Genomic DNA, 72089 nt, shown 5'->3' with positions numbered 1-72089 from the left:
TATATGATTTTATCCTCAATTCTTCTTGAGGATCACTAGTTCCGAAGGAAATTAAGATACACATGTATCAGTGAGCCAGACCAATACTACTTTCTCGTAGTTGTGTGATCTGATCCTGTTGATTCTATCATGTTGAGTACAATCGTAACGATTGGCTTGAGATTAATATCTCTGATAGGCAAGATATAAAAGTAGTCACAAACATATTCGTCTTATCGTTTGTGATTCCACAATATCTTCTTTCGCCACGTCGATTAAGATTATTGTGAGGTGATTGATAATACTAGGTTGTTCTTCGGGAATATAAGTCCGGGTTATCAATTGGTTCCTGTTCACCTTGATTTATCAAACACATGGAACAAAAACTTGTAAGTTTATCTGTGGGAGACAGATTTATCTATTCCACAGACTTTTCTGTATGATACAGATTTGTTTATTAAAATCTTCGACTTTGGGTCGTAACAACTCTTAGTTGTGGGTGAGATCAACTAAGGGAATCAAGTGTGTAGTATCCTGCTGGGATCAGAGACGTAAGGAGCGCAACTGTACCTTGGATCAGTGTGAGATTGATTTGGGTTCAACTACAGTCCAGACCTAAGTTAGTTTGTAGTAGGCTAGTGTCTGTAGCGGCTTAATACAGTGTGTGTTCAATTTGGACTAGGTCCCGGGGTTTTTCTTCATTTGCGGTTACCTCGTTAACAAAATTCTGGTGTCTGTGTTATTTCTATTCCGCACTATATTTTGTTATATAATTGAAATATCACAGGTTGTGCGTTTGAATCAATCAATTGGAAATCCGACCTTTGGTTGTTGATTGAAATTGATTGATCCTTGAACATTGGTCTTTGATACCGTTCAAGTGATTTCTCTTGTATTCAATTTAGACTCGCAGATTTCTATTTTCTTGAGAAATAATTGAATCGAGAAAGAGATATATTAACTCCTCGATATACTTTTCTCTAGATTAAGTCTGACTGTCTAGTTGATTCTATAGAAAGTGTATTGGAGTTAGTCCATACAGATTGCTAAGCGAAATATTGGGTGTGCTTGCTAGACCCCCGCCTTTTCAATTGGTATCAGAGCGGGCAAACACGTTTAAGACCTTACAAGTCTGTGTTTGTAGCGATCTGACTCTATGGACAATGAGAATATCTCCGACAACACAACATCAGCTCAGAGTCACCCTCATGAGTTTCAAAGTCTTGAAGCTTTGAAGAAAGAATCTGTTCCTGGTCCATTGTCTGATGCTGCATTTAACTGGAAAAATATCTTGATGAACAGTTGGATGATCTTTCGGACGATAGAGATTCAGAATAAGGACAAAGTCTTGATGAGGAAGTCTCTCAGTATATCAAGTTGTTTGATTGTGACTTGAAGGAAAAAAGGTCAACAACGTGCTTGAGTAAATACATGGCACCTCTTTGTCAGGAAAACAGAAAATTGATAAAACTATTTAAGGGATATGATTGTGGATATAAACTCTTACAATCTATTGTTAAAGATCGTGAAGAAGATGTACGCTCGAAAAGGTCCGAATGTGATAATCTTCCGTGAAATGTCTTCGTGTTGAAAGAAAAACTTGCAGAATCTGAAGAAAGATATGACTCTCGACAAAAATGTTTTAATGACAAAGAGCTTAGACTTCTTGCCAAAGAAAAATCCTTGGAGACTGATCTTTGTGCTGCTCTCGAAAAGGTGAAAACTCTGGAAGAGAATCTGAATAGATTCAATTCTAGCTCCACAAAATTATCTTCTATGATTGGAGCATGTAAAGAACATCGTGATATACGTGGTCTGGGCTATAAGGAAATAGACGCTCCAAACACTAGTAAGATCAATTTTGTTAAAGCTAATGATAATTCTTCATGTGAGAAACCTTTTGCAGCTTTTAATGATTCTGGGAACAAGGAATTTGCTCCTTCTAAATCTACTCACACGAGAACAGTAAAGAAATTTTTTTTTAACTGCTATTATTGTGGAAATAAACGACATTCTGAACGAAGATGTCGTTTTCGTTTAAGGAAAGCAAAACTTCACAACATTCTTGCATGGATGTCAAAAGAAGTTATTAAACCTGTCTCTCATATTGTTGGAGTCAAAATTATGTGGCAGAAGGGCAACTGATCTTTTAAATAACTCTGAAAAGAGAAAAAGGCGTAGGAGAAAGAAAGAAAAGTTGAGTTCCTTTTATCCTTCTAAAGAAGACTGTAGTTTCAAGCCTTCTGCTCCAGACTTTATTCACATCAATAATCGAGTCTCAGAGCTTAAGTTCAGCATAAATAGACTTAGACGGAGCATCAAACAGACAAGGAAAGCGGCTGGCTCAGGTACTTCTTTCTCCTCTATTGATAAGACTTCCTCAAGTAAGTCAAGTGATCTTTCTATAGATCCTCTTGAAGGAGAAAAAGAAGAAGTCAATATTGATGAGCAAAATGCTCATCTAAATACAACATGACTACTGCACAATGTAGCATTCTTCTTGCAGTTTAAGAAGGATGCTCATACCCTCAAGAAGTGTGTCTTGAGAGTGCTGTCTAGGTTGTATATTTTCCTTTCTTCATTTGTTTTTACATTAAAATCTATTGAGCTTCGCTCCAGTTCCTCTCTGAAGATTTGTTTGATCTTTCTGTTTAGAGAAAATTTCCCTATTGTTGAGCAATTCCTCCAAATAATTGGTTCTTGACTATTATTCTTGACACGAATTTCATTCTTTGTTTAAATTGCCTCTTGAGCTCTCAAAAAGCAAATTAATTTTTGTCTCCACTCTCTTGGTCACACAATAGACTCGTGACTATATTTGCACGAACCCTGACCCACACAGACGTATACAAGTTTTCCTAGGGTTTTCCATGAAACTTGTTTATATACACTCTTGTGTCATCTCTTGATACATTGTTCTGTAAGGTCAAAAGGTTCTACCACTTTGGTATGCACAATGAACGGAGGTAACAAAGATGATGGAATCGAGAAGGGGAAGACTATTGAGTTTCACAAGAATTATGTTTTTATAACATGCTATCGTGCTATTGATCATGAAAACAAATTACCAGTTCAGATGTCCTCACAACTGGTAGGAAATCTTCTTTGAGACTTTGAAGTAGTTCGTGAACAACTTGGAATTGCAACAAGGAATCTTGATTTTCTGAAAAACGAACCGAAGAAAACAACTGAGGAGCTTGTCCACGTCCAATCTCTAGTTGCTGACCGGTTCGAGATTTTTCGGATCATGTTCTCTAAAGCTTAGTTTACCTAGTAAATCTTCTATTTTCTTGTTTTGTTTAGAAGAATAACTAGAGTTTGAAATAGCCATTATTGTGATTACACATAGCTGTGTCCAATGTTTTTCATCTTCATGTTTTAGGTTTATTGGTTCAAATTCTAAAATTGTTTGGAAGATGATTTTTGCAGTATTAATCTTTATGGTTTTATATATTGTAATTTGTTATGGGATATGTGTGTTTGCGTCCGTTAACTGTGATTGTCCCATACCTTGTCAAAAGTTAAGTCCTTTATAGGTCGATATGCATGTATTGATAAAAGAAGGAATGAACTTTTGACAAATACAAAAGTTAAGCCTATTATGTCAATTATTGATGAAATATAGGTTAAAATCTTTTGTTTACAAGGATTATGTCTATTATATGTCATTGTGCAAATGGTGATGGAAAATAGAATGAATCTTTGATTATTCCACAGTATTTGGTCGACCTCCGGTCTACAATTTTTGTATATATACTGTGTTGTTCCATAAGGTGTCTTATGTTGAGCACTATTGACTGAGTTATTCTTAGCTTAGTTGTTGCTCCGTGAGGTACTTTATGTCGAGCATGATCAACTAAATTAATCATACTCGGTTGGTTATTTAGTTGTTGCTCCATAAGTTCTCTTATGTCGAGCATGACCAATTAAATTGATTACTTTTGTGGTTAATTTGGTTGTGTATTCCGATTAGATTAATTATGTGTTGTCTTGTGATTAATCTAATTGAGTATTTTTGAGTCTTCATAAGTTTACTTATGTTGAGCATTTCCGATTAAGTTAATCATAGGTTCTCTTGTAGGATCAGAATCTCGCAACGATAATATCTCAGCGAAATTATCAACAACACAATACAACAGCGTCGCAGAACAATTTCAGAAATGATACGATAAACGACGTCAGCTAGGATCACGAGAAAGATGTGCTAGTCCTGCGAAAATTAGAGAGCTTGCGAAATTAACATTTGTAAGGTTGCGAGAATGTTGTAGACCATACCCGAAAATAAAGGACAGATTATCTGTCATCCACTATGTATTTCCTTATAAATAGTCGTTCAAGTTGTAAAGAAGAAGAGAGATCTTTTTTTAATAAGAAACAAGTAAATAGGAGAGACAAAGTCTAGAGTAGAGGTCATTCTTGATTTCTTTATCTTTTCTTGTAAGAACATTCAAAGATTGATCAATAAAATTAAGAGTGTAAACCTAAAAATGAGTTGATTAATAATGAAATCATATGAGGGGTGTAGTGTAGGATTTCCTGCAACTACATAATGGCGCTAGAAACATGGAATTATTGAAGATTATTCTAGAAAAAGCTGAAAATTAATATTGAGATTTGTGAAAATTTAGAGTGATTGATTAAGAATTTTCCATAATTTCTTGCAATATTGTTAACATTAAAGAAATGGCTAGAAGAAGAAATACACCCGAACAACCGACTACTGTTAGAAGAAGCAAGAGAATTGCTGGGAGAGAAAGAAGTGAAATGGGAGAATCTACTAGAATGAGAAATAATGGAGAAAATCAAATTCAACCACCAATTCAAAAAACACTAATACAAGGGAGGAATACAGATTATGATAGGGTGAGTATACACACTTGGCAATCAAATTCGGCAGAAGAAGTAGAAGAAGAGCAACAAAACAGAAACCATAGACAGGTAGAGAGAAATCAAGAAGCATATGAAGGAATAATTCATGGAGATGAGGAAATTGGAGCGTTAGAAACATTGAGGCGAAGAATACATAAAGAAAGAAGAGCTGAGGCAGAAGAACGTGCAAATCTAACAAGGAAAAATCACGAATTAAGGATGGAGAATATAAGACTACAGAATAGAAGATCGAGAAGTATTACAAAATCATATTCAAGATCGACTAGAAGAGAAATGAGGCAAAACTCACCCACAATCAATGCTGGAAACAACATTCAAGAAGAAATATCAAATCCTGATGAAGAATATCGCGAAAATAGAAAAAGAACTAATGATCGTTACGTTCCACAAAATGAAACTTTTGAGGATGGGAAAAATGGTGGAAATCAAGAGAACGGACAACTTCAGGGACGAAATGACCAAGATGGCGAAGGAAATCGAGAGGAAGGAAGAAGAATTTTACATGAAAGAGAAAATCAAACAAATCAACAGACAATTGAAGAAGAAATTGAAAGACATTATGCTGAACAAGCACGTTTAATCTGCGAACGTGAAAGATTGAGAGCAGAAATGGAAGAACAAGAGCTTCAGGAGACAATTCGCCAGAACAATCACGACGATCGAGAAAGAAGGCGTACACAAAACCAGAATAACGGTAATCTCAATGAGGAGTATGATAGAGTACAGAGGATAGTCGAAAGACAGCGAATGGAATTGATAAGAAATGAACAAAATCATGGAGGGGAAAATGAAAGGCATCATCATATGCGAATTCAAGATAGAGATGAGGAAGAGAATCGCAGAAGAAGACGAGGTGAGGATAATGAAGAAGAAATGCAAAATTTCGCGAGAGAATATAGACATGAACGCAGAAGAAGAGAGGAGAAATTAAAAAGACCAATGGATCAAGATTCAGGTGTAAATAAATAAATCTTAAAAGAATTAGAATAAATGAGAGGAATGCTAAATAATAGAGGAGAAGTAGGCAGAAGACAATTGGATGAAGCAATAGAAGAAGCTGTGAAAACTCCATTTACAAGGGAAGTACAATTAGGCGGAATACCACCGAAATGCAATTTGCCCGCATTAACCAGCATTTTTGATGGAACAACTTGTGAAATTCAACACATTAAATCCTATATGAGGTGCATGTTACAATGGGAAAATCATGATGCTGTATTGTGCAAATATTTCACATCCAGCTTAATAGGAGAGGCGTTAAAATGGTTTGAAGGTCTACCAAAGAACACAATAACATCCTTCAATCATTTGCAGACTACATTCTTAGGGGCATATATAGGTAATAATTCTTCTCGACCTGGTATAAAAGATGTGTTTGGATTAAAACAGAGGATTGGCGAAAGTTTGAAACACCTGACTAAAAAATGGAGAACTATGTGTAGCGAAATGGCTGGCCGTGTAGATAAGAGATATCTTATATTATCATTTATCAATGCTATGTTTGGAACAAACCTATTGTATGTCCAAATTTTCAGAGTCAAAAATACGATCACAATGACTGAATTGCGAGAACTTCAAGAAGAATACATTGCTCTAGAGGAAAGGCAAAATGAAATGGAATCATATCCAGTTTCGAACACCAGCTCACAAACAGCGAATGCAAGCTTATTACCCAAGCTAATAAACACAGTAGCGAATACTTCGCAAGTACAACAAGAGAAGGTGACGAGTAACAATCAACAGAAACTGGTGGCTATGGGAAGCCGAGATCAAGAAGAGTATGAAAGAGAAAGAAATTTCTACAATCGTGGTGGAAATAACAAGATACAAAGACTCGATCAACCACAAAAAACTTATGGAGGTCAAAGACAAAACTATAATAGAGGACAAGGAGGTCACAAGGTAGTATGGGAAGAAATCAAGATGCCACCTCTAAATGCAAGTGTAGAGAAGATATGGGAATCTATAATCTTGATAGAGAATATACCAACACCATGGAACATGGGAACGGAACCACTTCCAAAACACAGAAGCCATGAGTTTTATTCTTATCATCATTTTCATGGACATACAACAAATGATTGCAGAAATGTAAAAAGAATTATTTTGAGAATGATAGATCAAGGAAAACTAAACCACTTTTTGGTAGGGCATCCACAATCTCAACCACTGCCACCACCACCAGAGCATCACAAAGTGAATACGATGAAAAAGAAGAAAACATTCTTCATAAAAGTTGGTGCAAAAGCAAAAAATATATTTTGTCACTCTATCGTACATTCATATAAGACAGTGGAAGATTTTCATTATAATGTTTTGAGTAGAGTGTTCGCAAGAGATAATGATGGAAGAGAAATTATGAATATTGCGAAAATCTTGCCACTAGAGGAATGGCAGAAACAGATCATTTCTTTTATCGCAGAAGAAATTCCCGAAGGAGAAGAGGTGCATGACAATACATTGGTAGTAAAATTAGAAATTAATCCAAAACCGAAAGAAGATGAGGATGATGAAGCTGAAGATTCATGGGAAATTAATAGAATTCTAATCGATACTGGAAGCTCTGTGAACATCTTATTTTATCATACTTATAAAACCATGGGTGGAAGAGATGATGATCTTATACCATCAGCATATAAGATATATGGTTTTAATGGTACTGCTAACAAGCCTAAAGGGGAGGTTACTATGTGAATTCCATTGAAGGTAATATCTTCCGAAATCTTATTCTGTGTCGTTGATGTAGAATCACCCTACAATGCGTTAATTGGTCGACCTTGGCTACATGGGATTCTAGGTGTAGCTTCAACTTTCCACCAGTGCATCAAATTCCCTCACCCCAGTGGTGTAGGAATCATAAAGGGAGATTGGATTGAAGGAAAGAGGTGTTACGAAACTGAGATAGAATCTTGCGAAAGAAGAGCAAACAAGAAGGAAAACTGGTGACACAAAATCAAAGATACACAAAGAAGTGAGAGGTTGATGGTGGATGCAATCGAAAGGAAAGGAGAAGAGATGTTGCGAAACTAATGCTAGCTCAGAGTAAAAATGATGAACATACCACTACCAAAGAAGCAGTAGCAGAAAATAATAAAGAAGCAGAGGATGACAAAGGTAATTAAAAAAAGAAATGTATGAATGATTAAGTTGTTGCGATACTCTCGTAATGAGTAAAATTCTCAAAAATACATTTGATTGAATGACAAAATTGAGATTGCGAAATTCAGATACAATATGATGATTTGCGAGACTCTCACAGAGATAATGAATTTTACAGAAGACAATCAGAGAAAAATGACCAAAAAAAAAAGAAGAAAAGGGCAAACCTTTATGGCGTATACCCTAGTTCGCGAATGCAATTTTGCAAGAGGAAAATGTAATACTTAAAGTACGTCATATAAGGGGGTACCTGTTTCATGGCTCAGGGAAAGGCTACACCGCCACCGGAACCTGAGTCATGGAGATTTGGGGTCAATAAAGCCCATCCGGGAGAGGCACCTTGGATTATCAGCTTAAGCATATGACTTAGGTTGGGCGACTAAGGTAATTAGGACTCTCCCAAGGAGTGCAGATCTGATCAAGGCGCCGAGGTAAACGGTTGATTCAAGAGTGTCAGAGACGTTTGAAGCGTACTTTGCCATTCTTGACAAGTCTTGGATTATACTGCACTCGGCCTGAAGAAAACCCCACTTAGGGTGCAGTCTCGTAACCATAAGCCCTATAGGTAAAAGGGATAAGAGGCTGCGAAAACAACTGGTTGTTGTTAAGACTGGATGGGAGGAGCTAACCTTGTATGGTAGAAGTACGCCTCCTTGAAGGGGAAACCAGGGGGAGATAAGGGCGGCACCCTCCATTAGGGAGCTGATAAGTGTCTTAAGACGCAAATGTCATGAGGATTTTTATTCGCAAGGATATTAAGGCTTGTCATATTTGTGCAACAATCCTGAAGAGGCAATAATACAAAAAATTAAAGAGTAAGACGAGATCAATGGGTTTTCGCATGAAAGTGCGAAGACGTCCTGCGATTTCGTCGCAAGACGGCAATGTCATGGGGCTTCATTTTCGCAAGAATATTTAGGCCTATCATATTGTTGCAACATTCCTGAAGAGTCCATAATACAAAAGAAAAAGTTAAGGCAAGATCAATGAGTTTTTGCATGAAAGTGCAAGGACGTCCTGCGATTTTGTCGCAATGAAAAGAGGTGGCATAATAAGACCTTTAATTAGGAAGGCAAAATAAGACCACACAGGAATGAGATTTTGAAAAGAATCAAAATTCACTTCGCAAAAGATTATGAAGTTATACATAATTAACCGCGAAATTGAGACATAAAATAAGAAATTTTTTATGAAATCTCTCATTTGAATTCAAATAACAGAGGCAAGTATGGGAATGAATGAAATTAGAAAATGTTATTTGTCTCCATATGATAGATTTACACAAAGATTCAAAAATTAATGTTTATATTGATTAACTGTGTTGCAAGGAAGAATTGTTTTAATGAATGCAGGTCAAAATGAAAGAAACACAAATATACAGAAAGAAGGAATAAATGTACAAGTATTACAGAGAATCAAAGAAAGAAACAAAGACTACTTCTTAGTTGATCCTTCATTGTCTTCATCAGACTTGTTCTCTTCTTCGTCTGCGTCAGAATCTTCATCACCATTAGAACTTCCATCACCATCAGATTCTTTATCATCAGCTTCACTATCAGAAATAATCAGACTGGGAGTATTCTGTGGGATCTCTTCCAAGAGACAAGGATAATCAGAATGAGGAATATTATGATCGTCACAAACCATTTGGATAGTTTGATTGCGAAAATGCATGGCATCATTCTTAAAATTCGCAACAGTGATCTTGATTTGATTCTTTAATCTAGAATACTTGTCGTTGCGAGAAGAAAGATTCTTTGTGAGTTCCTCCTTTTCAGCTTCGAGTTCTTCAATCTTTTCACGATATCTATTTTCAGAATCTATGAGAAAAAGAAAATCAATTATTAACTTGATGAAAATTCATAATAAACAAAAGATTAGTAAATAAGAGCAGTTAGTAACCTTCTCTGTCAGAAATCATATCTCTAATCAAGGATGTATGCTCAACTTGGAGACTAACATTTACACCTAAATCTTTTCTAGCATCATCTAAGATTTTCGCAGCCCAAACAAATTCATCCTCACTACTTATAAGAAGACGAGAACGAATTTGATTTTCCCTTTTGCAGAGTTCGATGTTCTTGCGGTTAGCTTTATCTCGTTCAAGTTGAACTTCAATAAGATCATCTTGGAATTTTGCTAAAGCCTTGGCACCTTGATCAGAGATGCGATCCTTATCATCTATGAGACCGCTAATTTTGGTTCTTAACTCATTGGTTTTCTCTTTAGAATCAAGAAGGAGACGCTTAAATTGGTTGGCTAAGCCTAAACTAGATCTATGGTCAATTTCTAAGAGGCGAAATTTAGATCTAAGCTCATTTAGAGAAAGAGATGAAATTCTATCATTTGAGAAGCTATTTAAGGAATTGTTAAGATGCTCAAGAAGGGTATCATTATCCAAGGCATTAGGAAATGAACGAAGAAGGGTAGCTTCATCAGAAAGACCATAAATGTCTGCAAAAAGAATCATTTAAATAAGATAAAACAACAGGATGAATGAATGAAGGGAAAAGAGAAAAGTAACATACCGTAAAGCTGATTATTAGCTTGCTGAAGACTAGAGATTTTGTTCTTATACGAAGAAGAATCAATTTCTAATAGTCTATTTTTCTCGCGAAGACCTTTAACTTCAGCTTCCAATTCTTCATTCTTTGTGCAAAACTGAAGATTCTTCTTTTCAAGATTTTCGCGTCTTCTCTCTAGGTCTGAGGCAACAAAAAAAGAATCTTTTCCAGCCTGCGAGAAAATATAAAAAATATTAACATAGAAAGAAATTTTGAGTTATGACAATGAAGAAGTAAAAGGATAAAAGTATACCAGACTATTGAGAGAATGCAAGAAGTTGGGAGTCACTGATCTAGAAACTCCACGAAGAGAGCTATCACCATCCAGTAAAGGGACATCACAAAGGGTAGCGAGAGCTTTGCAGGTATTTTCGAATTGGCTATCTCCCATTTATTGTAGAGAATCAGAAAAGAGGCCAGAGAGCTTAGCCATAGAAGATTCAGGTGGCGAATCTTCACTTGCGGCAAGATCATCATTGTCCTCATTACCCTTGTCACTTTCATAATTTTCTTGAAGAGGAATATTTGAAGGGGAAGAAGAACGAACCTTCCTTTTCTTTGAAGGAGGAGCAGTTGATTTTTCTCTGCGAAGAGCACCTTTACCTTTATCACCAGTCTTCGCAACATCAGCAGGTTCTTCTATTTCAGCAATAATCTTCGCACACAGATAGAAATAAGAAATGGAATCAACAATATACAGTTTAAAATCATAAGAGAAAATTTCTTACGTCATATGTGTATGAGCGAAGAGCTAACAGAGTACTAGCTTTCCCAGCCCTGTTATAACTATCTTTCAGTTTTTGGATCTGCAGAATGTCGCAAGAGTTAGCGAAGAGAATAATAAAAATAAATAAATAAATATAAAGTGAGTTAAATGGGAAGAAACATACCTCTTTCTCCTTCTCGGGCCAAGAGAAAATCCAAGGTTGATAAGCAGCGAGATTCGCAGGAAGAACATTTGACCCAGCAATGTAAGGTCCTTTTAGCATTAAAGGAAAAACACACCATTTATCATCTTTGGATTGGCGAGGAGTTGTGTTTTTACCAGAATGCTAGTCAATATCTTGCATGAGAATTTTGGCTTAATCAATGTTATCTTTCCTTTTTAAGCGAATAACCCAGCGAGTATTCTCTTTCTTCATGGAGATAAGTTCATAGTTCTCAAAGAAACTCGCTACTTTGTATTTCTCAGCAATTATCTCTAGGTCTGCGAATTTAGGATCCCTAAGTTCTTTGGAATACAGAGATCCTCTACCAGCACCATGTTTAGCGAACTCTAGCATTAGACGGATGCAGTCCCCACTCAGTTGGAAGATAGCTCGCGAAAATCCCGAGTGAGCGAGAATTTCATAAAATAAAGGAAGATCTGGGTCATAAAGAGGAATAGGGAGACCTGCGAGAATCTGACCTAGCGAAATTATGATTGATTGATCGTCACAGTACTGATCAGAGAAAAGTTTGACAGAAATAATTGATTTGGCATTTTCACCAGGAATGGTGGAGAGTATGAAACATTTATCAGCAAGATCTTTTTGGACATCTTTTAAATTCTTCTCATGTCTATGACCACTTGGAGCCATATTTGAATATAGAGTATGGGAATGAATAAAAAGTAAGAGGATTGAAGGGGGGAAAATTACAGCAGCAGAACTTGCAGAAGAATAACAGAGTTGCAGAGATGAGAGAATAAAAATAGAAAAGAAAGTAAAAAGAAAAGTGGAAAGAAGAGTAAGAAGAGTATATAAAGGAGATTTTTTTACTCGAAGAAATAAACACCATTAAGACGAAAAGACGTGAGCGGTTGAAAAGCAGCGGTTACAGAAGACGTGTCAAGAAACAGATGGAAGAAAGAATACGTGTGATAAATGCAGAATATGAAGAGATGAACAGCTGCGGCATTTCTCATATCATTCTCTACTTTGTAGAGAAGATATGAGAAGAGGAAAGATGTAGGATCAGAATCTCGCAACGATAATATCTCAGCGAAATTATCAACAACACAACATAACAGCGTCGCAGAACAATTTCAGAAATGATACGATAAACGACGTCAGCTAGGATCACGAGAAAGATGTGCTAGTCCTGCGAAAATTAGAGAGCTTGCGAAATTAACATTTGTAAGGCTGCGAGAATGTCGCAGACCATACCCGAAAATAAAGGACATATTAGCTTTCATCCACTATGTATTTCCTAATAAATAGTCGTTCAAGTTGTAAAGAAGAAGAGAGATCTTTTTTGAATAAGAAACAAGTAAATAGGAGAGAGAAAGTCTAGAGCAGAGGTCATTCTTGATTTCTTTATCTTTTCTTGTAAGAACATTCAAAGACTGATCAATAAAATTAAGAGTGTAAACCTAAAAATGAGTTGATTAATAATGAAATCATATGAGGGGTGTAGTGTAGGATTTCCTGCAACTACATCTCTTATGGTTAATTTAATTGAGTATTATCGTTTGGAATCAAATTCATACTCGTATGTGATTTGTTATGTCCAAAGAAATCATTCTTTTCTTTTGAAATTAAGGTCGCCTTTGTTGTTCTTTCGGGAATGACATTTTATGGGGGAGAGTTCTTAATTGAACTTGTGCTTAATTGCCAAATCTTTGTGGGGAGTGCGGTTGTGGAATTTTATAGGGGTTATCTTGTATCTTTATAAACTCCTTGATGAATGCATTTAGCTTCGGCTATATGATTGCATCTAAATAAGATGATATATGCTTTCTTTTGGTCATGAAATGTCTCTTTCGGAAATTTCATTAGGATCCCGTTTTCGTACCTTTGCCAATTTTATTGACAAAATGGGGGAGAATTAATATGTAGTTCACACTACAAATACAGATGGTTTTCGGATCATTATGTAAGGGGGAGTGGTTTCCATGTGAGATGGAGTATTGACTAAGGGGGAGTGATACATATCACCATAGTATTATTGTCGAAGTTGAGATACAATTGAACTTCGATACTATATAATGATACTATGACATTGTATAACAATGATTGAGAACTCTTGTTTTCTCGTTGTTATAGCTACGGATTTTCAACAACGATGATGCTGAACTTACAACCTTTGGGATCATTGGAGTACTTGGAAGTGACGAAGATTTCGAGTAATGTTGAAGATTAGGCATGTGGAATAGGAGCTACAAAAGTTAATTTATTTATTTTTGTATTCCATATGTATTGATAGTTTTGTCACTAAGATTGACAAAGGGGGAGATTGTTAGAGCATTGCTCGGTCGAGCTCACATGCGTTCCTATCTCAAGCATGTTTGTCAATGTTAGTGATCAAAACTATAAGTCTTGATTCCTAGTATACTATAGCTAAAGTCTCGGACTAGGATAGAAAGTGTAGTTGAGCTCAAGAACTCCATGACAATCATCATACAAGACGAAGGACTACTCAAGGAACTGGTGGAACTTCATTGACTAAAAGGTATGTGGAGACTTGAACTTATCTATCACTCAAAGTCTATCTACTCTATCTCCTATCTTTGAGACAAAAGTCGTTTTGCTATATAGACTTTGATTATACACATTTCCTATTTCGAGCCGAGTTTATCTGGCCTATCTATTTCTCGAGATATGTGTTAGTAAGCTTTCGTATTAGCCAAGTTCATCTTTGCCTAGTGATGAAAGTCATGATACGCTTCAATCACTTTGAAAATTGCTTAATTTGACGAAAAATAGTTTGTGAATAACAACTATATAATAACACCTTCTAAGAATGTTTCAATGGTTGAAATAGGAGTTTACATTATATAACCAATGGTGGATATAAGCATTGTGTGGCAACACATATATGTATAAGTCATATTTCCTTGAACCGAAGTTTGCGAACTTTGTTGATCAAGAGAACCGGAACAAGAGTCGTGAACCCAATCCGCGAACCCAGTCCACGAACTGGCGGAAGTTCTCGACCCGAGAAAATCTGCTGGAGTTTTTGAACTCCTTCCGAGAACTCAAGTCTGCGAACTAAGTCTGCGAACTTGAGGTGGTTATATCTAAAAACGATTGTTTGTGAACTTATACTTTTATAATAACTAAGGAATGCAAAATGCAAACCGTGGCTATAAAGTTCATGAACCGATTCAACCGATTCAAGTGAATCAAATCGTTTTTGCTTCGATTGTGTCTTGTGTAGTTACATAAGATTTCCTTTCAATTGAAAAAACTCTCTAACTAGTTCATTTGAGTCATTTGAACTAGTTATGGTGAAGAAGAATATGGTTGATATGAAAGTGCTCATATGGCTAACCATTTGGTTAACTATTGTTGAACCAACAAATGTACATGTTTGGGTACGGTTACACAAACCTAAAATCGTGCATTTCATTTGTGTGTGACAAGCTAAGTTTTCAATCCAACGGTTGAAAGATATTAGCTTGAATCTAAATCAGGTATTCATCTAAAGGTGAATATTGAATTCTTTGTTACTAAGCTAACATTGATTGCAAACCATGATATGAAAGACTATATAAGGGAGAACTCTAGCAACTTGGAAACCTCATCCCCACACCTCTTGTGTGATACTAGTTGTATCAGCTAGAGCCGATTCTCCTTTAAGCTTAGGTTTCTTCTTGTAAACCAGGTTAACGACTTAAAGACTTCATTGGGATTGTGAAGCCAGGCCGATACTACTTTCTAGTAGTTGTGTGATCTGATCTTGTGATTCTATCGTGTTGACTACAATCGTAACGATTGGCTTGAGATTAATATCTCCGATAGGCAAGATATAAAAGTAGTCACAAATATCTTCGTCTCATCGTTTGTGATTCCACAATATCTTCTTTCGCCGCGTCGATTAAGATTATTGTGATGTGATTGATAATACTACGCTGTTCTTCGGATATAAGTCCGGGTTATCAATTGGTTCTTGTTCACCTTGATTTATCAAAAGACGGAACAAAAACTTGTAGGTTTATCTGTGGGAGACAGATTTATCTATTCTATAGACTTTTCTGTGTGATACAGATTTGTTTATTAAAGTCTTCGACTTTGGGTCGTAGCAACTCTTAGTTGTGGGTGAGATCAGCTAAGGGAATCAAGTGCGTAGTATCCTGCTGGGATCAGAGACGTATGGATCGCAACTGTACCTTGGATCAGTATGAGATTGATTGGGGTTCAACTACAGTCCAGACCGAAGTTAGTTTGTAGTAAGCTAGTGTCTGTAGCGGCTTAATACAGTGTGTGTTCAATCTGGACTAGGTCCCGGGGTTTTTCTTCATTTGCGGTTTCCTTGTTAACAAAATTCTAGTGTCTGCGTTATTTCTATTCCGCATTATATTTTGTTATATAATTGAAATATCATAGGTTGTGTGTTTGAATCAATCAATTGGAAATCCGACCTTTGGTTGTTGATTGAAATTGATTGATCCTTGAACATTGGTCTTTGGTACCGTTCAAGTGATTTCTCTTGTATTCAATTTAGAATCGCATATTTCTATTTGCTTGAGAAAGAATTGAATCGAGAAAGAGAGATATTAACTCGATATACTTTTCTCTAGATTGAGTCTGACTGTATAGTTGATTCTCTAGAAAGTATATTGGAGTTAGTCCATACAGATTGCCAAGCGAAATATTGGGTATGGTTGTTAGACCCCCGCTTTTTTAGTAACTACCCCGACAATCTTCCAAGAAAAGATTCGTTGAGTTTTGATAAATGATCTTACGTTTAAACTAGTAAACTCGTTTTTCGGGTAAGATCAATCCAAATCCGAAAATCATATCCAGATTCAGATACTGAAGAATATCACCAAATGATAGTTGTCGACCTAAACAACTACATGGTCAAATCTATCAAAGATAAACTAGATCTTAGTTGGATCCCGGTCGATCAAGATGTGTGTACAGTCACGAGATGCGAAAACCAATAAGAAAAATCTTCAATTTCCTTCGATTGTACCTGCATAACACAAACTTGATTCCACTTGTGATCGATCATACTCAGAACGGATTCTGTTAACAATGGATGATCACAAGTTGTCTTCTGGTCTAAAAATAGTTCTTAAGATCCCGTCAATACTTTATTCTAGTTTTAGTGACCTTATGTCAGAAGAGAAGGCTCTCAAGAATAATAAAACTAGGTGCAAACAAAGTTTCAACAACCGTTAGTCAATCAAATCATTAATGGAAAACTAAAATAACAACTCAATTATCTAGTTTCCCCACTAACAGTACTCGTAGAGCTTCTTGATCCCGCAAAAGTCTTTAAACGAGCGTGCATAAAAGGTTTCACCTGATTGGGGTACTTTCCTCTCTGGATAGTCGGCTCCACCAGAAACAACACGAATGAAGTTCAAGTTTACATAGATTATATCGATGTCGCATTTACGAAGTTCAAAAGATAAACGTTATACTTCGTCACTAAATATTCTTCCTTGACAGTTTGATCAAATAAAATTACCAAGTCAAATACTTGAGTATTGAATAAAACTTCACATGTTATGTTTTCAATCTTAAGCGACTTGAAAGTAACGATAGGAATGGAAACAAGTCAAGTTAGTATCACTAACCTCAAATGGAAGGATGATGTCTTCATTGTAGTCGATACGTCTTCACATTCTTTAGGTCTTCAAGGTAATACTTGTATGTCTCAACATTCCTAGACTTTCTAGTCTAACCTAAACGAAGCTGACTCTAGTACATTTAATCAAGCGACTCTAATTGAGTTTTGATACTAAAATATGACAACCAAACTTGACATACCAATGCTTGGAGGATTCAACAGAGCAATATTATAATACTCAAGATATTTTATTGGAAAAGAAATCATGGACATCCAAAAATGGCATCACGTTCACTAGCATTGATTGCATCACCAACTTGCATAAGAGCACTTTTTTTGAAATTATTTTTTAAACAAGAAAATCTCAAAGCCAAATAGATGTTTTTAATATTCCTAACCTTCTCACAATTATCATTTAAGAATACAATTAGATCATCTGTAAATTTAAAATGATTAATCTTAAAACCATCCTTAACATGCTTAAAACAAGATATAAATGTAATAAGCCTACTTAATCATCAGAGACAAAACTTCAACCAGAATGTATAAAAAGGAGATATTGGGTTACCTTGATCAGTGCGTTTACTTCTTCTAAACATACTTGAAGCAGTTCCATTGATTTCCATAAAAATATGGTACTTGAATATACCAATTAATCTAATTTATCCACACATTTCCAAAACCAAATCTAAAGAGAGTGTAGTCAAGACAACCTCAACTAGCATTATCAAAATTTCTTGTTAAGTCAACCTTAACCACCATCCCAGAAATGTCTTCTATGTAAAGAAATATTTTATAAGATGTTTCAAATAGCTTTTCTAGTAAGTGGTATAACTATGTCATGCCTTAGTGAATGAAATACGACGTTAATGCTTTCGTCGAAGAAACTTTTACGCAATAATCAAAGATAAACTCAAAAAAAACCTTAACAAGAACAGAGAGACTGAAATTGGTAAAAAATTGAGACATATATTAACTTATTGTACTTTTAAGTAAAATTTACTGGCGATAGTTTATCCACGCATAAATATTATTGCTTAACTCTTAAAAGTTGATTTTGTTATCGTTTGATAACTATATTTTCCCTTTGCACAACTCAAGTCTACATGCGAAACTACAAAAAATATAATGACGATTGGGCTTGTCAATTTAGTTAAATTGGGCTTAAGCCTATATTTTTAGGTGTACTTTACAACCCAACATAATAAGAAAAAAGAGGATGTTATGTGCGCTTTTGTAAGGCTAGGGTATGGTAAGCCAGGGCCTGTATTGTAGTGTAGCTCGGGTGGAACTCACAAGTTTCGCTATTTCAAGCTTGTTTTCAATGTTAGATGTACAAAAATATATCTTGATTTCTAGTCCATTAAAGTCAACTCTCGGACTAGGATTAGACTATGGTAGTTGAGTATCAGACATATCACTGAACAACCCTCGAAGATTGAAGGCTGGAGAACAAGCAAAGACATTTACGAGAACTTCATCAACGAAGAGGTATGTGAAGACTGAGCTCATATTTACTCATTGAGTATACTGTTCTTTCTTATGATACTATGTCGTATGATTTTAGTAGATTTAATGCAAAGAAGAAATTCCAAGTTCAAGCTTGTCTTGGTTACACTCTCGAAATATGATTCAAGCAATGGATGTTCTTAGATCCTTAGAAATCTTAGTTATAACTATTTTTTGTTTCAAGATTTGGAAATTGCCCAAGTATCAGTGCATACTGTCTATGGCTATTGGGAATGTTTCAAATTGAGTTATGAGAGAAATTAATAAAACCGTTTGGTGCAAGGTACACATACTTGTATGTATTTACCTAGTTAGTCTGAATTTCACGAACTATACAGGTTTTCAAACCCCTTACATCTGATATTGGTAATGAGGGTAGGTTTGAAAACCCATATGATCTGACTTCATAAATACCAAAGGTCAAAAACCCGGTCTGCGAACCCCTATTTCTTGACTTCACGAATTGGAAAAAGTTTGCAAACCTGTCCAGTTCCAGCTTATAAGAAGGTCATAAACTATCTTTCATAACTTTGTTCGCTTTTGGTACAACTCTCATAAACACTTCATAGGAAACTTTATTCATAAAATAATTACTTTAGGATTGTGGATTATTATTTAGTCTTGATTGTTATTGAATCCCGTTAAGTGCTTGTAAGTTCAAAGGCATCTTGCCGATGTAAACTATAATTTTTGCCCGATTCCAGAAACGTACCATAGTGCATATTCTTATGTGTAATTTCAAGGAGAACTTTTGACATGCTCACATGAATTCCTAATAAGAATTTCATCTAAACTAAGAAATTATTTGCTTGAATATTAAGTAACCTTAGCTTGAATTCAGAGCTATTTGTAGCATTGAATATCTATAAATTGAGAGACTCTTGCAATTGAATTTCTTAATCCCTTGCACTCTTGTGTCCTGTTGCAAAGCTAGAGTCGTCCTCTATAACCTAAGTTTTTTTACGAAACTGTATTCTAGGTTACGACTTTGAAGACTTCACTTAGATATTGAAATCCGGTCATACTATCTTTACTTGATAGTTCTTGTATCCGGTCATACTTTAGAACGGGAACCGGATAAATAAAAATCACAAAGTTCTCTTTATCCCAAACTTTGTCATTTCTCAAGATAGATATCTAAACTCTTCTTTGATTTGTTTGAATTGTTTTTGAGAGGTGGTTAGTCATCTAGACCTCTCTGTTAACAAAGTGTAAGTGTTCCGGATCCGTGAGGTTTGCTGGACTTTGTCTACTGCAAACATATTTTCAAACCTAGATTGAAACATATCAAAAGAGAAATCCAAAAGATTCCTGTTAGAGGCAGGATAATATTAGTCTCCACATAGTACTGTGGAGCTTCTTATAAAGAAAACAACTGTTCTTTTAGAAGATTTACAAGAGCAACTTCTAAAGAGAAATGAGATTCTGTTGGGAGTTTTACAGTTGCTTGAATATTACTAAAGCATGACAATTTCGTGTGTATACTTTGTTTGTGTGCATCCATTCTGAAGTTTGATAATAGGCAAGATGTGTAACAACTTAAATCAGTCGGTGCTCAATCTGGACTAGGTCCCAAGGTTTTTTCACAAGATTTTAATTTCCTCGTTTAAAAAAATTATGATGTCTTGTATCTTTGCTTTTTGTTAAACTTTGAAGACTTATGAAAGAGTTGTTTTCATGTTGGCTGGTTGTTGTTTAACCTGCTTAGTAGTTGATGTATTGTTGCTTACTTTTTTAAATAGTTAAGAACATAAAAAATTATGTTTAAAATAATTTGTATGGTTGTATCAATTTATAATAGTTTGTGTATGGATGTATCAATTCATGATAGATTTATAGATAAAATTGTAGGTGAAAATGAGAAAAATTTTCCAGTTAATCTTCAAACGGTTGAACTATCATAAATTTGGTTGACAACCGAGATCTACCGAGCTCACTCGGATCGGTTTGAAACAGAATTGATACCTAGCCGATTCGGTGGCTGTTTTGATTTGTATATCCGATTTATGGTCGGTTTTTGCTAAAAATCGAGCCGAACGACCACTGTGCAACTATAACTTTCGTAATGAATTCTATCACCAGAAAATCACGTTCGTTGACTCACATTCGTTGGATGCTAATATAACTTTACAAGTTTGGTTGACAACCGATGAACATGCATTTTTATAACCGATACAATGAGCAAACTCATGATACTTTGTTTTCATGTTCACTATAAAATTAACTTTAAATATATTGGATCCATCCACGACCAATCTGTTAACCGGCCATTCAATAAATATTCTTCCTTTTTGGATACATGGCATAGACTAAGACCTTCCCTCACAGATCCGAAGCCACTGAACCTACTTTTCTTAGCAGATCCGGAGCCGATTCAATATATTTGCATCTATCTAATGTTGGATTAGGCTGAGTCCTACGGTGTGCTAATCTAGCAGCTAGATTAGCAGTCCACGTCAGCTAGGACTACCTTCTAAGTTCTATGAGAGTGCTAATTTAACAACTAGATTAGAAGTCCATGTCAGTTAGGACTACCTCCCAATGCCGTTTGCTTCAGCGCAACCAATCTCAGCTGTCAGATCGAAAAACAAATCAATCTGCATTGAACCATTCAGCGAAAAGGTATTTTGTAGCGCTGGACCATTCAACGCTACTATCTCGTCGCTAGTTCAACTGCGAACAAATGCTAGAAGAGAGAACTAGTGTTAACAAATAGACACCACTATTTTTTTGAACTGCAACATTTTTTGGCTAATGTAGCAGCTCAATCTAGCCCATAGGACTTAGCCTTAGACGTGGATGCCAAATTCAAAACCCCATTCGTCTATGGAAAAATTAGGCGCAGGCCCAAAAAAAAATATTCTGCCTAATTTTTCAGGGATATAACTGGCAACGCAACTTGGATATAACATATCTAAAAATCCGCACCTTGGAATTTCACAAATTTTATATCGTCGGAAATCTTTTAAAGAGAGCTACGCAACGAGTACAAACAACAATATCAAATTTTTGTTTTTCATGAAAAAATCGGAGGTGATCATCATTTTAGACAAAATTTTAGAAAGTTTGATACATAACCATTATGCAGCCACCCAAAAAGATGCATAACACATTATGCAAACGCATAACGAATTATGCAACCATTTTCTTGACTGCATAACAAGTTATGCATCTATAACAAGTTACGTAGACATTGTTTTGGTTTATTTTAGTGCTACATAAAAAATTGATGCATAATGCATCCATATTCACTGATGCATATCAGGTTATGCATATATTTTCTCGATGCATAAAAGATTGTGCAACAATTTTTCTCGATACATAATGCATTATGCGTTTGCATAACAAGTTATGCATCTATAAAAAGTTATGTAGCCACTGTTTTTGGTTTCTTTTGCATTCAACTGACATATAAACTAAACCCGGTGCAAGCAACAACCTTAATAGCATCATATGGTGCTGTATGAGTCACCAAGTGGTAAAATCATTGTACGATAATACATGTGATGATACCGGTGTTAATTGCATTATTACCAGTCTCTCTCCATTTCTGGCAGGAATTATTTTCCGGATACAACATCTTTCCGATATCAAAAACTCAAAACTCCACGCGTCCATCACCCAACGACGTTTTTAAACCAACTCCTTCATTTTCTCTCTGCAACCCTCTTCCTCCAATGAAATATCTTCTGCAGTACTTCTAGAGTTTTCTCTAGTCTAGTTTTTTCTATGTCCAGTACACAATCCACCACCAGTAAATGCGAATCCAGATGATTAAGGATATGAGAACCAGAAGTGTTTCACGAGAATTACAAAACCATTTTCAATAGGAAGGAACGTTACACCTAACAACACAAGCTGGATTCTGAACACCACAATACCTACAAGCATGTTCCGTAAAATCTCCTTTACCATACTAAAAATTCTCATCATCATCACTTTCTTCAAAACTCAAACCAGTCATTCTGATGCCAAGGCATCAACCACAGCCTGATTATTATTATTGCTACTGCTGCTGTTATTACTACCACCACCACCACCTTTAACCTTGGAAGAACTTTCCTCCTAAAGCAGCAACAACAGGAAAAATATGATTTGTTTCAGTTTGAAGATCAGAAGAACTTCTTTCAACCAGATCGACAATTACCGAATCCGATGATGGAGGAGCACCAGGTGAAGGAGGCCACACAGATTCCCTACTTGGTTGTGAAAGTTCCACGAAATTCAGGATAATCAAATTCATCACCATGTGTATTGAATTCAGGAACTCGTTATCATAAACCTAACAAAACAGATCTAAGAAACCTAAAAAATGTTAAAATTAAAACACAGAAATTCAAAATGAAAATATCAAAAAACAACAAGCGCAACAAATTCTGAAAAAATCAAGGACAAGAAAAAAACGATGAACGATATCGATCTCTTGTTTGCTGATCTCCTCTTCTTGTACTCTCTGGATAACTCGCCTCTCTTTCTCTCGCTGAAGAAGATGGTATAAAAAAAATCCGTGAAACTTAATTTCGGAAATTATGGGTGTGCACGAAATTTTTATCTAAAAAATGGGTGCGCGTCTTTAAATTTCTGGTTATGGATTTCACAGTAGAGAAAATCTGAAAAATGGGTTTCACTATAGTTTTCATTTCGTCTATTGGATTGGATGCGGATGGGCTAACTGCAGTCAACATCAAGCTCAAGCCCAATAGCTTACATCGGGTTTTCTTGTTTATTTAGGTCTCTACTCTCTAGTCCCTCCGACTCCAACTATAACTCCTAACTTTAATTTTCTTGTTTTCTCCTTCAAACTCTGTTCTCTGTGTATATAGCGTATGAATTGAACTCTCTTCATCCTCATCATTCCTACATTCTTCTTCTTTTCTCTATTATCAATTAACGAAGATCCTTCCCAACTCCTCAACTTCTTTCTTTCTCTCTTATGTATATCTGATATCATCAATGGCGAATGCATCTGGTTTGATTTCTCCTTCAACTCTCACCGTCAAACAAATAAATAATCACCTGACTCCTCCTCCTTCAACCTTTTCTCAATCTGGATTTTACTTATTTAACAGAATTTCTGTAAAGGGACTACCTCTTCGCTGTTGCAGCTCTATTCATGGTGGTGGTGGTGCTGCGCACAAACATGGCCCTTCTCAATCTCCAATACCAAAGTATGTTCTTTGTTCTCTATCATTGTTTCATGTCGTTAGACTGCCACTATTTTGATTTCACATGAGCATGCAGAAAACTTCAGAATTGCATTTTGTTGAATTGCCACTATTTTGTTTGTTTTATGTTGCAACTGAGCTGTAGTGAACTGAATTTGATTTATTGGGAAATTCAATACATGAGTGAATGTAAGGAAATTTCAGCATTGTGTAGTGTGTAGCAGATGAGCACTGAAGAAAGGTTCTGAGTTCTATAAACCATCATATCTAATACTATGAATTTTCGCCATGTGATAAACAAGACTTATGAATGGAGTGCTTGGTTATAGAACCAAATTGGAGGCATTTCACATGTGACATGGCTTTATGATACCCCGATTGCGGCAGATGCCTTTGTTTAGGACCACTGATTCTTTGCTGGAATGAATTAAAAAAAAAAAAAGAAGAAGAAAAGCCTTGTTTGTGAAAGATAGTCATTGTACTCATGTGTTTCTCATCACAAGGCAATTAATGATCCAGAAACATATAATTCGTCTTTAGAAAAAGAGAGCAGCCATTTGGTTCAAGCCCATGACGAGAAGATCGAGAAGAAATTGGGCACTAGGTACCAGTGTCACAAAATAGGACTCCATCTTCTTCTATATAGATCAATGATAGGTGGGTAACCACCACTGCTGACCTCAGTATTACATTCCACATGTGGAATGCATCATGCTTATACAACTGGCGCATTCAGTCTATATTTTCCATGGAAAAAAAACTGTGTATTCTTCATTGTTTACCAAACTTTGAGTGTTCTGAATGTGGAAGTAATCCTCCAACTCGCTCTATATTGATCTTCATCAGCTATCTTAGATTCTAGCTCCTTTCTAGTTTTCATTTGTTGGAGTATGAACACATAATTCTAGCATCTTTGAGTTAGATTCCTGGTAGAGTTATAGCGACCTGAACATCATACTTCCGTTCTTTCATTTGATATATTTTTCTTTTCTGCAGATGGGTTACTCAAGGTTGCAAGTTGGTTGGATGCGGCTCCGCTGTACCAAGTCTGAATATATCAAATGATGACCTATCAAGCATAGTTGAAACTTCTGATAAATGGATATACGAACGCACTGGAATTCATAACCGGCGAGTTCTTTCAGGTACCCTTGTAACCTCTTGTTCCTCGATATCCTTCCTTAGAATTTGTGTTCTCCCCCTCGCAACTGTTTGTTGAACAACACTCAATTCCTTTCACATGTGCATTTAAACTCTAGTGGGATCTGCCAAGCTTATTTGCTACAGATGTAGCCTTGGATTGGTTGCATCTCTTGCCATCTCTAGGATTATTAATTTATTTATGGGTGCACTGTTTGTCTCTTTCTATCAAAACAACAACAAATAGCATGTACTATTAAAAAGTTTAAGAGTAAGAAACCCAATTACCAAGTTTTTCTATTACCTTTTGGTTGGTAATCATACTATATCCACTTATGGTGTTATTTATCTTATGCATTTGTAGGGAAAGATAGTTTGACCGGATTGTCAGAAATGGCAGCAAGGAGAGCTCTAGAGATGGCTCAAGTTGAACCTGATGATGTGGACCTTATCCTAATGTGCACATCTACTCCAGAGGATCTTTTTGGTAGTGCCCCTCAGGTATAAAATGGAGAAATACTTTACTTGATTGTGCAAATGCCAATATTGAACCAAATTATTTGGAAACAAAAACTGCAGTTGCACGTCAAGGAAACTATAAGGTCTTCAATCAACTGAAACATGACAAGTTTCTTTCTTTATGCATGATATTGCTTCGTCCAAATTCTACCTTGCAGTTTGTTACTGACTATACATCCTATGTCTTCATACTTACGCATTGACACATCCATAACCATTTTGCCGTAGTTACTTGAGCTGGAAATTTATACTCAGTTTATTTTCTTGAAATGGAACTTACACATTGCTTCATCTTTTAATACTATCATATCCAAAGAGCGTCGGGATGCAAAAATAGTCCATTGTCTTATGACATTACAGCTGCATGTAGTGGGTTTGTTCTAGGATTACTGTCGGCTGCTTGTCATATTAGAGGTAAATTACCCAATGAGAATGAATGGCTATAATGATTTTTTTATCTGTTGCTGATAATATCTGATTCATGCAACAAACCTTTTTTGTGGTCCAAATTACAGGAGGTGGATTCAAGAATGTTCTTGTAATTGGTGCTGATTCTCTCTCTCGGTATGTTGATTGGACGGATAGAAAAACCTGTATTCTCTTTGGGGATGCCGCTGGTGCTGTTGTAGTACAGGTACACACTAAATCTCCCCCTCATATTATTTTCCTTTTCCAGTTTCCAGTAATTTCTTAACTGCCTATTCTGGACATGGTGATTTCAGTCTCTGAGAATTATCTTTGATTTGAATTTTCCTACTTTAAGTGGTGTTTTTCATCTTTATCAAGTATCTTATATTTGAGAGGCTGATTCCAATGACATCCTGAGATTGCATATCTTTGACATTTCGACCAGATCAGTCCCCTGTTCATTATTTAGAAAATCCCTGGGAAAATATCATGTGCTTTTCTAAACATGTAGCGCCATCAGTTGTGGGATGAAAAATCTGTAGCACTTGAGCTGCTCCCTTTACCATTAAATTGTACACACTGATGATGTAGTTACAAATTTTAGGAGTAGAAGAATTTTCTAAAGGATGATTTACATGACGATGGCATTCTCATAAAAAAAAATAGCTTTAGTTCAAAGCCTTATGGGACCTATAAAACTGTGAAAACGCGTTCTTACGTTTAAATTAATACATGCCACTGGAAGTCTTGCTATATTTGAAAGCAAAGTTTACAACAAAAAGTGTGTATTGCGTCCTCAAAAATAGCTGATCTTAAACTGATAATCTTTTGCTATGTCTAATTTTAATTTTAGTGAGTTGGAATTTTTAAAATTTTCTGATATTATTTGCAGGCTTGTGATGGTAATGAGGATGGTCTGTTTGGTTTCGATTTTCACAGTGATGGGGAAGGGCAAAAGTACGTTAAATTAGTCTCTCTTACTAGATCTCACTTGCTTGGTAGAAAAAAAGACCTCAAATTCACCTGCTTACTTTTGCAGGCATCTAAATGCAACAATGAGAGAAGACAATGACCAAGAGGATGTACTAGGCACCAATGGTCCAGCGGCAGATTTCCCTCCCAAACGATCTTCTTACTCGTGCATCCAAATGAACGGCCAAGAGGTCTTCCGCTTCGCCGTAAAGTGTGTGCCACAATCAATTGAATCCGCCCTGGGAAAAGCCGGTATGACAAGTTCTGATGTCGACTGGCTGCTTCTTCACCAGGTATAAATTATTTTATAATATCTGTTTTCTTCTGAAAGTCTTGTTCTAGAAAACACCCCTGAACTCAAAACAGAAAATGAATAAAGAAAACTGCGTTTCAATGAAACTGGATAAGTTCTCACGGTTACTTAAATTCTAAAATTTGCGATAATTTACATATAAGAAACTGTATAATATAATTTTCTCTTAGATTGTAAGAGCATTCATGCAGTAAAGCAGTCAGTTGCACCTTTTTTCGCCTCTTCTATTTCCCCTGCATCAGTAATCAATTTCCTGACATGAATGATTCTACAAGTTTAGCAGAAACAAACCCGCAGACCAAGTAGTACTGCACCACTGCCACTGCACTGCTTATCTATCTTCAAATGACAACCTTTTCATCTAAAAGCCTCACATTTTGTTTACTTACTTACTAATACTTCAATTTCTTAATGCAGGCAAACCAAAGGATAACCGATAAAGTTTCAGAAAAATTACAGATCCCATCAGAACGAGTAATTTCAAATTTGGCAAATTATGGTAATACAAGTGCTGCATCTATTCCCTTGGCGTTGGATGAAGCCATTCGGAGTGGAAAGGTCCAACCTGGTCATACAATTGCGGCCTCCGGCTTTGGAGCTGGCCTAACGTGGGGTTCAACAATTATGAGATGGGGGTGAAAGAATGAAATGGAAACAAAGGATGAAGCCATAAGATGATTGCAAAACCCATACTGTCAGAGACTCAGAGCCCCCCCTTCAGATACATACAAGGATTCAAGAGGTTGTGCAGGAGATAATTATTGTATGCCAATTTCCTTTACCTTTTTCCGTTAAGGATTTTGTAGAAGCTTCTTACACTCTGCAGTCAAATAATCTATTCATTTGTTTTGCCTTCAATAAAAGAACTCTATTTGTACATTGATTGAGTTTCTCCATATCATATAGCAATGCATCATTATTTCTGATCAGAAACAGGGTTCTGGATTGTTATAGGCGACGAAACAAAGTTCAAGAACTGATTAAGACGAAACAAAGTTCAAGAACTGATTAAGCGATTCAGGTACGAAGATTTACACTAACAACAAAAATATGGAATAAAATTACTGAAGATTAAGCAGACAGAATATAGTTGAACTGATTTTATTACTGAATTGAAAGAATGTAAAATTCTATCTGATTTTCACAACTTCTTATCTGTATAGATTTATAGAAGTGGAATAAATTAATAAATTCAAACAAAAATGAGTAACTATCTGATGATACTAGTAAAGATTTCCATGAAGTAACAGGAAAATTTCAGGCTCGGATAATAAAAACTTAACTGTCACTTGTTACAGAGATTCTTGATTTAATCCTCCGTATCGCACCTTCAATAGCAATATCGAAAGCATCCTTCTTTGTTCTCCAACCCATTGAATCTCCATGTCTCCTGTAAATAATCCTTGGTATCAATTCAATAACTTTTTCTCTCATTCTCCGAACTTCAGATTTCGGAATGGAAGTTAAAACATCAACAATCCTCAACCCTCTGGATACCACTTCCTCTTTAGGTATAAACACTGAGAATTCATCAAATTGCTTCTCCGGCAAATGCCAACCATATTGCGTCTTCGCAGAAGAATCTTCAAAGAAAACAGGTATACATCCTGCAAGAATCCCATCAAAAGTCGACCTCCGAGTCGGCGTATCACCAGGCGGTTGTAGACAGAAACTCGACTGTAACATTGGTCTCATATACTTAATCGGATCATGGTCACAACCACCATTAGAACAATCCACAATCTCACATATCTTAGAAATAGAACCGCTGATGGTAAAATTATTACCCCCACCACCAAAACCACCACCACCACCACTAGTAGTATTCTCACATTCGACACGAATACTGTGCCGAATATTAGGTGATGCAGAAACACCCCCACCACCAGCAAAAAGCATCAAAGTAGTTCTATGTGTTCTTCTCACCCTCTCAATCCAAGATTCCATGAGCAACACACTCGGCGGATGAAATGAAGTGGGATACGGAATCGCTTGCTCTTGCCACGGCCAAAATCTAGATTCAAGTGTCAATGCAGTGACATTGAAAAACTCCGGCAACTCGAGAAATGAAGTACCCCAAACAGGGTCATTTCTCAATGGCTGTGAGAAATCCCAAGCAGGTCTAGCCATAACCAGAAAATGATCAAACCCATGATTCCTATTCCATATCTCAGGCGAATCATTACTCAGAAAATCAAACAAACCCAGACCATGATGAGCACTGGAATTGACATCAGAACCATACAAATACGAGATTGCATCAATACCAGAGTAATACGGAAGATAAACAGCATCAGCCTGAACAGGATTTGTAGTTAGACATGGGTATTCAAGAATTCTTCTGTGGAAAATAAGTTCAAGCATATAGGGATCAGTTCTGAACCATGAATGTGAACGGTTATGTGTTTTATGACCCAGACCATGGTTTGCTAAATGTGGACAGAAATCATCATATAATGGATAATTAGAACAATTTACTAAAAGATCTAGATTGAAACTGCTTGGGAGTTTTCTAACATATACCCATTTACCTTTACATTCTTCTGAATTTGGATCTGTTGTTGATTCAACAAATGAAATCATCAACATAAACAAACCAAACAACAAAACCAGATAAGAAGCCATGAATAGATGAATAGATAGAGAGGATTGAGGAGGATGAGGAGAAAGATGATGTTTTTTTAAAATGAATTTGATGATAATTTTTTCTTCTTCATATTTTTCTTCTTGTAACAAGAAACATTACATCATAAGAATAACAAACTCTGTATTACTTAATGTTCTCTTTGATTTTGATTTCTTCAGTCACTACTGCTCTGTCTGGTACTAGTAGTTGTTGTGTTCTCATGGAGGGTTTCTTCTTTTATTTTGGTTATTGATGATGATGGTGATGATGATGAGGTACTATTACTTACTACTGCTACTTTGTTTGAACGCGTTATAAGGGATTGTTTTGTTTTTGTTTTAGTTGAAGCGAAAATGGCGTGTAAAGTCAAAAAGGGTTATTAATGGATGGGGATCTCATCACTAGATTTATCAAATTACCCATGGTTGTAGGGTAAGTTGGTTATTGAGTGAGAATTTTACTTGGAGTACTATTTATTTTCACTTTCAGGTAGGTGTCGAGTTCTGGTTCGGTTATGTTGGCCTTGGGTTGTGCTATCACGTGTTAGTTTCATAACGCATTTGGAGCACCCGCGTAGAAGTGCTTATGCTTCTGGAGAAGTAGAAGTCAGAAGCAAAAATAAATAAAAACATTTTGCTTCATAAAAATTTAGTGCATTTGGATATAAATTGGCTTCTGACTTCTACTTCTCTAGAAGTAGAAGTCAGAAACAAAACTATTTTGCTTCACAAAAACTGACTTTTCTACTTCTAGAAATCGTTCTGTAAAATTATTGCCAAACTGACTTCTTATTTTTCGACTTCCAGAAGTCGAAAAGCAACTTCTGAGTGTACATCCAAACACCCTATTAACCTTTTGCTTCTAGAAGTTATTTTGAGATTGTGTACCCAAACTAACTTCTGACTGTTTTGCTTCCAAAAGTCAATAAACAACTTCCTGGCGTGTATCCAAAGTCCAAACAACCTATTACTTTTTTTTACTTGTGATTATCATATTTTACATTCAGGTATGTGTCAAGGTTCTGATTCCGGCTTCGGTTCTGGTTCGGTTGTATTGTTCCCAAGTCGTCATATCCCATGCCAAGATAGTGTACTTGTATCAAGTAAAAACAAATCAAAGATAGCCTGGCTTTAGAATTGAACAAGAGAATTGTTGATTTGGTTCATAGATCAAAGATAGTCTGGCTTAAGAATTAAACAAGAGAATTGTTGATCTGGTTTTAGGTTCGTTGTTCTCGTGAATCAATTTACTCAAACATCTTCATTACACATGATATGAACTGTTGGAAATCTGGGTTAAAGCTGAGGATAAAAAAACACATGGACAATGGTATGTCACTGATTTTAAAGATCTTTCGATTCTTTTGGACAATAATTCTACCCTTCCGAATAAATTAGCGAGTACAACAGGTGAATGAATTACGCCTTCAAAATTCAATGAATCTCTAACACCGCAATCGAATTCAAGGATCGTACTTACTTGATCCTACCAAGAACACATTGTTCAGAAGATTTTGATAATGATATTAGAAGCAAAATAAAATAATTAATTTTAGATGTGTTTGAAAGGGAAACAATCACCACTGTTTATAAGGGGTTTGCTTCTCCTTTTAAAAGGGTTATTAATGAATGAGAATCTCATCACTAGATTTATCAAATTACCCTGGGTACCCAGTGTGGGGTAAGTTAGTTATTTGATTTTTTTTTTACTTGGAGGAGATGGGTGTCATAATCTGATTCAGTTATCTTGCTCTTGGGTTGTGCTATCGCGTGTTAGTTTTAGTTATTCTTACTTGGAGTACTGTATTTTACATTCAGGTATGTGCCAAGGTTCTAATTCCGGCTCAGGTTCTGGTTCAGTTGTATTGTTCCAGAGTCGTCCTATTACATGTACAAGTACGTTATAACACAAAGAACATGCATCTCTAAGGGGGATTTGGATACCATTTCAGAATTTATTTTTCAATTCTATTAATTCGAAATTCGATAGGTTAGTTTGGGAATGGGAACACAACATTAGAAGATCTCTAGAAGTCAAATTATTTTTGCTTATGGCTTTTGGATAGAATTTCAATTTTTGTAGAAGCAAATCATTTTTGTTTCTAGCATCCAGACATCCTCTAAGCCTTCTAATGTCGGATTTATTTATTGCATCCTCATAATGCAAATCTAATATATCTGTCCGAGTGGAGGTAATAGGACATAGCAAAATAGTGTACTTGTAACTTGCATCAAGTAAAAAAATAGATCAAAGATGGCCTGGCTTAAGAACTAAACAAGAGAATTGTTGCTCTAGGTGCGTTGTTATTGGGAATCAATTACTCAAACATCTTCATGATATGAACTGTTGGAAATTTTGGGTTAGTGTTGAGGATAAAAAAAACACAGAGAATGATATACTACTGACTTCAAAGATCTTTCGATTCTTTCAGATAATAATTCGATCATACAAAATAATTAAATTCGTGAGTACAACATGTTAATGAATTATTCCTTCAGGAATCAATGAAGCGTTAACACCGCAATCAAATTCAGAGATTGTGCTTCCTTGATCCGATCAAGAAGACATTACTTAGAAGCTTTCGATGATGCTATTAAAAGAGAAAGAAAACATTAAATTTTAGATGTGCTTGAAAAAACAATCACCACTATTTATAAGGGGTCTGCTTCTCCGTCAGATGCATGAACAGACACCTTCAATAGGCATCACTAGTGGCTATTGGAAAAGATCATGTGAATTTGAATTAGGTCTTCAGAATATGTCAGAATTCTTCTACAGGACCCAAGATCTTTGAGGCATAATAAATCTGGTTGACCATATTCTAACGAGACCGTCGCCTCCTGAGATTGCTCGACAAAAATAATGCATATGTTCTGAAGATATCCAACATGAATAACCTACAATGCCATGTAGGAAAAAGCTTTAGAGTGCTTAGTCTGCTTGAATATCAGAAACAAAATCTAATAAGTTAAACAAAAAGTCTTAATGAACCAAGGGGAAAACAACGTAAAAAGAAAACGCTTCACACAAAACATGGGCCCCTGCTAAGCTTCAGAAGGACGGGGCCCACTGGGACCACAAAAATCAAAAGAAAAATATGAGGGGCGGTTTTTTGTTGTTGTTTTTCTCTCGGTTCATTAAGAATGACTGTAAGTTAAAAACAAAAATAATAGCAAAAACTCTATAGGTGGACAAAATTTAGTGTCCCAAATTAGTCCACCTTTGGATTGAATGCGATTGTCCCGCCCATGCCTTTAAAACCCACCCCCTACAAATCCAAAAGATTGAAAAGGCTGGTGGACTAATTTGGTACGATAGGATTAGCTTCGTTTTCAAAAAATCATTCTGAAATTCTGAAAACGTATTCCAAATTAACTTCCGACTTGTGGTACTTATAGAGATAGATTATATCTCATGCTCAATAGAGTAGGGTGATTCCCCCTGGTTAAATTTCCTCCGCGACTCATGCTATTGTACATAATTAAAAGTAAACCACCTCTTGATGTAACATTAATTACATCAAAGTAAACACTTTACTTAATGATATGATATTTAATTATGATTAGTGTTAGATTAAAGAAAAACATTAAACAATAGATTAATGTGTTCGAGAAACTTTATATTTTAAAGGAATAGATCCTCCTCTCCTGCCTTGATCTGCATCAAGTACCGACATTATTTCGATTTTTTCTCTAATTTAAAACTCTTACTAGATATCCTTCCTCTACTCAGCTACTCTAGTCGATGCGTAGTGGGATCGTGACTCGTGACTACAGGGTCACAAGTAGGTCTATATTTGGGTATAATTTATGGCGTTGACGGTGCCACAAAAATAGCCATGAACAACCTACTAGATATTTTTAGATCCAACTTATTGGGCAACACATTATTTACCGACAACCACATCTGAAATAAAGGCATAGATCAGCTCCAGTTTTCCATACCATGGTTTGCTGTACGAGTGTCACCCTATTTGCAAATTTGCAAGTCTATTACCTTTTATCTCCTAAAATATCAGCATTGTGTAGGTATTAGAAGCAGGAGTGTTCCTTCGGTTTCTCTATAATAAAAAGTTGCATATGAAAATATTCGTAAAAAGTTGTCTAATAGCTTGTTTGGATGTATTTTTAGAAGTTGCTTTCTGATTTTTAAAAGCAGAAAAATCTAAAGTTAGTTTGGGTTCAGATTTCAGAACGATTTTTAGAAACTTTTTGACAAACAAATACATTTTACATCTGACTTCCAATTCTGGAGAAGCAGAAACATTTCTATTTTTACTATGCAAACAAGCTATAAAAGTCATTCGTAAGCCGAAAAGTAACTTCTATAGAAAACTATGCCAATGTAATAGGAGTGGACTAGGAGGGGACGTGGTAATTTAGTTGCTTACCCAACACCCAAAGTAGGGAAGGTGAGATGAAATGACAATGGGGGGACAAAACTTTAGGTATGAGACTCGATTGAAAGAAAAGAAGTAAAACAAACGATCATGACTTCATCTCGAACTGAATTAACAAATGAAAATGAGAGTTTTGACCCGCCAGTGTCGGTGGTGTTATGTTTGTGGAGTAAAATGAGGCAGCAGCAGTGAATGAATGGTGGTGGGGCTGGCATCGCATCTCCTCCTAGTTCCTTTCTATCCGGCGCCTATCACTCTCTGTTCCTTCATTTAATGCCTGCCTGGGTAGTATGACGACGCATACCTAGTTTCGGAGTTCAGTCTTTCTCGAGTTTCCATCCATTAAATGCCAGTTCAGCACAAAACAAAATTACTATTTTACTGTAAAACCTGGATCATATAAGTATAACCAGTATTTTACCTTGGCTAAAAATTTACCAGCAAGTGCTGCTCCAGGTGAAAGATTAACTGGATCATATGAAAATTTGCAGTCCAATTTCTTATCCTACTAAGCATTTTCTCTAAAAATCGTCACACTTGCTGCATGGAACACTATGGAAGCCTGTACATGTTTGTTTTTCAGTTTCTGCGGAAGGAGGTTACAGTCTAGACTAACATGTTTAAGATTCGCCGAAACTGAGGAAAAAAGTATGTTCTGTTTTGTCCTAACTCAGTCGTGCAAACCGAAATTAACAATTTTTTCAAGAGCAAAATAACACACATTAGGCAAATTAAGCACCAGATTCACTGGCTTACAGTGGCCTAAGTACCAGAGATGCTACAAAGAACCATCCAAGTACAAACGAAGTTACTTTCTCAGAAAGAGAATTTGGGTCGTTAAGATCACAACCAATCACTCCCTTGACTCGACTTTGTTATAAGCTCCCTATAGATGCATATAAACTAACTTAAAGTCTATAATGACATCTCCAAGGATTCTGTCCATCAAGTTATCTTTAAGCTTCTCAAATAACCCAGAGAATCTCTGAAAATTCAGTCCATCCTAGGAGCAACATTCATACTCTACCTGCCTCTATCATCATCTATTTAATCTGGACACTCAGCGCAATCCTATCTTTCTCCTATGAATCAGCTAAGGGATGCTCCATGTCTCACCTATCAAAATCTCTTTATTACTAGAAAGGAATACTGAATCTAAAACACTAGAAACTATTTAACAAATCCAAATCAGATATAAGGAAGCTTAGAACCTTCAATCAGTTAGGAATTAGTTGAAAATACAATGAAGTAAGAGAACAAACTTGTATGGGGATGCTGTATTTTTAAGAATTATACATCTGTTAGCGGTAAATAGATCTCTCGGTAACAGCAAGAAACACTCATGGCTACAATTTGGTTAAGGCAACACGTCGTGATAAATCATGCGAAACTGTTAGAGTTTTTGGTATAATGCCTTACCCTCTTTTGAGAGATAATGGCCATATATATTATTATTATTTTGGTCAATTAAGGAGAATATCCTGTGACCGTAAATAAGGTAGAGTATCTTCTATTACACCCCCTTAGTCTGAGCGGGAGAGGAACAAACGCTAAGACTAGAACGAAAATTAATAAACAATTGTCTTGGAAGACCCTTGGTGAAGATATCAGCGTATTGATGTTCGGAAGGAATGTGTAAGACACGAATATCACCAATACGAACCCGTTCACGAACAAAATGGATGTCAATCTCCACATGTTTTGTACGTTGATGTTGGACCGGATCACCAGACATGTAGACAGCACTCACATTGTCACAATACACTAGAGTGGCCCGTTGTAACGGCATATGTAACTCAAGAAGTAAATTCCGGAGCCAGGTCGTTTCAGCCACAGCATTAGCGACACCCCTGTATTCTGCTTCAGCACTTGAGCGAGACACCGTTGCTTGACGTTTGGAAGACCAAGAGACAAGATTGTCTCCAAGGAAAATGCAGTAACCGGATGTTGATCGGCGTGAGTCAGGACAACCCGCCCAATCAGCATCAGAATAGGCGGTGAGGCCAGAGATGTTCGAAACCGAGAGAGACAAACCATGATCAATAGTGCCCTGTAGGTATCGAATAATGCGCTTAATGGCTTGCATGTGTGGCTCCCGAGGGTCATGCATAAATAAACATACCTGCTGAACCGCATAAGAGATATCCGGTCGAGTGAAAGTGAGATATTGTAACGCTCCGGCCAGACTACGATATAAAGTAGGATCCGAAAGTGCTGGTCCAGAAGTAGCACTGAGCTTAGAGTGAGTGTCAACCGGAGTTGCTACTGGTTTGCAGTTCGTCATGGATGCACGAGCAATGATGTCCTTTGTGTAGAGTGACTGAGATAAAAACAACCCTGAGGAAGAACGAGAAGCAGTAATACCCAAAAAATGATGTAACGGGCCAAGATCAGTCATAGAAAATTCCAGTTTCATCAGGTCGATAAACCGGGCTAGGAGAGCATCAGTAGAGGCAGTGAGTATGATATCATCAACATATAGTAATAAGTATGCAGTTTCCCGGCCGGACCGGTAGATAAATAGAGATGGATCACAAACACTACCCCGAAAACCACAACCTGTGATGAAAGTCGCAAACCTCTGGAACCACGCCCGAGGCGCCTGTTTGAGACCATAAAGAGATCGGCGAAGACGACAAACATAATCAGGTCGAGCAGGGTCAACAAAACCCGGAGGTTGATGCATATAAACTGTCTCAGATAAGTCCCCATGTAGGAAAGCATTATTAACGTCCAATTGGTGAATCGGCCAAGATTTTGATGTGGCAATGCTGAGAACGGTACGAATGGTGGCATGCTTAACAACCGGACCGAAAGTCTCAAAACAATCAACCCCAACCTGTTGCGATTTACCATTGGCAACAAGACGGGCTTTGTATCGCTGCAATGTACCATCTGCATTAAACTTGTGACGAAATAACCACATGGAACGAATAACATGAGATCCAATAGGTCGTGGTACTAGATCCCAAGTGTTAGTTTTTAACATAGCAATAAACTCATCTAGCATGGCCTTGGTCCAGTTGGGATCCCTAAGAGCATAAAGGTGAGATTTTGGCAAGTTGGAGATTTGCTGTTGTGTCTGAACATTGAGGTTCAATCTGTGAATGGGACGGAAGATTCCACGAGATGCACGAGTGACAGGACGAGAGGAGTTGGCTGAAGTGCCAGGCTGAGCAGAAGATGAAGGCGTGACTGCCTGGATAGTGCAGTCAGGCGCTGAAGTGGTGCAGTCAGACGCTGTTGCAGGTGTTGAAGAGGTGCAGACAGGCGCTGTTGCAGGTGCTGAAGTGTTGCTGTCAGGAGCTGTGGAAGCTGACTGCTGCTGTGGGGGAATGTGGAGATGAGTAGTGCAGTCAGGCGCTGAAGTAGTGCAGTCAGGTGCTGTTGCAGGTGCTGAAGTGTTGCTGTCAGGAGCTGTGGAAGCTGACTGCTGCTGTGGGGGAATGTGGAGATGAGGTGCTGTAGTAGAACGACGATGAGGAGGTGTGTAGAGCTGTATTGCAGGAGACGGAGTATGTGTAGTGGCGGAAGATGGTGGAGCAGCGTCAGGGCGTTGCTGTGCAGTAGAGGAAGGAATTGATGTAGCAGCGGAAGGAGGCTGGACAGTAGGATTAGAAGATGTTGGGTAACAGAAACGAAAGGGAAGGAGAGTGGAAGATGGTGTAGAGGAAGAGTCTTGACAGTTTGATGAAGTAGAGACAGTGTTCTTGAATGGGAACACGTTTTCATCAAAGGTCACATGACGAGACAAGATGATTTTGTTAGTGGCTAAGTCGAGACATCGATAGCCACGGTGATGGGTTGGAAACCCAAGAAAAACACACTTAGTAGAACGAGGAGAAAGCTTATGAGTAGTGGTAGCGGAAAGATTGGGGTAGCAAAGACAACCAAAAGTACGGATATGATAGTAGGTTGGTTGACGTTGATAGAGAATGGACACCGGAGAAGAGAAATTTAGGATTTTGGAAGGAAGAATGTTGTGGAGGTAGACGGACATGTGTAAGGAGTCGGCCCAATATTTGGGAGGGATAGATGCATGAGACATAAGTGTGCGAGTGATGTCATTGACACGACGAATCATTCGCTCAGCTTTGCCGTTTTGAGAGGAGGTATGAGGGCATGAGAAACGGAAAACTAACCCATGTTTTTGAGCAAATTCATGAAACGATGAGTTGTCGAATTCACGACCCATGTCACATTGAAAAGATTTGATTTCACGTTCGAACTGAGTTTTGACGAAGGAACGGAATTCCAAGAACTTGGTATAAACTTGGGATTTTAATTTGAGAGGAAAGATCCATAGATAATTTGTGAAGTCATCTAACAAGATAAGATAGTAATTAAAACCGGTCTCAACATGTAATGGTGAGGTCCATAAGTCGCTATGAATGATATCAAAAGGAGCAAAGGTAACAAAATTTGATTCAAAAAATGGCAGACGAACATGTTTACTAACTTGACAAGAATGACAAAGTTTGGTAGACTGAGTTTTATTACATTGAATGGAAGAGTTTGCACGTAAATTATCTAAGATAGCTTTCCCTGGGTGGCCGAGACGGCTGTGCCAAATGTCATGAGAGCACACGGCAAGGGATATAGGATGAGACAGAGACGATGTTGAAGGTGATACGGCAGAGGCAGTAATAGGATAAAGCTCCCCGGAACTGTTACATCGAAGGAGAATCTTCCTCGAATTCAAATCCTTCACAGAAAAACCAGACGGATCAAATTCAACAGACACATGATTATCAGTGGTGAATTTACGAACAGAAACCAAGTTTTTGATTATGTCGGGAGCAACAAGAGTATCTTTGAGTTTTAGGGTGCGGGACGGAATATCTATGAACTTGGTACCGGAGGCAGTGACTGGAATACTGTGACCATTGCCAACTAAGATGGAATGAATATTACTAGTGTTAAAAACAGTATTCAAAGTACCTGGATCCGCAGTGAGATGCGATGTAGCACCGGTATCCATATAGAAAGCATCGTCAGGTGAGTATAAACTCATGGAGCTGTATGCTTCGGCAATGTCGCTTGGTTGAAGATATTCCGTGGATGGAGTAAGGTATGCCTGTGCACGTCCAACGCCAGATGTTCGACCGCGTGACTGACCAGAACGGCCACGGCCGTGGAAGGAACCGCGGCTGGAAGGTTGCTGCCAATGTGTTGCCGGAGGTGCTGTAGGATACGGACAAGGTGGTACTGCCCATTGTGGTGGACAGTGGAGGTTGTATGTAGGATGAGGTGCACCGTAGAGCTGATAAGGGGACGGAGGTGTTTGCAGCAAGGGTGGTTCGGTGGCTGGAGCAGATGAACGATGACCACCACGTCTGGCATGACCACCACGCTGTGAGCGCTGGTTGTTGCGATCTGTGGTTGGAGCTGCAGCTGCAAGAGCCGTAGGTGCAGACTGTGATTGCTGTTGGGAGCGTCGAATCTCTTCGGTACGCAGCTGGGATCGAGCGGCATCAAACGTCGGCATTGATTGTTGGATAAAAGAGGCTACCGTGTTGTATTCCTCCGGAAGGCCGTTGACAAGTTGGATCACAAGGCGTTTGTCATCCATGGGAAAGTCAAGATCAAGTAATCGATCGGACAGGGATTTTAGCTTATCGCAGTAATCATCAATACTATTGCAATTAATAAACTTAAGATTGACAAACTTACGTTCAAGAGTCGCAGCGCGGTTACCTTTGTTGTCTTGAAAGAGTTTCTTAAGATGATCCCAAAGCTCTTTAGCAGTTTTGCCAGATTTGAGGACGGTAAGCATTAAATCCTTGGCCATGGTGGAGAACATCCACTGTCGACAGAGAGCGTCGAGTTGGAGCACGGTGTCGGCGTCAACATCTGCAGGGGGTTTGTCTTCATTGATGAGAAAAAGAAGGCGATGAGCTTGAAGATGGAGTTCAAACAGAAAAACCCAAGATGAGTATTCATCCTGTTTGATGTCTAGGATAATAGGGATTAGGGTTTTGATGTTGTTGATAGCAAACGCCGGATGGATTGTCTTTTTATCTCCTGCCATTGTTGATTTTGGTGAAGTAGGTGAAGAAGAAGAAGAAGAAGAAGAAGAGGATCGGCTATTAGGTCGATACCATGTTAGAGTTTTTGGTATAATGCCTTACCCTCTTTTGAGAGATAATGGCCATATATATTATTATTATTTTGGTCAATTAAGGAGAATATCATGTGACCGTAAATAAGGTAGAGTATCTTCTATTAGAAACATCCAAGGCATCTTAAAAGAGAAACAATTCAGCAATATAGGAACACTGCTAAAGCAAAACGAATTCCTAATAAGCATAACAGAGGAAGGGCTTAATCAGGCATATACGTATCTAGAACAATAGGTAATCCAGAGGTTCCCAAGAGAAAACAAATCTTCTTCTTAATAACATATAAATATATTCAATAACAATATACTCTTCCATGACTCTATTTATGCGTCAACCACCCTGTAGGTGAAGATAATCCACAGGGCTAGGTGGCAAGATCCTAAGTTGTGATACACCAAAGAACAAAGAGCGGCGAAGCACAAGATAGAACCAAACGGCGCAAAGAGCGAGGTATCATGTGGGTCGGACGTGATGGCCCAATAGTTGTCGGATGTGACGTGACCCTTATCCTCTGATAGGTCGGGCGAACAATCAGAAAGCACTCGGTCAGACGAAGGAAGATGGTCAAACAAAGGAACGAGAAGAAAGAAGGGCGACATCGTGTTAACCAGACGATTAAGACTCGGCCTCGGGTGAAGAACTATCGGTCAAACCAGAAAGTCGGGAGAGCAGTGAAGATCCGATAGGGAACATCTAAATTGATGTAACGTGACCAACATTGTAATTCTGTTGTATGTCGACCTTGGCCTATAAATATAAGGGTAGGTCGAGAGAGAGAGGCAGGTTAAAAGAGAGAGAAACAAGACACTACATTTGAGAGTTTGAGAGTTACACCATTTGAGAAGGAGAGAACACCTTGTAATCAAAGAAAAGAAATAATAACATTCATCCTTTCACCCCGTGGACGTAGGTAATCATACCGAACCACGTATATCTTTGTGTCTATGTTTGTTGAACATCTTGACTTAGTTTTAACTCATCTTCTATACCATTGGATGTAGTTGTGGTTTATGCCACTACATTCTGGCACCGACTAAGGGGACGTCTAAGTTCTCCGGATACCTTGGCTGCGTGTGCCAACAAAGACGATCCAAAAGCTCCTAAGAACACCTTGTGTGTTAGTTGATGCTATGGGATGAACTCTGTTTGGTGAGGTCTGTTTATGTTTGTTTAGTTTTGAATTTTGTTGATATGGTTGAGTTTTCATTGCTGAAGTCATGTCGTTATCAAGTATTTTCAGTTGGGTCAATTCCGAGCAGTCGGGTTGATAGGGAATCCTTCAAGAGCTCCCAAATAACGCTGTAGAGTTTGGTTCAGGCCAGGGAAGGATCCTGATAACAGATCGACTAGCCATGCTCGGAGGCGAGTCTGTTTTCATGTTTCAATCTTCGTTTTCGTATTAGTTTTCGCACTTATCTCCGTATTTCAATATTAGTTTTCGTCATACGAGTTCAACGACTGAATACCTATAAAACTCCCAAATAACATCTTCGATGTGTGGTTGAAGTTGCTTGAGGTTCCATGTTGGCTTGTGAAATTGCCAAAACAGCAGCACGGCGAGATTATTGGTCGCCGGTGAAGGAATCCAAGGAATCAATGGAAGACATCCCTTTGTAGTTCCAAGGGAGTGCATAAGTCTTAGTCCAGCTTTTGCCGTGGCGTGCTGACTTCATAAAAGTATGAATTTGGACCTTTTACCCACAGAGAACTAGGTGTTAATGATTTGGAGTCTAGGGAATGTAGGACAAATTGTAGTTAATGGAGAGTCGTGGTACTGAAAGCGACGTCGTGCAACTTTGAAAGCAACGTAGCATGATACCCGTCTAAAAGGAGACACTTAGAGTCTGAACAGGGAAATTGGCGAGGTCAGCATGGCAGAGTAGAGGGAATCGTACTTTTGAAACTCAGTTTTAGTTTCAGTCACTGTTTTCTTCTAAAACTGCACGTACTATAGAAACTTTTCAAAAACAGGTCAAAGTAAGGTGTTCTGTTTTCACTGACGTAGGTAGGGATGACTCTCGGACTAACAACATACTGTGTCCGATGGATAGCACGTCATGTATGGGAAGAACTCTGAGGAACCGCACGATCTCCAGTAACAGCATGCAAGGAGGAGTAACTGGGACGAGGCGAGGGAGTGATGGGCATCCACCACCAGAGGAATCACGAGCTGCTGCAAGGGGTATGCCAACTGTGGACGAGGAGATCGATCTGGGACGAGACGATGACCCATTGCCTCGCCCCCAAGGAGGGATGATCAAATATATGTACTTACCGCGTCAGACATGGAAGATGATGAGGAAGCATTAATCCTGCATGCTCAGAGACGAAACATCAGACGACAAGCTGGGTATCAAGAAGCCCTCGGGCGAGAGCAAGAACGACTAAGGCGAGTACAACTAGGACGAGAAACAACTATCGGAATCGATCCAGCGACATCGACTCAGATACCCCCCACAGTACCACCTCCACCACATGTGATGACGACACCACCCCCTTCCCATTTAGGCCATCCAAATGGTCACTCTAGCCACGAGAGTACAGATCCAACACTACTCGCAATTCTAGAAAGCCAAAGAAGGCAAGAGGCGGCTTTAAGGGATCTTCAGCAGAGGAACCTAGCTCTAGAGTTCGAGAACTATCAGCTACGGAACTTAAGGTCGATATCGAGAGGATCTTCTAGCCGGGGGACATCAGGACACCGAGGTCGAATCGGGCAGGTACTACCTGCAGTAGGACCAAGAAATTCCGGTCGATCAGGACCACCCCCAACACCACCTATCGGAAGATACCGTCCAGCCGAGGATTCATCAACAGACGACGAAAGGCACGAGAGGAATAATCAACAGAGAAACACAAGGTCCGACAATGCGACTGAAGCCAAGCTAAGAGAGTTAGAGGAAAATATAAGGAAGTTGTCAGGAACCGGCGAAGAACATAAGCTCTCCGAGGTCATAAGCGAGGCCGAGAGGACCCCTTTCACCCAAGAGCTAGAACTAAGGGCCTTCCCACCTAAGTGCACGCTCCCCACCTTCCCATCAAGGTTTGAAGGCATGGGAGACGCAGTTGAGCATTTGAATATGTACACAACGTCCCTAATACAATGGAAAAACCATGATGTTGTAATGTGCAAGATTTTCCCTGCAAGCTTGGAAGGAGAGGCAAGGAAATGGTTCTACAACCTCACACCAGGAACAGTCGACAGTTATGAGACTCTAGTCGAAGCCTTCCTTGAAACATACATGCACAACAGCAGACCTCGTCCCAGGGTCAACATGTTATTCACCTTGGCCCGACGGTTCAGAGAACCTCTCAGATCATTGACCAATAGATGGAGAAATTTGTGTACAGAAATTGGGAAAGTACCAGTCGACCAGCAGATATTCGGGTTCGAAAACACACTTGGGAGGTCGGATCCCATCTGGATAGCCATGTTCACTGAAAAACCACAAACATTGAAAGAAATGAGGAAAATGCAAGAACATTTCATCGCTCTAGAAGAAATTCAGGAAGAGTCAAGGGATAGGGGAGTGCAAGTGGCTAGTGCGGCGCTCGAGTCGATATCGGACGATGTTCAAAGGCGGCCCGAGAAGAGACCGAGCCCACCTACGCGAGGAAATGGGAAGAAGGAATGGGTGGCTAAAGGAAAGAGGCCGAGGCACGAGGCGAGAACATACACCCCTTTGAATGCTCCACTAGAAGAAATATTCAAAGAGTTCGATAAAAGGAGTGACATTATATACCCAGCTTCAAGAGGGATACAGTTCGAGGAGACCAAGGATCACCCAGAATATTGCCATTATCATCAATATCGATGCCACTCTACAAATAACTTTCGAGAAGTGAAAGATATCGTGCAACACCTTATTGGAGATGGTTATCTGAAACAGTTCGTCCGACACCCAGCCTAGACGACCGCAACGCCCGATACACCCGTTCATCAGGTCCGGATCGACAGATCCACGCAGTTTGTCAACACGATTTCCCATTCCGCCACTCAAGCGTACAATTTGAATCCTGGAATCATGTCAAGGATCCACAAGAGAGATCATAATGGGAAGGAAATTTTCAGTGTAGCAAAAGCTTTGCCGATGGAACCCTGGATGATGCGACCCATCTTTTTCTCGGCTCAGGATGTCCCGATGAACGGCCAAGCTCACAGTGATCCCTTGGTTATCACCCTGCTGATTGAGGAATGTGGGTAAGAAGGATACTAGTAGATAGTGGGAGCTCAGTCGAAGTACTCTTCTACGATACGTTCAAAAGGATGGTGTTGTCAGATGATATACTCTTCCTATCGACATATCGTATCTACGGTTTTAATGGGACCGTAACCATCCCGAAGGGCGAAGTAACTCTAAGGGTATCGGATGAAGGTGGTTACCTAGATACTTTAACCACATTCTGCATGGTTGATGTCGCCTCTCCCTATGAAGCTGTAATCGGAAGACCACGGATCGCGGGAATCAAAGGAGTGGCATCGTCCTATCATCAAAGGCTATGATTCCCAACGTACAAGGGGATAGATGAGGTCGTAGGAGATCCACAGGCAGCCCGACAGTGCACGCAGGTCGATGCCCAGATAAATGAGGAGCGGCGAGCACCACAAAGTGGAGAGAAGAAAAAGGCTAAAGAAGCCAAAGTCGCAGAAGAACTGGAAAGAGTTATTTCGCAGGCGGTCATGACTTACGAAGCACAAGGAAACGATCCTTCATAGCAATTAAAGTCGTAAGTATGATAGGTTTCATACATACACATTTGCTATTTCAAACCGAGTTTACTCGCCTATCTTTTTCTCGAAATATGTGTTGGTAAGCTTTCGCTTTAACCATTGTTTCATCTTATCTGTGACGCAAGTCATGATGACATTTCAATGTGAAAATAGTTGTAATGACGATAGTCGTGAATAACGATTATAACATTACAAGAATGTTTCATTGATTGAAATGTAGATTTGAGATTACGTAACCTACTATGGATATAAGCATATATAGTGTGTTCGCGCATTAGTGTATAAATCCATGTGCCGGAAACCAAGTGTGTGCATTCGTGCATACGGTATTGGTGAAGGAGACAGGTTGGGTATGCGTACCCGTACGCGTACTTGCTGAAGTTTTCAACCGAAAATTTCCGCTGAGGTTTGTTAGTTTACAAACTGGAAAAGCAGTCACCTTAGGTACGCGTACCCACGGAAGTTTTCGAACCAAAAATTTTTGCTGGGTCTTCAAACCCAAATCCTTAATATCTAAGATACACGTACCCGTACGCGTACCCAAGCTGATTGTATATCAAATCGGTAGCTCATGAACTTAAAACAATAAATCATTAAGGAATGCAATCTTTGCAAACCGTGGCTATATTGTTCATGAATTGATTCAAGTGAATCAAACCGATTTTGTTTCAATTGTGTCTATTATAAAGATCTAAGCAATTGAAAAACTCTTGAACTAGTTCTTTTGAAGTTATTTGAACTAGTCATGAAGAAGATTAATATGGTTAATATGAAAATTACTCATATGGCTAACCATTGGTCAACCATTTGTGAACCAACCAAATGCACACGTTTAGGTATGGTTACTCAAACCTGAAGCATTTTATTTGTGTGTGACAAGCTAAGTTTCGATCTAAAGGTTGAAAGATATTAGCTTGGAGAAATCAGGTTTTTCATCTAACGGTGAATGTTGAATGCTTTGTTACTAAGATAACATAGATTGCAAACCCTGATTTGAAAACTATATAAGGAGAACTCTAGCATCTGTGCAAAACCAATCCCCACACCTCCTGTGTGATACTAGTTGGTTTTGCTAGAGTCGTTTCTCCTTTAACCGTAGGTTTCTTCTCGAGACCATGTCGGTTAACGACTTGAAGACTTCATTGGGATTGTGAAGTCAGAAGAAACTAATTTTCTTGTAGTTGAGCGATCTGATCTTGCCATTTTTCTATCAGACGAGTTCAATTGTAAGATTGGCTTGAGATTTATCTTTGATAGGGCAAGATATAACAAGTAATCACAAACATCTTCGTCTCATCGTTTGCGATTCCGCAACATCTTGTTTCGCTACCATACGATTAAGATTGTTGTGAGGTGATTGATAACTCTAAGTTGTTCTTCGGGAATATAACTCTGAATTACCAATTGGTTCATGTTCACCTTGATTTATCAAAAGACGAAACAAAACATTTGGGTTTATCTGTGGGAGACAGATTTATCCATCTTATAGACTTGTTTGTGTGATACAGATTTGTCTATTCAAGTCTTCGACTTTGGGTCGTAGCAACTCTTGGTTGTGGGTGAGATCATCTAAGGGAATCAAGTGCGTAGTATCTTGCTGGGATCAGAGACGTAAGGAGCACAACTGTACCTTGAATCAGTGTGATATTGATTAGGTATCAACTACAATCCAGGCCGAAGTTAGTTTGTAGTAGGATAGTGTCTATAGCGGCTCAATACAGTTCAATCTGGACTAGGTCCCGGGGTTTTTCTGCATTTGCGGTTTCCTCGTTAACAAAATTTCTGGTGTCTGTCTTATTTCTATTTCATATTATATTTTGTTATATAATTGAAATAATACAGGTTGTGTGTTGTATCGATCAATTGTAAAATCCAACCTTTGGTTGTCGATTGGAAATCGATTGATCCTTGGATATTGGTCTTTGGTACCATCCAAGTTTATTCCTTGTATTTGATTAAGACTCGCAGATTTCTATTTTCTTGAGTAAGATCAAATCAAGAGAAGAGATATTAACTCCTCGATATACTTTTGCCTAGATTGAGTCTAACTGTCTAGTTGATTCTCTAGAAAGTATATTGGAGTTATTCCATACAGATTGCTAATCGAAATATCGGGTGTGGTTGTTAGACCCCCGCCTTTTCACAATGCTCTAACAATGAGGTTTCCTAAATAGTCCCTAATATATCCCCGCGAGATACGCTGGTTATTCTTTCTCTGATCCATTTCGAAAGATTCCTAGTACATCCCTGCGAGATACATCGATCAAATATTCCTAGTACATCCCAACGAGATACATCGACCATATCGAACCCACCATACAAGCACAATCGTAATTGACTCCTAGCACATCTCTACAAGATACACTGGTCAAACGAGTTAGCCGAGATCTCGCTTATTAAGCATGAAAGCCTCCTTATTTGTCTCAAACATGTCACATCTGACTTTGAAGAGAATTAACCTCATGAGTTAAGCCTCGACAAGTCTCATGCTGATACAAGATGAACCAGCTCCTCATACGAGCCTTGTACAAGCACAAGATTCAGTCACAAGCTTAACCTAGGACACAAACCTCTTTTTCAGCTTCGCAAACCCACTCTAGTAAATTGAGCTTGAACTGTGCATGTTTATACAAAAACGTGGATAAACCTCTTTCATTTTTTTCATGTTCAACAAAGAGACCCACGAGAAATAATACGGACTCCACATGACTTGTGTGACCGGCCATGAAGGAGGAGCACGATTTCATCTCCTGGCACACTTTACACGCGATCTCTGAGGCATTCCTTGAATTTTCATGTGACTCATCCTAGTCTTGCTCACAAATCAAGAGAATATTTATCTATCTCGGCCAACTCGGTTACATAGAATATTTATCTCTCTCAACACATCATCACAAGGGATTACTAAGACACACACAACTGGGAGGGTATCAATTATGGTTTTGGTATGACGATCTACGACACATGTGAAAAGTATCCAGGTTATTTCACACGTCAAAAGAGAGTAAATGCGGTGAAATAAGGAGATAAACTCAACGTAGTTTATCTCTATTTATTCCTGAAAATACAGGAGAAGTGCTCCACACGGCAAGTAATCCCTATCTTCACCGACCCGAGATTACAAAATTCAGCTATAAATAGGTCCTCTTTTTCTTTAAGATAACACATAACTTTCTCATAAACTCTTAGAGCAATTGATTATTTTATGATCTTTCTCTCTCTTCATCTGCTTCCCTCTCTAAGATCGGCCCTACACCTCCTTCCCTGTAACTGAAGCAGTCTTTGAACGGTCACTATGCGCGGTTTAATCGAAAACTATTTGTGCTCAACCTGTCCTAACTCACTTCAACAAAATTCTAAGAGCCCAATTTTAGCCTCTCATTAATTGTAGGTAACTACACTTTCATAGGTGGATATTTAAAAAATTGTGGTGTACTCGGTACCATAGTCGTTTCAATTGGTGTCAAAGCAGGATAACACGAAAAGATCTGACAATATGTGTTAGTTGAGATCCAACCTATTCGGACAATTACCCAAACCAATTTTCTTTTATATCCTAAACGGAAATCATTCAACATATCACAAGGTTTTGGTATACTATGTCCATGGTATACTCAAACAAGAGCCAGTTTGTTTTCTATCCTTGTTCACCGGCTGAACAATGTTAGTTCATTCATCAAGAAACACACTCAGGGGAATATTAACGCAAATGTGTTAAATCAAAAAAACAAACACCTGCGATGCACACTTCAGATTTGGAGGACTATCTGACGAGTTTGACACTTTCATTGATTATATTATTACTGAAAATCATAATCACCTCTCGGTTACGGATGATATCAAAAACTCTTTGATACATACCATATGACATGCGAAAGCATTTCTTCAAGAAAAACTTGAATTTCATGAACAAAATGATTGATGGCTACTCGTATCTCTGAGAATTAATCTCAAGAAGAGTATCTAAAACTTCAACTTCTTGAATACGAATCTAGGTTGTCTAATGCTCATATGAAAATCAGAAAACTAGAAGAAAAGTTAGCCAATCTAGAAGCTAAATCTGAAACAAGTTTGTGTCGTTTTGTTGCTAAAGATCACTCGGCTAACTCTCAATATTTGAGATCAAACAGTCTTAATAAATGTAAGAATTAAAAGGAACTTGTTTCTGAACATGACTCATCAACTACTACCCAGTCTCTCAGAAAAGTTTCAATGCCATCCCATAATTCTCCACTGGATTTTCCTTCTAGGGTATGTTTTGTTGTAATGTTAAATATAATCTCTTGGAATGTTAAGACTGCTAAATCTCTTAAGCGCAGAAGTCGAATTAAAACTTGGGTTTCCTTAAACAAGCCTGATATTTTGATTCTTCAAGAGACGCTTTTGCCTTGTTGCACAGATTCAATTGTGAAACAGATTTGGGGTTCTGATTCAATGGAATGGAGAGCTCTTGACTCCATGGGAAGATCTGGAGGTATTCTTATTATTTGGAATCCTAACAAGGTTTCAATAGTGGATTTTATTATAGGGACTTTTTCAATCAACATTCACTTTGTGAATAATTCTGATAATTTCCACTGGTTACTCTCGGGAGTTTATGGTCCTCGCGACACAAATGAGAGAAAAAGACTTTGGAAAGAACTAACAATTATGAAGGCAATATGGTGTCTTCCTTGGGTTGTGGCTGGCGACTTCAACACGGTTCTTTTTATGGCAGAAAGAAAAGGATGCACTAGAAGGGACCGTGGTATGAAAGATTTTGGGAAATTCTGTGATCACCATGAGTTGATCGATATACCTATTGCAGGTGCGAAATACACTTGGACCAGTAGTTCCACATCGTCAAATCCCCACCTCAGCAAACTTGACAGGTTTCTCGTTTTGTCAGACTGGGAAGATCACTTCTTAACCATCAATGTTACTGCTCTAGCAAGACCTTTCTCGGACCATAAACCAATTATTTTATCTTGCTCTTATGAAGATTGGGGTCACCTCCATTCCGCTGTGAAGCTATGTGGTTCTTGGAACCTACTCTCCTGCCTCTCTTGAAGTCGTGGTGGTCTTCTTTCACCTTTGTTGGTTCAGCTAGCTACATAATGGCCAAAAAGTTACAATTACTTAAAGAAATGCTTAAACATTGGAATAAGCATACTTTTGGGAGAATCGATAGAAGACATGAGGAACTTCTTGCAGACATTGCAATTCTTGACCAATGTGATGATAATGAAACAATTTCCTCCTCTCAACTTGTTAAAAGGGTCAACCTCATAATGGAGTTTGAAAAATCAGCAGATATGCTTCACCTTCATTGGCTAAATAAGTCCCGTGCTCAATGGTTTATGCAAGGTGATCGCAACACCAAATTTTTTCTAGACTCACTAAGATCAGGAGAAGAAGGAATTGGGTGGCTAAATTACGCATTAACAACATTTGGGTAGATGATAAAGCTGCTATCAAGGACCACATTGTGGAACACTTTAAAGCCATATTTCAAAATTCCAATATCAGCACCCCTTCTCTTGCAGGTATGAATCTGAATAAGCTTTCCAATGCGGATGCGTCTTGGCTAGAAAGACCTATCGAAGCCGATGAAGTTCTTCTCGCACTACACAACTTGGGACAAGACAAAGCCCCAGGCCTCGACGGATTTCAGATGAGTGTCTTTATCAAAGCGTGGGACTTTATGAAAACTGACATAATGAATGTCGTGAAAGAATTTGAGCGTAATGGTTACCTTGATTGGCGTCTCAAATCCACTTTCATATCTTTGATTCCCAAAAAAGAAGTTATTGAAGAAGCAAAGGATTTGAGACCTATTAGTTTGATTGGCACTATGTATAAAACCATCTCTAAAGTGTTAGCAGATAGGCTCAAGATTTTTCTCCCCAATCTAATCTCTAATCAGCAGTCTGCGTTCATCAAGGGTCGCCAGAGTTTGGATAGCATTCTAATTGCTAATGAGTGTCTAGACTCCAGACTTAAATCAAAAGTTCCGGGCATCATTTGCAAAATCGATCTTGAGAAGGCTTTCGACAACGTTAAATGGTCTTTTATCGACGAAGTCTTAAATTGCATGGGTTTCGGTTCCAAATGGAGAAAATGGATAAGTGGTTGTATTCAAAAAATTCCTTTCTCGGTCCTCATCAACGGCACATCTTGTGGTAAATTCACTAGTGAGAAAGGCATCCGTCAAGGCGATCCGCTCTTCCTTTTCCTTTTCCTGCTGGTTTCCGAGGTTCTTTCTCGAATGTTTGCTAAGGCAACTGAAATGGGCTGGATTGGTGGTTTTTCAGTTAAAGCGGATGGCACCAAAATCAGTCACCTCCAATTCGCAGATGATACTTTGGTTTTTTTGGATGCTGACATCGAGCAAATGAAATATTTGAAGTATAATCTTCTTTGTTTTGAGTATGCTTCGGGTCTCCGTACCAATTTCGAGAAGAGTTGCATCTTTGGAGTTGGATTAGTCGATAACATTGAAAACGTTGCTGCTGTTCTTGGATGCTTTTATGACTCTCTGTCTACAATTTATCTTGGTCTTCCATTAGGGGATAAAACTCTCTCTGCTATCAAATGGGAAAAAGTAGTGGAAATATGTAAAAGGAGACTCTCTACCTGGAAGCGAGGTCTCATAAATCGAGCAGGTAAACTCACTCTCATAAAAAGCGTTCTCCTCAGCCTTCCTGTTTACTATTTCTCCTTATTTGTGGCTCCCCATTCTGTGATCAAAAGAATAGAGAAAATCATTCGAGAATTCCTTTGGCATGATAAGGAAAACGCCCGAAAAGTGCACTGGCTTAAATGGAGTATGGTTAACGAACCTCTTAGTCAAGGTGGCTTGGGAATTCGTGGTCTTAAGATAATGAATAAAGCTTTAATATCGAAATGGTGGTGGCGTCTTGGAAAATAAAATAACTCCCTGTGCGCTAAAATAATTAAGGAAAAGTATGGTTTTTTGAATCTAGGCTGGCGAACTAAAAAACCGCAGCAGGCTCATGGCCTAAGTCTCTGGAAAAGCATTTACTCTACTGCAGATTTATTCTTTGATAACACTATTTTCAAGGTTGGAAATGGAGCTAAAATCAAATTGTGGGAAGATAGATGGCACGTCGACGGTTCACTGAAGTTGCTTTGTCCGAATCTATACAATAGTTCTTATACAAAAGGCATATCCCTGCAACAAGCTTTTTCATCTTCTTCCAATGGATTTCATTGGAATTTGGGCATTACGAGAAGACTATATGATAGAGAGATACAAGAGTTTTCTCATATCTCTGCTATTCTCGACTCTACTATGCTAGACATCGATGAGATAGACCAACTAATCCGGCTCGGGGATAAATCAGGTCAGTTTTCAGTTAAATCAGCCTACAATTCAATGGCGATCACTCGCCCAGTCAATTTTTTCCCAAGAAAGCGTATCCGGAGTAAAAATTGGCACATAAAATAGGCTTCTTCTTAAGGCAAGCCTATTTGGATAAATTGCCAACTTTGGTGAACTTACATAGAAGGAACTGTGCTAAAACTACTCCAAATGGAAACCAAATTGTGAACCTCTGCAGTTTCTGCCATGCGCATCAAGAGTCAGCTAATCATATTTTTTTTAACGGGTCGCGAGTTATAACTCCATAGGTGTCACTATCTATGTACAAAAACTCCAACAAAACAAATTGTTCACAAAAACCCCATTTAACATAAACTGTCAATATTACCCTTCTAGATTAAATCACCCAAAAAAAAATAGAAATCAACCCCACCTTTAATTTTTATTATATTCTCACAACAACACACCACAGCAGCACCACCACCGTGCCACTACCACTGACAGCCATCGCCGCAACCACCACCACCGCCGCCGCCACCACCGACCACCATACATCGTCCCTGCCACCGACCACCACACATCGCCGCCACCGACCAAAACCACCACCACCGCCAACACATGCCGCACCGCCACCAGCACCAGGACCGCCCACCGTCACTACCACCGACCACCGCCGCCGCCACCGACCACCGCCGCCGCCACCGACCACCGCCGCATCCAACCACCACCTTCGCCATCGACCACCGGCCACCACCGCCGCCGCTGACCACCGCCGGCGACGACTATCATCGCGCCACCACCGCTGACCACCACCGCGTCGCCACCACCACCACCGCAACAGCGCCATTGCACCACCACTATCAGCCACTGCCGACCACCACCATCGTCGACCACCGCCGACCACCACCGCCCAAAAACCAGCACCACCGCCACCAGCACCACGACCGCCCACCACCACCGACCAAAAATTAGATGAAACCAAATTTGGTTTCATCATAAACCGGTTTTGGTTTCATCATAAATACGATGAAACTGGTTTCAGTTTCATCATAAATAAGATGAAACTATAATTGGTGCGAACCGAGTGTCAGCCTGCAACAAAGTGAACTAATGTCAGCAAGCAGTGATACAACTTAAATACTCAAGAATGAACAAAAAGTAAATTCTCAATAGACAATCCAAAATCAAATTGATCACCAATCGAAAATCAAGTTGATCACCTAAAAAAAGTTTCCTTGTCTACTAACTTATATGTCCTAGAAAGTTTATTATTTAATTGTACACTATGAATAACAAAAGATACCCATATGAACATCTAGAAAGCTTGACGTGATTGGTGAATAGTTAAGCAAACATGACCACTATATATCAAGAGATTTGACATTGCAGGTGCAAAGTTTATTGCTAAAAACAGGTATCCTATTTTAGTCGTCAAGAACCTCAACAAACTATTATCTATTAGAAACAGCAGGCAACAGAAGATACATGCTAGGCTGTCGAATAATAATATAAATGTCGTAACTGTAGCATGCACTTATGGAGTTGCTAAATTAAACTTTTGTGGTCTATGTCTCTAATAGAATTAAAAATCTCTTCACAAGCCAACCAGACAATACTAAGCATATAATTCTAGCATGATTTTATAAACCCCATCTAGGAGCTGGACAAAAGTTTCAAAATAAGGCACCAAAATGGGATACGATATACAGAGTAATATGTATGATTTCTACCTCCATTACGGTTCCGATGGCAACCACCATAGGAATCTATTGGAATATTTGAATTCTCAAGCATCTCAAGGGCCTGCAAAAGGAAGTTTCGGGCACCACAGTCGGAAATGAAAGCAGCCGCAAGGGCCTTTTCTGTCTGTGGTTGTAAGGGTGCCATAATGTCATACTCAGCCCACGAAAAATAACCAACAGGAACATCTGATGAGAGACTAGTTGTCATTACAACTTTAAACCCTTTCCTAATACAAAAGAAATTATAGCAAACGTTAGTCTTTAGCAACTCTTGATAGTTCTGGAGTGGTAACAACAATAAGACACAGATGATGTCAAAGATGGTTACTCGCCAGTAGTTTCATTCTGATGTGCTAAGGTTAACTTTTGTGGCCTAAAATTCAGACTTGTAGGGATGCCTGTGAACGCTAAATAGATATTTTCAATTTAGCAGTGTTCATTTAATGCTTACTGGAATGATGATCAAGTCACAAAGGGGATTACTTTTAATTCAGCGCCTCACATATATCCACAATCTTGCAAATGCATCGTCTAAAGTATGAACTATCAAACTAACAAGACTAGCTAGTGCATCAATCTTATTTCTAAAAAGACATATTGTGCTTACCCACTCTCGTGCCGGAGCAACGTTATTCTCTGAATAATAATGCGATGACTCCATTGTCCGAAGAATCCCAGGCACTCCATTACCAGGTTGACCAAACGAAGCATCCGGCGTCTTATCATCTCCACTTTTATGTCCAAAATGACATCCAACAGAGCAAGTATCCCACTCCTGAGCCTATATGCATATACAAAAACTAACCATTTTCAGGCCTTTTCTTCAATTTCATGTAACAAATCCTAGCATACATCTAATTCATTATCAAGCACAACAACAATTCAAACTCATAAACAAAATTCAATTTAAGTAAGGATAAGATTAGATGGAACCAATTATGGTTTCATCATAAATACAATGGAACCAATTTTCGGTTTCATCATAAATAAGATGAAACCGTAATTGGTTTCGTCAGAATTCAACTGCAAGAAAAATTGCAAACCATGATTCATTCTGTTTGACCACACCAATACCAATAACCTATGTTGGTTTATAAAGAAAATAACTTGAAACTCGCACAAATATTGTAAGGCATGGACACACACAGAGGTCTCAACTATTGAAACAAACAAATTATTTCACAAGTATCTATTAATGAATCACTCAACTTGGTAAACACATAACTAACAATAAGCAACACGTTGAGGACTGCAACTAAGCATATGCTGCACCAAAAACAAACACTAATCAGGAAGAAAAGAACTGCGCAAAAACCAATTTTGGATTTCTACGATGAGAATAAAAAGTTTCTACACATTTGAACCTGCTAGAAATAGTTACTAGGCTCCAGCCCGTCCCACATCATATTCACCATTTTACAATACCATTCACCTCAACAATAACATGTATCCAGTGTATTAGTGCATCCATGTTCTCCCTACCTATGGTTACTAGTTTCTAGCAACATTAGGTGGAAGTCTGTTCCACATTCTATATATCGTTGTATAAGTTTGGAGCAAATATAAACAAAATAGAATTTAACCACATCATAAATCTAAACAGTAGAAGAGTTAGATACAGAAATCCCATTCATAACAGTCAAATAGGCAAAATACATCTCCATATGACTATAAGGTCTACCCATACATGACTAAATCTTCACTTCGCTTCGCTTGTAAACCTCATCAGACCACACTAGTGATGCAGTTGTTGTTTCATATGATCTCAACACATCTCCAACCACATTTACAACAAAACATTTCTTCTCGTATAAATAGATAAAATTCATTTTTATTTACCTTAATTGTTGTAAAAAAACAAACTCAAAATTCATTCAATTTTTAACCTAAAAAATCAAAAGAAAACTGATTACCTTCCATACAAAAGACCGAATTCCAGCACCATCAGGTATTCATACCGATGTTAATCTTGTGAAAGCTGATATTCATAAAATTAAAACCAAATTCTTTAGAAATCAGATTCTGATTGGAAATTAGATACAAAAAAACCCTAAAATGAAATACGCACCTCTTGTAATAGTTGAGGTTGAGGTGAAATTTCTTCAAATCAAACAATAGATGATGATGATAATGATATATCATCATTTTGATTCAACTTTTTGTTTAGTGATTCTCGGAGATGGTCAGAAATTGAAGGTTGGATCGGCAGAGGAGGAGTAGGAGGTTCGGTAAAATTATATGATTTGGAGTACCACCACCGTCATCATCATTGATACAAATCGATTTAACTCAAAAAATTAATACCCAATCTTCGTTGAATCGAGATATGTATTTCGAATTTGCTTGTAGATAAGGACATGGAAATGGGTTTGATTGAGGTGTAATGGTAGGAAGAGGAGTTGTGGAGGTGATTTTGGTGGAGGATCAGGATATTGCAGTGGGTTTAGTGGTGGTGCAAGAGTAGGAGGTTGAGGTGTTGCTGCTGGTGAGGAGGGTGCGATGGTGTTAATGAAAGATAGACACGGTACTGTTTTCAGTGGTGGTTTGAGAGTTTAAGAGAGATTGGGGTATTAATATCTCGTACAAAGAAAAGCATAAAAAAGGGTAAGCCTGGTATTTCTGAAATAGGAAAAGATCTAATTTACATTATTATTTTGGATTTGGAGTTTTTGTATCACTTTTGGGGGAAATGGAGTTCTTATAACTGTCAACATATGGCTGGAGTTTTTGTATCACTAATTTGGTCACCTTGGTGTTTTATGACTAGTTTTGTTTTCTTAATTGCAATTACGCTAACAAAGTCTGGAGTTACTTCTTCACTGCTGCCGGTAAGATATTTCAACCTCCTATTTCAATCAAGTCACTTATATCTAACTGGTCTTCTACTTCCCTCTCTCGAGTGAGTAAGTAAGGAGTTATGGAATCGTCTGTATGTAAGCATCCTCTGGACCTTGTGGCTGGAACGTAATGAAAGGACTTTCAATCATAAGGAAAAATCTCATGAAGCCATTATTTTGGAAGTTAAACTGAAGACCTTCTCTTGGGCTAGTAACCTACCTTCTTTCTCTAATGTCGTAATTGACGATATCATTGTAAATTGGGTTTCGAAATTCTTTGATCCCCATAATTTTTTTCTTCGTTTTGCTCCTTTTTTGGGTCCTTGTGACATCCTTTGTATATAACCTTGTTCCCCTTTTGGACTATGTTTCTGTTAATATATTATCTTTGCCGATCAAAAAAAAAAAGTCTCTTAGAACAGTTTTAAACAAACACCTGTTAAATGTGTACACAAAAGCAAAAAGGGTAATTGTTCCAAAAGGTGTAAAAATCGAATTAAAGACGAACAAAAACTAGTGAATTCAACTTATATAGTTTTGATATTGACCATGCGAGCCTCATCGATTAAAGAAATAAGATCCACAGATGTTGTCTTCAAGAGCCAGATAAAAAGGGATGCATTCAAGTCATCTTCAATATATGTTTGATCAATCACATCGACCAAGGTATGTGAAAAGAAAAAGGAGTCATCTCCTGAATTATTCTTTTAAGCATCAAATGATGAGAAATCATCAAGATTGTGCTCGGTTCCATAATCATGGTTCCACAAATCATATTGACAGACATATTCCTATTCGAATAGGTGTGTCAAAGGAATTTGTTCAGTCATGTTCTAAGTTCCAATGTTGGGAATCAAACTTGAAGAGTATAACCATAAGAAGGTGTTCCCAAAAACGTCAACTTGTTCGTAATAGTATTATTGTTAACAGTAAAGGATCTTGTTCTTTATGTGCCAACGAGCGATTCAAATATCATTCCAATACTATCTAGTTATGTTAAATCGAAGTTCCTCACCTTGTGCTCAGTAATTAAATGAGTGGGGGAAGCTCTCGAAGAGCATAAAAGAATATGCAATATATTAAGATTTTCTTCAAGTAGTTGGGATCGGCATTTATCAGGAGTATTTTGAGATATTTTTTGCTTTATTATATTTGGTATTTCTAGTATTATATAAGGTTATCTATAATATTATAAGTGCAAGACTCCAAGTTCCAAGAGAATAGGAAAGTTCACGATAAATATATTGAAGGATTCCTTTTAAATAATTATATGTATTGTCTTTCTGGAAAATCTAGTTTTCATAGATTTTAATTCCGATTATGAAAAATATCAATGAAATAAAGATGCCCTTTAGGAAATCTTTACCGAATTTTGTTTTCAAAATTTAAAATCTTTCTTATTTGTAACATCCATGAAATAAAGGTTGCACATCCGTTCCAGATGAATATCAAGTTTAATTGGGGTCATGGAATTTTGTTTCCCCCCCAAATTTTTTAGGATGTAAAAATCGGAAGATGAATATACTATTTTATCCTTGATTAATTTTTTTTTTTTCAAATAACGACCCTTCACCGACATTAACGACAGTTTAGGATCGTCATATACATCATGATCAAAACAATAACGACTTTAAACCGTCATACACTAACGACTCTTTTTAGAGATTGACGACAGTCTATAACGACATTTCTAAAACATTAACGACTGTTTAAGTCGTCAAATGCGTAACCAAAACAGTAATGACCCTTCCAAAGGGTCGTCAGGGAATTGATCATTTTTATGACGACCCAAAATTGTCGTATATTTCCGTCATTAATGAATCTTCGACAGTTTAGGGTCGTCACTTAAACAGTCTAAACATTAACGACTGTTGAGGGTCGTCAATGAAAATTTTTAATACCTTGACGATTTTTCATATTATCTGGGCAAAAAAAAAAGTTAGACTAAAAATTGCAGACAAAAAATCTGGAAAAAAATTAAACTCTAATTAAGTAAGATTATCACTAATTAATTAAAATTATCACTAATTAATTAAATTTTAACACTAATCATTTAGGGGCATTTTAGCCATTTAAAAAATATTTTTATAAAGGTGACCCAAATTAGGTTCTGGTGACTTTTTTTGTCCTCCGGTGCATGGCCCCCAATTAATTCCGATGCCCCCAATTAAACTAGGATGAATATGAGTTACCAGAAGAAAAAAAACAAGCCAACAATGATTGTGCTTGTTTGACCAAAATTAGCAAGAAGCAACCTGCAAGGCTGAAATGTTATTTCCCTATGCACCTCTATACAGGTTCTTTTTCCGCAATCTCAAGCTTGACGTTGTTGCTTATTGGTATCAACTACAGTCTAATCTCGGTAAATAATTATCACTGGGATCGGGAAAAAAAAATCGTTCAGCGAGGTTATTTATTTATCGATAAATGAATATTTATTCATTTAAGGATTACATTTATTTTATTTTATTTTATTAATTGTTGTCATTTCTAACTTTCGGTATAGAATTGTGATACACGGCGAACATCTTTTGAATTATCGATCCTAACGAGAATAAAGTGGTTATGGAATCACCCGTATATGAAGAAATTATAGGGTCCGTAATAAAATGATGAGAATGATCATCAACCATATAATAGTAATGTCATACAAGATGGGGCTTTTCAAGTAGAAATGGGCATTAAAAAAAAAATAATTCAACACTTACAAAATATTCCAGAAGTTGTGCATGCAATTACAAAAAACTAATAAAGGGATACATTCTGGTTTAGGTGGAATATGGAAAAACAATCAATTTTATATACATTTCTTTTAGAAGAAATGACTTCTTATATAAACATGTTGCGATGCCAACTCCTAGCAAAACTAGTTTCCTTATTTAGTTTTACTTTGTTAAAGTCAGTTCCCTTATTTAGTTGAACTTCTTTAATTCAACATCTTTATTGCTTGATCAGCAAGCTTAGTATAGTATAAATATTTAGTTTCGAGTTGTAAAGAACATCAATCAATAACAACTCAAGATTTACTTTTATTTTTCTTCTCAAGTTGGTGGCTAACCCCCAACTCAAAGGGTTTATCCGGTTCTTTTCTTGTGTCAAAGCTTTCTCCATCTTTAAAAGGTGTAGAACCCTAACACATGGATCAGACCCATTTCAGATCAATCTCAAAAAATCGACCAATTTTTTTTTACAATGTCTTATACTGAACATTTGAAACTTGTGCACGACAGTATTGAAGGTGTGACAGAGAAGATTGAAACTCTCTCGGAAACTATTACTAAGACTCATCTTCATGATGAAGATCAACATAACAAGAAGATAGCAGACAAGTTATTGCAACGTGAACAGGAAAGCACTGCTCTCGTTACCAAGCTTACAACAGCACTCAACTCAACCATAAAAACAACCATGCAGAATTTTTTACGAACCGTGTTTAGGGAATTTCTGCCTCAACTGCAGCAACGTCCTGGCGCACCACCACCAGCTCCTCCACCACCTCCGCCTAATAATGTTGAACCATAACAGCTGCGACCTAACTCGATTAATATCAAGTTTCCTAACTTTAGTGGTGAAGATTCTGACGACTGGATTTTCAATACCGATCAATATTTAGTGTTTACAATGTTAATAATGCTCTCAAAATTATAGTAGCTTCTGCACATCTCAAGGGTGAGGCTAATCATTGGTATAGATGGAAGAAAACCAAAACTGAAATCACTACATGAGAACAGTTTTGCAGTTTAATTCGTGGTTAATTTGTTCCTGAAAAATCGTGGATGCTAGCTTAGGAATTAGCACCATCGACCAGAAAGGTACTGTGCGAGAACATATACCTGAATTTGAGCATCTATTAAACTTCGTCGATTCCCCTGAAGATTACTTGATCAGTTTCTTCATTCGTTCTTTAAAACCTCATATTGGTACTACGGTCAAATTTCTGGCACCACAAACCTTAACCGAGACTTTTACTGAAGCAATTCATCAAGAAGAAGCTCATGAAACATTCAATAAGGATGTCACAAGACAACCTTACTCAGTCTTCCTACTACAATACAACCTACTGCATACAATAAGTCTTCTTTGCCTCCAAGAGATAGACGTTTGTAGCTGAACAAAGAGAAAGAAGAGAGCAAGGTCTTTGATTTAACTGTGATTAACTCTTCAAGCCCAATCATGTTTGTGTGAATCCTATATTAACTATCTTGGATGTTGTTGAAGAGGTTACTGATGGTTCTACAGATCCAACTGAAAGTTACTGAATACATCTCTTACTTTTGATATTGTGGATTCTCCTGACTCCGAGCCTACAGTTTCTTTAAATTCACTCATGGGGCCTCCTTTTCCACGAACCATACGAATTACAGGTCACACTAATGCTCGGTCTATTACAGTTTTGCTTGATTCAGGATCCACCCATAATTTCTTGCATTCATCTGTGGCTAAGCAATGCGGTTATGAGATTTATTCTAAGACATCTCCACTCAGTGTCACAGTTGGTGATGGTAGAAAACTGGACACTAGAGGTTACTGTTTAGATGTTCCTATACGACTTCAGCAGTTTGAATTTACAGTTGATTTCCATTTACTTGATATTAGTGGATGCGATGCAGTTTTGGAATTTCAGTGGTTACGTAGTTAGGCCCAATTAAATGGGATTTTGTAAAATTAACCATGCAGTTTCACATTAATGGCGCAGTTGTTTCATTAATAGCGAATCATCCGTAATGATTTTGGAAGCAAAACCAATGCAGTGTTTATTACATCAGGAAAATCATGGGGTTTTTTTTCTTCAATCGTCTGCATTAACTACTTCTATGAATGCTTCTCTAGTTCTTCCTCTAGCAGTGCAGCAATTACTTTCTCAGTTTGATGATATCTTTAAATTACCGATTGTTCTTCCTCCGGAACGTGTCCATAATCATCGATTCATCGTATTTCCTTATTACCTGGTTCTTCTCCTGTTAATGTGCGGCCATATAGATATCCATATTTTCATAAAGACGAGATAGAGAAGATAATTACTGAACTTCCATAAGCTGGATTTATACGACCAAGTTCGAGTCCTTATTCTTCTCCCATCCTTATGGTAAGAAAGAAAGATGGCTCTTGGCGTATGTGTGTGGATTACAGAGATTTAAACAAACTAACCATTAAGGATCGTTTTCCCATCCCAATGGTCGATGAATTGCTCGATGAATTATATGATGCAACTGTGTTTTCGAAGCTGGATTTACGTTCTGGATATCACCAAACCAGACTTCATCAACAAGATATTCCAAAAACCGACACATGATGGTCACTTTGAATTCTTTATTATTCCTTTTGGATTATCGAATGCACCTACCACCTTTCAAAGTTTGATGATCCACATCTTCATACCGCACTTACCGAGGTTTGTACTTGTTTTCTTTGATGACATATTAGTCTATAGCAAGAGCATGTCTGAACATCTGGACCACTTAGCTACTGTGTTTAATATTTTACGTACTAATAAGTTGTTTTTTCAAAGATTCAAAGTGCACTTTGCACAACCATCTGTTGGATATTTGGGCCATGCCATCTCTTCTGCAGGAGTTTCAGTTGAGAATGATAAGATACAATGCATATTGTCCTGGCCACTTCCGACTACAGTTAAAGAGTTGATAGGTTTTCTTGGCTTAGCTGGTTACTACCGAAAATTTGTGAAGGATTTTGGTAAAATCAGTGCACCTTTAACACAATTTCCGAAAAGATGGCTTTGTTTGGAATGACAAAGCCACTGCTGCATTCAAGCTGTTGCAACAGGCTCTCACTACAACTCCAGTTTTGGCACTTCCGGATTTTACAAAAGAATTTGTGTTGGAATGTGATGCCTCTGTGAATGGCACTGAGGATGCTTTAATGCAATCAAAGAGACCAATTGCCTTCTTTAGCAAGCATCTTTCGGGCAAAATTTTAAATCTCTCTATTTATGACAAAGAGATGTTAGTTGTTGTTTCTGCAGTTCAAAAATGGCGCCCATACTTGCTTGGAAGACACTTTAAAATATATACGGATCATCGCAGCCTCAAGTTCTCTTTGAATCAGAATTTTTCTTCGATGGAACAACAGAAATGGTTATCCAAATTGCTAGGTTGTGATTATGAGATCATTTTCCGTCGCGGAAAGGAGAACGTTGCATCGATGTACTATCAAGATGTACAAGCTCATATTTTCATCTATCTACACCTATTTTTCTGGTGTTGATGACATTAGCCGAGAATGTCATAATGATACAGACTTGGGACCTCTAGTTCAACAGTTACGACAAGATGCAAGTTGTAAGGCACATTTCTCTTATACCGATGGTCTGATGCGTTACACAAATCGTATAGTTGTGCCATCAACCTTTGCATGGTGTAAAATTTGCTTGAAGAGTTTCATTCTAACCCTATTGGTGGCCACTCGGGATACTTGAGAACTTACAAGCGACTGCAACAAAAAATTTACTGAAAGGGATAAAGAAATCGATAAAGGATTTTATTTCTAAGTGTGATACATGTCATCGTAATAAGTCAGAGTCGATAGCTCCACCTGGTATTTTGAATCCCCTTCCTATTACTTCTGGTATATGGTTAGACGTTTCGATGGACTTTGTTGATGGATTTCCAACTTCTCATCGAAAAAATTTGATTCTCGTGGTAGTGGATAGGTTATCTAAATATGCACATTTTATACCTCTCACACATCCGTATACTGCCAGTTCAGTGGCTGAGATTTTTGTACGCGAGATTATACGTCTTCATGGCATGCCGAGGAGCATTATCAGTGACCGTGATCCAATATTTATCAGCAACTTTTGGGAAGCCTACTTTGGTTTACATAACACCAAGTTGTGTCGTAGTTCTGCATATCATCCACAATCTGATGGGAAAACTGAGGTTACAAATCGTACTTTGGAATGTTACTTACGTTGTTTTGCTGGAACAAAGCCTAGTGACTGGTCAAAGTGGTTACCATGGGCAGAATGGTGGTATAACATCAGTTTTCACTCTGCTATTCAGATGACACCGTACCAAGCAGTGTACAGTTGACCACTACCTACAATATCATCGAATTTACCAGGATCCACTTCTGTTCACGCTGTCGATTCTAATTTGAAGGCAAGAGATTACACTTTAAAGCTTCTAAAGTCACATTTGCAAGCTGCTCAAGAAAGAATGAAGAACTATGCTTATACCAATCGTACTGCGAGAAGTTTTCTTGTTGATAATTTGGTTTTTCTTCGTCTACAACCTTACAGACAAAGCACCATCACTATTCAGGCGTATTCTAAACTCTCTCCAAAATTTTATGGACCTTTTCGTGTTTTGGAGAAAATTGGACCGGTTGCTTATGGTTGAAATTACCTATTACAAGTCGAATTCATCTAGTATTTCATGGTTCACAACTGAAACTGAAACTTGGTTCGACCAATATTGTTGATACTAATCTGCCAGTTACAGTTGATTATACGAAGTGTGAATCAGAGAGCATTTCAGAGCGTTGAATGTTCAAGAAAGGGAGTCAAGCAGGCACTAAATGGTTAGTTAAATGGAAGGATCATTCGACAAAAGAAGCTACTTGGGAGGATGCTGATAAGTTGCTGTTGCGCTTTCCAGATATTGATGCTTTCAAGCAAAGAGGGATGTTGCGATGCCAACTCCTAACAAAACTAGTTCCCTTATTTAGTTGAACTTCTTTAATTCAACATCTTTATTGCTTGATCAGCAAGCTTAGTACACTATAAATACTTGGTTTCGAGTTGTAAAGAACATCAATCAATAACAACTCAAGTTTTACTTTTATTTTCTTCTCAAGCTGGAGGCTAACCCTAATTCAAAGGATTTATCCCGTTGTTTTCTTGTGTCAAAGCTTTCTCCAGCGTTAAAAGGTCTAGAACCCTAACAGAACATGGTTGAATGGATGAAAATTTAGTCTAATATGCTTATTATTTTGTACGAAATTTAGTAACTAAATTATTCATTAATGCTTTCAGAAGGCTTTCAAGGACACGAAAAAAATTAGTCAAATCGGGACCGGAAAAAGTTGTTTGTTTGACAAGGTTATTGATTTATCGATCATTCAATTTTGGTTGGACTGTAAATTATTAAAACATAGAACGGCATATGGATCACATGAAGCCAATAATATAAAATTTTATGCTGAAACATGTATACTGCAAGTCTATATAATGGCTTCATTCTTTGTTGTTCAGATCCGGTGCATAAAAGAAAACCCTAAAGCTTCAGCTCTTGTCATCCTGCAAAAGAAGAGAGGAGAGCATAACATAATAATGCATCTTCAAAGTTGATATGGAATACAGGATTAGACCCACTAGTTGCTCCCAAATTTTAGATACACAAATACTGAAAACTCAGAAAAAAGAAGCGACACATACGAAACTAAGGTACAGGCGTACAGCTTGGAGAATCAGAGGGGGTTCCGACTGTAACAAAGAAATGCATCCGAAAAACTGCCTCAGTTATAACCACGTATCATCAGTGTCAATAGCCATCCGAATTCCTCAGGTAACAGCATCAAGGAAGTCCTTCTCTATCACGGATATCCTACGTGCACGAACTGCATACATTCCAGCCTCGGTAGACACACTACGGATATCAGCTCCTGCAAATCAAATGAATACATACAAAATATAAGTACTCCACAAATTACACAATATTGAGTCATAAAACTAATCAATGTAACTATATCCGAAAGAAAATTTAGGGATCTAAGTAATGATAGTAAAATGTGAAATAGTAGGAAAGCAGATACATAAAGAATATCCCAGCAACTCTTACCAGGACGTAATAGAGCAGGGTCCGAAGTGTCAGGCCTGAAAAACAGAACAGTGGCAATAACAATTAGACCAAGATGCAATCTCAATATACCATATACTAAGTAAAATGAACATTTGGCATGTTGCAGCGAGAGCAAAAACAGACAATTGAAACAGGAAAAATTATCATATGCCCAAGCAAAATGCTGTTGTAACTATTATAAGCATTTAAAATTACAAGATTCGAAATTGTAACCAAGAATCATTATAAAAACAAATTCATAAAAATGAAATCGTTATCAAGTGTGACTGGACATGTACAAATTCATGGAAAAACACGAAAATATCAAGAGGTAATATTTTGCTATCATATCAGCAAAAGAAAATTTTGATAAAGCAGCAGCGCAACAGTGTACCAACCTGTTAGTCACCATTAGCACTTTAATGTTTCCACGTGCGTCAAATCCATCAAGCTGAATCACCATCTCAAGCATAGCACGTTGCATCTAGTTATCCCCACCAACACTGTCATTAAAACGCGCACCACCAATAGCGTCTGCTTCATCGAAAAACACAATGCAAGCCTTCTTTGAACGGGCCATCTACAAGAAATGGAAGTAGATTTACTTGGTCAATAAAGGTAACAAGACTAAACGCGGAGAAATTTATACAGATAACTTAGAGAGTCACGCATAATACATGGAAACGCTCTCGAATCATACGAGCTCCTTCACCAACGTATATTTGAACAAGCTCATTTCCAATAACTCGAATGAAACATGCATCAGTATTGTTGGCTACAGCTCTAGCTAGTCGTGTTTTGCAGTACCAGGTGATCCATAGCAGAGAACACCCTTAGGAGGATCAATTCCAAGCTTGACGAATTTCTCAGGATGCAGCATGAGCAGTTCATCCTACCTGAAGAAAAGTTTACAAACAGAGCGAAACACCTCATGATATACAAGTATAAATTTGTCTCCGACATTCACTAACACTACAAGTCTGCTTCATAAGTACATTGCTTTGCAGGACCAAGAGATCAATAGCACTTAAAAGTGGAAAGAAACAGACAGTCGTAAAGATACCTCTCACATCTTCTCAATTTGCTCTTTACATCCACCAACATCAGCATAGGTTACATCGTTTTACAGTCATCATAGTAACACTTGGGTCAATCTTTGGGGGTAGGGGAATCTGAATCCGATATTTATTTCTGTCAACACTGCAGTAATAGGTAGGAGCAGAAGCAGTACTCAGTAAAGGAAGTGAAAATTGACTTCAAATGTTCATACACAATTTGTAAAAGAGAAAACAGTCTCGAGAATAGCTGATTGTTAATAACTGGGAGTCCCTAAAGAACATAACTAGCATCCTCAAACATGCTCCATAAAAAACTAAAACAGAAACTTACCCAACATGCATTCCTTCTTCAATGTCAATCGGTGAGACTTAGTCCCCCAAGCCAACAACAAACTGCAAACAAGATTTTGATCCAGTAAATGACTACCAAATTCGCATTAACCACAGCCAAAAATAACAATAGAAAGAAAAGAAGGACAATGTACATTCATACCTTTGCAATCTGCTTGACATTAATGACATACTCCGCATCTTCAGTGTTTGCGTTAATAATCTTTGTACATCTAGCAACCTGTAATCCAAAACAAACAATAATTAACATCTAGTACTTGTGCTTTTCTAAAGACTTGAATATGCACATGAATTCAATGACATATACCTGAAGAGGTTGCTCTTCCTGCATCATTTGCTTATCAGAAACAAAATCTCAATGACTAGGGGCAGGTAATCCAGTGTCAGATTCCTTAATCCCTGTAATCAAATAAACAAAACAAAAAAAATAAATTAATTCGTTCAACCATCATTTCATAACTATCCATAACACTATCCACGTAACTCGTATAACTTCATCAATTACTCTTCCAAAAAGGTTTAGTGAACAACAAAACCAGTTTATGAACTATCAAATGAAGAAAATGATGCTAAGCAGTAAACAAGAATCAAAAGATGAAAAGGACAATTGTAATGATAATAATAATCTGAATTCAGCTAGATATATCTATCCAGTTTCTGCAAAATACAGCTAGCAATATGGTCCATATATCTGTGACAAACAAGATGTCTCGCGCTAACACACAACAGCAAACAAGAGAAACCAAGGATTTAGTTTACCATCGGCTGTCTGCCTTCAATAGTTACGGTTCCTTTTCCTACTGCGTTGCTCTTGTGGAGGAAAGTTAAGAGGAACAGGAAGTGTAGCTAGTGCGAACTTTCCCTTCCCTTTTTCACCAACCATCTTGACACCCAAGTTCAAATAGTGTGGTCTCAATTTTAGCCTCGTCATTATCAAGTCCTGGGCAATATCAGTTGGGTCAGAGTTGAAATCATCCACCATGAGACTCAGTACTAACACATAGCTTATCAGGAGATCATTCTTTGGACCAGACGTTTCGCGATTCTTCTTTCCACCATCATCTGCAGCTTTGAATTTGCTTTTGAAGTTCTGGAATAACATCTCTGGAATTTGGTGTTTTTTTGCAGATTCTTTATGGTCTACATTTTACACATTGTTGATCCTTAAAACTTGATGAGGTGAGTCATATACAACTATATGACACCAAGAGCCTGTCTCTCCGTTTCATCCTAAAATGACAGAAAATTGAACTTATTATCATTTCAAAATAGATAGTCGTCGTTCGCAAAACTCTCAGAAGTTCTACGGTGGATATTCTACTGCCAACTCTCTTTTCTATCAGAAAAGCCTAGTTATTCTCTTACTAGTAATATTGCAACGCGATAGTAGAATTTTCGCTGTACCATAATATATCAACTCAGAACATAGCAATCAACTTACCTGGATTTCCTTCATTTTCTGTATTTGATTGCGGAAAAAAATTGGAAAGGCATCGGGTGATACTGTTCCTTAGTAGAACATATAGTGTAAAGCTTTTTGGAGGATATCATTTTCCCCTTTAGAAATAATTTTCTCTATAGGATAAGCTTTTTCTGGTGTTTCAGCCGTAGTATCATGGTACGGGATGTTACGAGCAGGTTGTGAATCGTCACTTGCCGTGGCATTAGCCAGGACCAGCTTCTTAATTTTTTCCCCCATCTCTTTTTGGGTCTCTGCATCTTCCTTTCTGTTCAGGTTAGCCTTATCTCTGGCCTGAAAGGGTTAAAAGAATGTTCTTTTTATCATTCAGGAATAGAAAACTCAAGAAAGAATTATAGTCAACAGAATAAGAAAGATATATGCAGTAGATTAAAACACCTTGAAGCATTAACTAAATTTTTGGTTTCATGAACTCACTGATAAGAAAACGTTAAACTTCTGATATTTTAGAAGTAGACAAATTGTCGATCAGGAATCTAAGGAACATTAGTGCATACCTGCTTTCTAGCCTTCTTAGTTCCAAAGGCATTGATAAGATCGTTCATTTTCTCTGCCTTCTCTTTTGGGGTTAATGCTTCTACCTTTGCTTCCTCAGATGCTTCAGCTTTGCCTGCGAACTTTGCTTCCAATCTAAATAATAAATATCTACATTCACACAAAACCCAGCACCATTTTATTTTGGAGAAAATTTTCAAGAGCATAGCAAATATATTTGGAAAATAAAATAACATGATAACACAGGGCAAGAGGAACATGGAAGCCACCTTATATTTCAGAAGTGGAGTCCAAAACAAAATGACCATTTTATTACGAAGCTGACTCTAAAAGAAGGAAAAGAAGAATTATTCAGCATCTAGAATCCATTTGCTTACATTGCAATATCTTCTTGATAGTTAAAAAAGCATTCACATTCTACGCTTTACAACAACACAGATATACATGCAACAGTTTCCTAGTCAACTTGTTTTTCTCAGCGGTTCAGCATTAGACTTGTTCTACGATCACTCCAACTATGTTACTTATGAAGCTACCTTACAGACTTATACCATGTTACTTACGAAGCTGATATATAGATATAAAGTAGAGGTTTCTCTGCTAGAAATGACATATAAACTAAACAAATAGCGAGATTTGGTTACATTGCAATTTCTTCATAGTTGAGCATTCATTCACATTCTACACTTTACAACACTAACATCCGTGCAACAGTTTCCTAATCAACTTGTTTTTCTCAGCAGTTGAGCATTAAACTTGTTCTAAAATTTGTTCCAACTATTTTTCTTGTGAAGCTACATTACACCATAAACATACAATAGATTTCTCCGCTCGAAATGACATATAAACCAAAAAACAAACAAATCATTCGAAGTTTTAAGACAATTCAACCAAAAATGTAAGATGATAGGGTTACCTTGTTGGATTCAGTTTTGACGATTTTAAGAGTTTGCGTCTCTTTATCGAGAACACCAAGAGCATACCGACAGGATATAGGAGCTTCAGCTTAACCGGAATAATTAGCACCAACAAAATTAACCTTAGATCCTTTAGGTTTAACAAGAAGCTCTAAACGAGAACGTCTAAATCATCTTGAACTTTTCATAACCAGTTAGAAATGGAGCTATCTTTTCTTGATTTTCTTTCACCATCTCTATTCTCAAATCTATTGGGTGTTTTCTCTTTCGTTTCTTCTTCTTCTCCAATTTAACCGAATAATCTTCTACCTCCATTTCTAGTTCATAAAAAAATAAATTGAAACCTAAAGTTAGTACTGACAACCAAGATGAGTATCGATATGTAGCTCCATTTCTCTGAAAGTGATTAGAATCTAGTTTGATTATTATGAGAGAAATTTTCTAAGGAAAGAAACTGAGGTTTTTGCTGCGGACTCGAAGGAGGCCTCTTATGGGCTTCAAAATCCAATTTGTTTTACAACCGACGACTGAGGTCCTATTGAATCATTTTTTGTTCCTGTATTGGTTCCTGTCAGACTGTCATCAGTACCTCAGATGCCGCATTACGGTGTGTCACTTGCAAAACCGATACCCCATAAAATCTTCAAATCAACTGGAATGTGGGTTGTCTGTCACCTGGATTACGGTGTGGGTTATATTTAGTCACCGCCCTCTAAAATATCATATGACTGAGAACGTTTAAGAAAATGAAAAAAATACGGTTTAGTCCAAAAACCAATCTAAAGGTACAGTTTAGTTCAATACAAGTCAACTAGGTACGGATTAGTCCAAACTCCAAAGATATGGAAATTGCACTCATAACCCTCATTATTTACTATTTAGTCCAAATATTTGCAATTTAGTCAATACCGACTCATGATGATGTCAGTAATTTTGAATAATATAAAAAATAATTAAAAACAATTTATCTTTTGAACCGCTCGTCCAAAATCGACAAACTTTATATATTTGGAAAGCATTTTCCGAGAGTTACAAAAAGAGTACCCATATGACTATATAATTTTCATTTTTAAAATTTTTTAATTTACATTGGTGTGTACAATTATGTACACCGCTGCAAAGATCCAAATAATCCAGAATCCATGATAGCCAAATTGCACCCCTAAGTCGCAGAGACTGAGAAAAATACCAACCACGCCAAGCTCCAGTTGGATAACATCCAGATTTGCAGAGGTAAGTTTAGCAGATAACCTGCATCGAGATCAAACCAATGAACATAAGAAATCGCAGCTTGAAAAGAAAGTGATTATCCTTTCACCAACATTCGCATAAGAAAACAAAGCAAGAAAACTACCAAAATAAAAAGTTACTCAGTTTATGGTGAGAGACACAATCCATGTGGGCATTACTACACAAACTTAATATGGCTTCGAAACATCCCAGTACAGTGATTTATTGCACTTTACCAAAAAGGAGATTACTAACATGCACAACAGATCAATCATACTCACACCCAGACCTACTTTTTCATGAGAAGTATATCGGTGCATCAATATATTCATCCCTGTGATACATTCCTAAAACCGATCCTTCATAGCCACAAACAAACCTACTTTTTCATTGAAAGTACACTGATGCACCAATGTGTATACCCATGCAAAACATGCATAAAATCGATCATTCATATTCACACTCGGGCTCACTTTTTCATGGGAATTATACAGGTGCACCAATGTGTACACCCCTGCAAAACATGTAGAAAAACGATCATTCATAAGCATAACCACACATAAACCTACTTTTACATGGGAATTACAGAGGGTGCACCAATACGTACACCACTTCAAAACATGCATAAAGCTAATCATTCACAACCGCACACAAACTATTTTTTCATGGGAGTTACTTCCCACAGGTGCGCCAATATGTACACCGTTGTAAAACAAGGGAAACACACTTTTTCATAAGATTTACACAGGTGCACCAATATGTACACCCCTGTAAAACATGCACAATACCAATCATTCATATTAACAATAAACAAATGTATAACTATATACACATTAGCTATCTACATGTGCAT

At 37.7% G+C, this 72089-nt stretch overlaps 5 protein-coding genes, 1 long non-coding RNA gene and 1 pseudogene across 6 annotated transcripts; 2 read left to right on the top strand and 5 right to left on the bottom strand.

The window, feature by feature from the left end:
* Positions 1-22022: 22022 nt before the first annotated feature.
* LOC113284299 lies at positions 22023-23045 on the bottom strand. The gene is made up of 2 exons (XR_003328072.1): positions 22753-23045; positions 22023-22670 (listed from the first exon to the last, which is right to left on the bottom strand). It is a non-coding gene; the product is annotated as an uncharacterized LOC113284299 (long non-coding RNA).
* Positions 23046-23437: 392 nt separating this feature from the next.
* On the top strand, positions 23438-28051 carry LOC113284298 (3-oxoacyl-[acyl-carrier-protein] synthase 3 A, chloroplastic-like). The gene is made up of 8 exons (XM_026533735.1): positions 23438-23773; positions 24767-24915; positions 25275-25411; positions 25738-25843; positions 25945-26063; positions 26730-26794; positions 26877-27102; positions 27540-28051. The coding sequence occupies exons 1-8, from the start codon at positions 23559-23561 to the stop codon at positions 27759-27761; spliced, it is 1239 nt and encodes a 412-aa protein (XP_026389520.1). The 5' UTR covers positions 23438-23558; the 3' UTR covers positions 27762-28051.
* A 158-nt stretch (positions 28052-28209) lies between these two features.
* On the bottom strand, positions 28210-30097 carry LOC113284297 (probable xyloglucan galactosyltransferase GT19). Its single transcript, XM_026533734.1, has one exon. It carries the CDS (start codon positions 29745-29747, stop codon positions 28401-28403), a length of 1347 nt encoding a protein of 448 aa, XP_026389519.1. The 5' UTR covers positions 29748-30097; the 3' UTR covers positions 28210-28400.
* Positions 30098-49267: 19170 nt separating this feature from the next.
* Positions 49268-50050, top strand: LOC113280568. Its single transcript, XM_026529178.1, has one exon. The coding sequence runs from the start codon at positions 49268-49270 to the stop codon at positions 50048-50050; it is 783 nt and encodes a 260-aa protein (XP_026384963.1).
* Positions 50051-53412: 3362 nt separating this feature from the next.
* Positions 53413-55438, bottom strand: LOC113280566 (glycoprotein 3-alpha-L-fucosyltransferase A-like; the record flags this gene model as incomplete). The annotated part of the gene is made up of 4 exons (XM_026529177.1): positions 53413-53417; positions 54056-54294; positions 54679-54848; positions 55424-55438. Coding segments are annotated over 4 exons (429 nt in total), but the record flags the coding sequence as incomplete, so codon positions are not given.
* Positions 55439-65187: 9749 nt separating this feature from the next.
* Positions 65188-68216, bottom strand: LOC113280565 (annotated as a pseudogene).
* On the bottom strand, positions 68204-70499 carry LOC113284296. Its single transcript, XM_026533733.1, has 4 exons — positions 70006-70499; positions 69092-69239; positions 68556-68867; positions 68204-68344 (listed from the first exon to the last, which is right to left on the bottom strand). The coding sequence occupies exons 1-3, from the start codon at positions 70068-70070 to the stop codon at positions 68625-68627; spliced, it is 456 nt and encodes a 151-aa protein (XP_026389518.1). The 5' UTR covers positions 70071-70499; the 3' UTR covers positions 68204-68344; positions 68556-68624.
* Between the last annotated feature and the right edge of the window lie 1590 nt (positions 70500-72089).

Source organism: Papaver somniferum, chromosome 5 (genome assembly GCF_003573695.1).
Source record: "Papaver somniferum cultivar HN1 chromosome 5, ASM357369v1, whole genome shotgun sequence".
Classification (NCBI taxonomy): Eukaryota; Viridiplantae; Streptophyta; class Magnoliopsida; order Ranunculales; family Papaveraceae; genus Papaver; species Papaver somniferum.
This window is presented reverse-complemented; position numbering and strand designations above follow the sequence as displayed.

What these genes read in the sequence shown, in the direction of transcription:
- LOC113284298 (XM_026533735.1), top strand. Translation starts at nt 23,559, where the DNA reads ATGGCGAATGCATCTGGTTTGATTTCTCCTTCAACTCTCACCGTCAAA. An exon ending in TAACCGGCGAGTTCTTTCAG is followed by an intron (nt 24,916 to 25,274) that starts GTACCCTTGTAA and finishes ATGCATTTGTAG; the next exon opens with GGAAAGATAGTTTGACCGGA. An exon ending in CTGGTGCTGTTGTAGTACAG is followed by an intron (nt 26,064 to 26,729) that starts GTACACACTAAA and finishes TATTATTTGCAG; the next exon opens with GCTTGTGATGGTAATGAGGA.
- LOC113284297 (XM_026533734.1), bottom strand. Translation starts at nt 29,747, where the DNA reads ATGGCTTCTTATCTGGTTTTGTTGTTTGGTTTGTTTATGTTGATGATT.
- LOC113284296 (XM_026533733.1), bottom strand. Translation starts at nt 70,070, where the DNA reads ATGCTCTTGGTGTTCTCGATAAAGAGACGCAAACTCTTAAAATCGTCA. An exon ending in TCAAAACTGAATCCAACAAG is followed by an intron (nt 69,240 to 70,005) that starts GTAACCCTATCA and finishes GTGTGAATGTAG; the next exon opens with ATATTTATTATTTAGATTGG. An exon ending in CTAAGAAGGCTAGAAAGCAG is followed by an intron (nt 68,868 to 69,091) that starts GTATGCACTAAT and finishes TAACCCTTTCAG; the next exon opens with GCCAGAGATAAGGCTAACCT.
- LOC113280568 (XM_026529178.1), top strand. Translation starts at nt 49,268, where the DNA reads ATGTTAAATATAATCTCTTGGAATGTTAAGACTGCTAAATCTCTTAAG.